The sequence below is a fragment of the Miscanthus floridulus genome, chromosome 1 (assembly GCF_019320115.1).
Source record: "Miscanthus floridulus cultivar M001 chromosome 1, ASM1932011v1, whole genome shotgun sequence".
NCBI lineage: Eukaryota > Viridiplantae > Streptophyta > Magnoliopsida > Poales > Poaceae > Miscanthus > Miscanthus floridulus.
Window position 1 is genome coordinate 57,493,574 of NC_089580.1, and position 72,089 is coordinate 57,565,662.

Here is a 72,089-nt window from a genome sequence, read left to right on the forward strand (position 1 = left end):
AGCGCTCAGAGCTGGTGAGGCTAGGTCACCGTCCTTGTCGGCAGCATGCTTCTCTCTTTCCCTCCTTTCTACGCTACTTGCCCCAGGTCTCTGTGTCACTACGTTGTCTTCACTCCTCCTAATCGCAATCACAGGTTGGAACCTGCACGTCTCCAGCCCGGCCACAAAACCAGCTGTGCCGTGATTTCGTAAGGCACTAATTTAGAGAGAGAAAAAGCTAAGCACGAGAGGAGATGAGAAATCCATAATACAAGTACAAGTGCTAATCGAGTGTTGTCCTCTGGATGCGATAGAACACCTACGGCCAGCGTACCTTTTCATCACCAGCAGCCAACGCATTTTTAAAGCACTAGCAGCCGAACGTCCACTGCTGCTCTACCCATTCGGTCTTGTCTTGCCTGCCTCTCTCTGCCATCTCTGTTTTCCTTTTTCTCTCCACCACACAGGCCACAGTGCTGCTCTTCCACGCAGTCAGTCGCCTCTCCTTTTTCCTCCCCGCAGCGCTACCGTTGCCTGTTCCCCTCACACGTGTGTGCGAGCTCCAGGGCTGCACTGGACCTGCAGTGCCATGGCACTGCCCCCTTGCGTGCCCTGGCCCTGTGCTGGACCAGGCCGCCCATTCGCACCGGAGCTGGTACTTTCCCCCGTGCTAGCATGTGCGCCTGCCATGGTTGCGCCTTGCATCACCACGGCGCTGCCCTTCCGCGCGTCCGAGTCAGGCTGCCACGCCCGTGAGCCGGCACCCCCTTCTCTTCTTCCTCGCGCGCGCTCCTCGGCCGTGCATCGCCAGCTGCTTCACCGCGCCTCCTCCACGCCATCGTGGCTGCTTCCAGCGCACCCCACCACAGCGCTCGTGCCAGTGCATGGCTCCGCGCCCCCTCCATTTTCCCCTTGCACACCCCGGCATCACAGCCACCGTGACCCGTACGCTGCCCGCGCACCGCCGTGGCCAACCATCGATGCCAGGGCTGCTACACCCGCGCGTCCCCTCTGCTCTCCCATGCGTCGTGATCCGCCTGCTGCCCGAAGCCGTCCTGCCGGCGCCGCCGGTCTGCGCACCTCCTTGCGCCGAGGTCCGCAGCACCTTGCCTCGGGCCTCACTCTGCCAGTGCTGGCCGTCCCCGCAAGCAAGCATGCACCGCCCCTGCCTTCCCGCGCTGGACCGCGGCCATGCTCCTCCACCAGCGTAGCCCCGGGTGGGCGTCATCGGCGCCTCCGTGGCCAAAGCCACAACGCCTCGCCCAGCACGTGGAGAGCCACGCCGCCGGTGCCTACATACCCGGCCGAGCCACCGTTGCCCCACGACCGATTTTTCCGCCGCCGACTGGTTCCCCTGCTTCGGTGATGAGCTCTATTTTTGGTGGATGACGTGAAGGTGAGAAATCCAAGAAATAGAAATACACGGGGTGTTTACTGCGAAACACTCGACTCATTTGAATAGTGCAAATCGGGTTTGGGCGACTAGACAAACGTAGAAGGGGGTTGTCTGCAAAAATGCGACACGACTGGGCCGCTGCTGAGCGCTGGGCCACACGCCCGCCTTGGGCCGTTCGTGCCCCGCCCCGTGTTGGGCCTGCTCGCGTCTGCTGGGCCGCCACCGCGCCGCGTTGGGCCTACTTGCGCTGCTGGGCCGCTTGTGCCTACGCGCCCACCTGGGCCGGACAGCGCTGCGTAGGCCATGCTCGCCCCTAGGCCACGTTTCTGCTGGGCTAGTTTCATTGCCGTCGGCCTTTTTCATTTTTAAGGTATTTTCTAATTTACTGCTGAAGTAAACTTGTAAACTAAATATAAAATAGCATAGGAGTCCAAAAATAGTGAAACCAGTTTTGTTGAGTCTCTAAAATTAGGACCTACCTATTAGTATATGTTGTTCACATAGTTCGGTGATAATTTTGGAAGCCATATAATTAATCTAAGATATTTAATATTGCAAAATATAAACTTGTAGGAACTTTCGTGACAAATTGGTAATAGTATTAGATCTAAAATCTTTACAGTAGGTTCCTAGCAATATTAGTTGCTCACCATAATTTTGTAGCTCTAGAGTAATTAGTTGCTAGATAAATAATAATGTCCTATTGCGAATAAAGAAACACCGTTGGTTTATATAACTAAAAGAATTGTTCAGAAATAATGCCTTGTTCGACAACATGGATACGTAGCTAAGTACGGTCGTCGTTAGAACTAGCTGTTAACTTGAGAGGCGTAAAGCATATTTATACGAGTCACGATTGCAGTCAATTAATTATATCTTTGCATGGCATTACATTGCATATCATAATAGGGACGTCGGTGGATCACAGAGTCGTCGGGAGTTGCTGGAGAAATGGTGCTTTTGGAGCTCATGTCGCCATGATGGAGAGCTAACTTCTGATTATATTTTCCTAGGCAAGCCCCAGTCCATAACACCTACCTTTCTGTAGTTTAAATTATATTTGTGCATTAAGTTTCAAGGAGTTCAATGAAACCCACTTGCATATATATATATATATATATCTTTATCCTATGAATCTTACTAGTATGATAGGATCGTGTAGATTGCTATGCTACAGGACTCCGGTAGAAGTCGAGTGATTGCCTGTCACTCGCGAGATATAGGAAATATGTTACTATATGATTATCACTTGGAATATATAAAATGGTGGAAAGACAAATGGTGACCGGGCAGGAATGTGGTTTGGGTATTGGTGGGTGTAAGAAGTTGTGTCGCCGCGGAGGCGGGTCATAGATTGGTTACACTATTTTTCCCTGTCTGGTCGATTAAGGACCGATCGTGCATATGACTCTAGGTAGGTCACAGACTTATTATCCCAAGCACATACTTGTGTATGGGCGCTTGGAAGACTTGTTGTTCTCTTGTCGTAGATCCGGCTCTTTCTAGACCGACTGTTAGGGTTTGTTTTTGGTGGAGGAGGTCCTTGCACCGCACTAAATTCGGGACTCATGGGCAGGGGATTGGAGTCCTAGTTTGGATGGGGACTTGGACACCCGGGACAGGAGAGTGATGGGTCGGTCCTGCTTGTGCCTGGGGTACAAGCGGGGCATGTGTTTTCGGGGTACAAAGCTAGGGGCGTTGATTCACGAATCGCCGAGTTATCCGGTACGGCTTGTCTATGGTTTAGCATCGTAGTAAGAACTGAAAGATGAAAGATGGAAGATGGAAAAGGAAATCTGATTGCTTACCACCTGCTTAAAAGCAGCACATGTGCTTACATAGAATGGTTAGTTAATGAACCAATGCGGCTATTAATAAATTTCGAACATAAGGACATACACTTAGTAATGCTTCCTGCAAATGCAATAAACCCACAAGCCAGATAACCTTGCATATCCTTGGAGTCTTTTTTTTCTCCTATCGGGTAAGTCTTGCTGAGTATAATTGAGTACTTAGGGTTTTATTCCCCCTATTGCAGGTAACAGGTGGAGGCTTGGGCTGACCTTTGTGTGTGGATTCCTCCTAGTGGGCTCAGAGGGGATTTCCTTTACGCTGCGATCGTAGTTGTTATTTATAACTCTCACCAAATGATTTTATAAATGAAAGTTTAATAATCTGTTGTCATAGTTTATATATCAATACTTCATCATGTCGTTAATAGATGTTTATTTCCGCTGTAACTCTAATCACATGCTTATATTCCGTTGTTTAATTAAATTGTTTACAACTCTAATAATGTGATTACATTCCGCTATTATAATAATAAATGTTATACTCTGAGGTACATGTAAAGTGATATAAGAACTGGTTAAGAGTGATGTAAGCTTTATTCTCTCATTTGTGATCCTAAGGGAAAAATGTGTCGGGTTCTCCCCTGGGGTGTGCCCGACGGAACCGAGTAATTTAGTGTTCTCCCTTGGGTGCTTAGTGTCTAATGGAAGACGAGCACTTCTGTGAGGCATTAGATTAGGCGGTTCTGCCATAGGTGGTATCGGAGCATAAATGAGGAAATGAAGCTTCCAAATCCTTTTCTAAGCTAAAATTTGACAACCCATTGTTACAAAAAGTTAGGACGTTCATATGCGAAGTTATATAAGTAGCCCTATTAATATGGTTATGTATCTAGGATAGATGGCACTCTGCTGACTTAGTTAAGCTTAATCAAGTTTTCTGTAGGTACACTGACTCGATCATAGTTTGATAGTATCGACTAGCTATAGGGAGAGAATGATGTGCCAAAAATCTGAGAACGGTTGCCCTATATGTTGGCAACAGTGAAAGGACGTATAGAACGTGCATTCATGCATATCAGGTTTGTGCTTTGTAGCATCCGTATTGCTTCTAGATACGCCATCCTTAGGTGTCACGCGTGTCGTATTGTGCATGTCTGACTCATTCCTATTCTAGAGTTAGGTCTGCACTATGGCTTCGTGTTTCGCGTTTGCCCGTGGTTCGCGCCGGTCATGACCCACATCTCTCTATACCCTTTCTACGCTCTTGTCAGACCCTTGCCCTGCAGTCGTACTAGTTAGTAATGGCATCGCACATCGCTCGCCTCGAACTCGTGGAATTTGGTCGATCCACTGTAGTGATCTCACGCGGGAACCCTAGTGAACCGCGCCAGGACCACTGAACGCTTTGCCTTATAAGCAGAGCCTGGCTTAGCCATTGGTACCACCACTCGGCACACTTTAGCTCACTTAGCTTTTCCTTTGAGCTAGCTTTTCACTTAGATTTCCTTGCAACCACCACCAAAGATGGCAGGAGCTTGGGTTAGTACCTACTGCCTGAACGTTGAGGGTTTTCCTAGAATCCTGCATGCCACCCTGCAAAAGCTCGGAGTCAATGATCGCCCTGAGTATGAGGGCCATGAGTATGAGGAGCATGGCACCAAGCGGTGTGAGGTTACTATCTACATTGGGAAGAGTGAAGAGTTCCCCAACCTCACCGAAGCCTAGAGTGTGACCGCAACCGGGTTTCGCTTCATCGACACCTACCAGGTTGTGGCCCACAAAGCCTTGCGGTACCTCTGCCAGATCTATGAGGAGCCCAGTGCTCGTACTCCCATGCGGTTCTTTCCTCCTTTGGACAAGAATCGGCTGGCATGGAGGGCCCGCATGGAGGCTTTGCAAGGACAAGATGTGTAAGAGGACAGTCCCACTATGGTGCACTTGACCACGTACCTGCTAGCTCTGGATGAGCAGTACAACCGTCAAGCCTTGGAGCTGAGGGCGTGCCTTCGGCACACCGAGGAAGCCGAGATCTTCAACCGGATGCTCCAGGTGCAGCTCACTGAAGCGCATGCCAGTGCTGCAGCTACGGAGAGCCGGGAGACTGCCATGTCAGAAGCCCTAAAGGAAGCTGAAGATCGGCATGTTCATCAGCTGCGGGTGGCCTATCTTGTCACCAGGGCCAAGCGGAGGATGCTGGCTGCTGAAAGGCAAGATGCCCCGATTTTGGAAGGGATCCCTATCCACCCGCCCGAGAGAAGAAGAACTAGTGTTGCAGCACCGCCAGCACCTCCACCCTCAGAAGTGTCAGAAGAAGAACCCTTGATTCCTCGCACTCAGCCGTTGCCCCGCGAGGATGTAGACTAGTTGCCTTGGGACGTTGTGCCCGTAGTAGTAGTGTTTTTCGTTGCTGTCCTCGGTCTTGTACTCTTGCCATTGTTGTCGTCCATAGTTGGATCGTTTGACCGTAGGTGAATGCTATGTCGTGAATGGAGCCTGAATGTCTATACGCTATACCCGTATAAGATCATTGGAATATGCATTTTAATTATTTCGTTGTGTTTATTGTGTTCCTTTACTTTAAGTCTCGTTAGACGTGCTCCAAGTTTTCAAGGGCGATGTTAAGTGAGTTACAAGAGAAGTTGCCATTCAGATACCAGCAGATCAGCCATGATTGGATAATATTGGACACTATATCGACTAATTCTAGATGTCCCAATAGAACACTTGAATTTCTTTAAAACAAATCCGTTGTTGGATTTGAATTCCTTGTCCCTTGTTGTGAAGGGAACTTTTGTTGTTTGAATTTTCCCTTGCAATACTCCCCTTACTCTGTGGTCTATGACCCCACCGCCTTCATGGCGTGTAAGTTGGTAGTAGTTGCCTGGTTAAAAGCTTGGTGCCACGACGAAACCGAGGGCTCCCTGTGGAACAGCTGCCACATGGTGACGCTGCTCAGCATGCGCTGGTATCGAGGTTGTTGACCAAGTACCTTTACCAAGTTACACCACCGTACCATTTTATTTTAAAGTTTTCTCCTTGAAAATGTTTAGGTGTTCAAACGGGAAATCCACCACGGGTTGATGCAGAAGTGTTCTCTCAAGGTAAAGGAAAGAAAAAGAAGAGTAGTAAAGGAAGGTTAGCAGTGGATAGTCGGGAGTAGTTGCAAAAGTCAGAGTGGATGTCTTATCCCAAGCCCTGTGCTTAGTTGACCGTGCTACGCATGCCGGGTTATTTCACTGCGTGCTCTGTGAACGTCATCTGTGTTGGGATCGGTAGCATCCCATTTTTGCGTGGCCGCGGCATCGTGCAGTGCTCGCCGTCTTTGTGCATTGTGCGTTGCTCCTTTTCCCTAGCATCCGGCCGGCTCTCGACTCCCACGCCTCGTCTCTCGTACCAGACCCCCCCCTTCCCTCTCTTTTCCTTTTTCTTTTGGTAACACGACCGCCTGCACGCCTGCCTCGTCGAGCGGACCTCCCCTACTCTCCTTTAATTTTCCCCTCCATCGCTTGCGCAGGAAGCACGTCATGTCTCTGACTTTATCTCTAGAGCATGCACCGTCTGTGTATCCCATCCCCGTTGCATTCGCCTCCGGTGTGTTGCTTTCCACCTCCATTTGCCTATATAAGATACCCTTGGTCCTTGCTCTTCTTCTTCACCCCCATTCCCCCGTATTCGGAGCATAGCTAGGAGATCCAGTCGACGTTGTAAAGCTAGGTTCATCAGTTTGAGGTGATGATGTGATCTGAGAAGAAGAAGAAATGATCCGGTTCATCGAAGAAGTTCAAGTTCCCTTGGTTAGTTGGCTTTAGGATTCACGATGTTTTACTTCTCAATCGACTGTTTCAGGATCTGTTGGTGCTACGCCATGTTTTGGATAATCATTATCTTGTTGTTTCTCCATTGTCCTCATCTATCTCGACTTCTAGATTAAGTCTCGGTTGTACCAAGTTGCTCTTAACCATGTATCCCTAGATCCCCATGTGGTTTAGTATTCGAAGTCGTGTAATCTTTCGTGTAGTCCCTGATCTATGGAATGTAATCACGTTTCCCCTTTTCTGCTTCCAGTTTCGAATCTCGGGACGAGATTCTTTTCAAGGGGGGTTGGTTGTAACACCCAGGTGTTACGATCCTTTTTAGCGCCGCGATTTAGGCCTTGGTAAAGTTTTTGAAACGAGTTTCTTGGATTTTTTATTTAAAACGTATTTGACGCGATACGCGAATCCAGTGTGACTTAGTTCGCGGACTCAAGTAAACGCTCAAGTTGAATCATGCCGGGCATAGAAATAATTAAGAATGTCGAACGGCAATTCGAGCAAATCAATAGCAAACGGTTTGCTCTATTAGATTAAGCATGAAAAGCAACATTTATAAATAAAATAAAACCCATTCATAAATAGAACGATATACACACACACACACACACAGATATATATATATATATATATATATATATATATATATATATATATATATATATATATATATATATATATATATAGCTTTGGAATCAATTTAAATGCGAGTTTGCGGAAATTTTGCTGTGCCTAGACGTTACAATTTGTGTAAAGTAGTAAACCGTTATATACATGTTACGGCAGTAACTCTTAATAAAAGAACATGTAACTGTGTTAGTTGACCTGCTCCTCTGCAACCTTGTCTACACCTGTCTAATCTTGGTCTTGTCTGAATTTTTTATTGGGGGCAACAGCAACTGTGCAGTGCATATGCTCAGAGATTGGCCTTAGGGCTAGCGTCTCATCCGTGCATGTCAAATTTCAAGTCCCAAGCGCTCAGAGCTGGTGAGGCCGGGTCACCGTCCTTGTCGGCAGCATGCTTCTCTCTTTCCCTCCTTTCTACGCTGCTTGCCCCAGGTCTCTGTGTCACTACGTTGTCTTCACTCCTCCTAATCGCAATCATAGGTTGGAACCTGCACGTCTCCAGCCCGGCCACAAAACCAGCTGTGCCGTGATTTCGTAAGGCACTAATTTGGAGAGAGAAAAAGCTAAGCACGGGAGGAGATGAGAAATCCATAATACAAGTACAAGTGCTAATCGAGTGCTGTCCTCTGGATGCGATAGAACACCTGTGGCTAGCGTACCTTTTCATCACCAGCAGCCAACGCATTTTTAAAGCACTAGCAGCCGAACGTCCACTGCTGCTCTACCCGTTCGGTCTTGTCTTGCCTGCCTCTCTCTGCCATCTCTGTTTTCCTTTTTCTCTCTGCCGCGCAGGCCACAGCGCTGCTCTTCCACGCAGTTAGTCGCCTCTCCTTTTTCCTCCCCGTAGCGCTACCGTTGCCTGTTCCCCTCACGCGCATGTGCGAGCTCCAGGGCTGCGCTGGACCTACAGTGCCATGGCGCTGCCCCCTTGCGTGCCCCGGCCCTGCATTGGACCAGGCCGCCCATTCACACCGGAGCCGATACTTTCCCCCGCGCTAGCGCGTGCGCCTGCCATGGTTGCGCCTTCCATCACCTCGGCGCTGCCCTTCCGCGCGTCCGAGTCAGGCTGCCACGCCCACGAGCCGGCGCCCCCTTCTCTTCCTCCTCGCGCGCACTCCTCGGCCGCGCATCGCCAGCTGCTTCACCGCGCCTCCTCCACGCCGCCGTGGCTACTTCCAGCGCACCCCACCGCAGCGCTCGTGCCAGTGCGTGGCTCCGTGCCCCCTCCGTTTTCCCCTTGCGCGCCCTAGCATCACAGCCACCGTGACCCATACGCTGCCCGCGCACCACCGTGGCCAATCACCGACGCTAGGGCTGCTGCACCCGTGCGTCCCCTCTGCTCTCCCATGCACCGTGATCCGCCTGCTGTCCGAAGCCGTCCTACCGGCACCACTGGTCTGCGCACCTCCTTGCGCCAAGGTCTACAACACCTTGCCTCGGGCCTCACTCTACCGGTGATGGCCGTCCCCGCAAGCAAGCATGCACCGCCCCTGCCTTCCCGCGCTGGACCGTGGCCATGCTCCTCCACCAGCGCAGCCCTGGGTGGGCGTCATCGGCACCTTCGTGGTCGAAGCCACAATGCCTCGCCCAGCACGTGGAGAGCCACGCCGCCGGTGCCTGCGTACCCGGCCAGGCCACCGTTGCCCCACGGCTGATTTTTCCGCTGCCGACCGGTTCCCCTGCTTTGGTGATGAGCTCTATTTTTGGTGGATGACATGAAGGTGAGAAATCCAAGAAATAGAAATACGTGGGGTGTTTACTACGAAACACTCGACTCAATTGAATAGTGCAAATCGGGTTTGGGCGACTAGACAAACGTAGAAGGGGGTTGTCTGCAAAAATGCGACGCGACTGGGCCGCTGCTGAGCGCTGGACCACGCGCCTGCCTTGGGCCGTTCGCGCCCCGCCCTGCATTGGGCCTGCTCACGTCTGCTGGGCCACCACCGCGCCGTGTTGGGCCTACTTGCGCTGCTGGGCCGCTTGTGCCTACGCGCCCACCTGGGCCGGACAGCGCTGCGTGGGCCATGCTCGCCCATGGGCCGCGTTTCTGCTGGGCTGGTTTCATTGCCATCGGCCTTTTTCATTTTTAAGGTATTTTCTAATTTACTGCTAAAGTAAACTTGTAAAATAAATATAAAATAGCATAGGAGTCCAAAAATAGCGAAACCAGTTTTGTTGAGTCTCTAAAATTAGGACCTACCTATTAGTATATGTTGTTCACATAGTTCGGTGATAATTTTGGAAGCCATATAATTAATCTAAGATATTTAATATTGCAAAATATAAACTTGTAGGAACTTTCATGACAAATTGGTAATAGTATTAGATCTAAAATCTTTATAGTAGGTTCCTAGCAATATTAGTTGCTCACCATAATTTTGTAGCTCTAGAGTAATTAGTTGCTAGATAAATAATAATGTCCTATTGCGAATAAAGAAACACCGTTGGTTTATATAACTAAAAGAATTGTTGAGAAATAATGCCTTGTTCGACAACATGGATACATAGCTAAGTACGGTCGTCGTTAGAACTAGCCGTTAACTTGAGAGGCGTAAAGCGTATTTATACGAGTCACGATTGCAGTCAATTAATTATATCTTTGCATGGCATTACATTGCATATCATAATAGGGACGTCGGTGGATCACAGAGTCGTCGGGAGTTGCTGGAGAAATGGTGCTTTTGGAGCTCATGTCGCCATGATGGAGAGCTAACTTCTGATTATATTTTTCCCAGGCAAGCCCCGGTGCATAACCCCTACCTTTTTGCAGTTTAAATTATATTTGTTCATTAAGTTTCAAGGAGTTGAATGAAACCCACTTGCATATATATATATATATATATATATATATATATATATATATATATATATATATCTTTATCCTATGAGTCTTACTAGTATGATAGGATCGTGTAGATTGCTATGCTATAGGACTCCGGTAGAAGTCAAGTGATTGCCTGTCACTCGCGAGATATAGGAAATATGTTACTATATGATTATCACTTGGAATATATAAAATGGTGGAAAGAAAAATGGTGATCGGGCAGGGATGTGGTTTGGGTATTGGTGGGTGTAAGAAGTTGTGTCGCCGCGGAGGTGGGTCATAGCTTGGTTATACCATTTTTCCCTGTCTGGTCGATTAAGGACCGATCGTGCATATGACTCTAGGCAGGTCACAGACTTATTATCCCAAGCACATACTTGTGTATGGGTGCTTGGAAGACTTGTTGCTCTCTTATCATGGATCCGGCTCTTTCTGGACCGACTGTTAGGGTTTGTTTTGTGGAGGAGGTCCTTGCACCGCACTGAGTCCGGGACTCAGGAGCGGGGGCTTGGAGTCCTAGTTTGGATGGGGACCTGGACACTCGGGATAGGAGAGTGATGGGTCGGTCCTGCTTGTGCCTGGGGTACAAGCGGGGCGTGTGTTTTCGGGGTACCCAGCTAGGGGCATTGATTCGCGAATCGTCGGGTTATCCGGTACGGCTTGTCTACGGTTTAGCATCGTAGTAAGAACTGAAAGATGAAAGATGGAAGATGAAAAAGGAAATCTGATTGCTTACCACCTGCTCGAAAATAGCATAGGTGCTTACATAGAATGGTTAGTTAATAGACCAATGCGGCTATTAATAAAATTCGAACATAAGGACGTACGCTTAGTAATGCTTCCTACAAATGCAATAAACCCACAAGCCAGATAACCTTGCATATTCTTGGAGTCTTTTCTTTTCTCCTATCGGGTAAGTCTTGCTGAGTATAATTGAGTACTCAGGGTTTTATTCCCCCTGTTGCAGGTAACAGGTGGAGGCTTGGGCTAACCTTTGTGTGTGGATTCCTCCTGGTGGGCTCAGAGGGGATTTCCTTTACGCTGCGATCGTAGTTGTTATTTATAACTCTCACCAAATGATTTTATAAATGAAAGTTTAATAATCTATTGTCGTAGTTTATATATCAATACTTCATCATGTCGTTAATAGATGTTTATTTCCGCTGTAACTCTGATCACATGCTTATATTCCGCTGTTTAATTAAATTGTTTACAACTCTGATAATGTGATTACATTCCGCTATTATAATAATAAATGTTATACTCTGAGGTACATGTAAAGTGATGTAAGAACTGGTTAAGAATAATGTAAGCTTTATTCTCTCATTTGTAATCCTAAGGGAAAAATGTGGATTTCCAGGTTCTCCCCTGGGGTGTGCCTGACGGAACCGAGTAATTTAGTGTTCTCCCTTGGGTGCTTAGTGTCTAATGGAAGACGAGCACTTCTGTGAGGCATTAGATTAGGCGGTTCTGCCACAGGTTTGGGCCGTCTGCGTGACGTAATACCCTACTCCTGTGGTCTGTTGGATTGTATTGGCTTCATATGATGTTGCGTGTGTTTTGAGGGAGTTCCTGTCCACCTTATATAGTTTTGGAGCAGGGTTATAAGTCGGTTAGATCTAGAAGATAACCGGAAAGCAATAACAGATTACATGAATCATAGGATCGAACGTATCCTAACAGATCTCGTGGTATCTTCAGTGTATCCCTTGCTGTCTTGCGGTGCACGCCGAGCTGTGCCGTGCACCGTAGGTCTTTGTCTTGTGGGCTGGACCGCCCCTAGGAGCGCAGCCCATGTAGATTGCCGTGGATATCCGGGTCGAACCCCCATATATATTATAAGTTATATGTTATAAGTTAATACACATAATTTGCTACTATAAATTGTGTTTCATAACTTTTATACATAAGTTGTGTTTCATAACTTTTGTATATAAGTTGTGCTTCATAAATTTTGTACATAAGTTATGTTTCAAAAGTTATATGTTATAAGTTAATATACATAAATTGCTACTAGAAAAAAATTCTTTGAAACATATGTAAGTGGGGTCTAGTTTTATTCACCTAGTCGCGTAGAACATACTGGTGTAGACAGAATTAAAAATAGATATAGCGTTCGGAAGTTATAACATTTGAATTAAATGTTTTGCTCTTTTTTTCTAGCTACATCAGCGGTGACGTCACAGGGAAAGGGAGTGGGTGAGGGGAGTGGACGCATGGGTGCCTGCATATGTTTCTCAGGCGGAGGGTGCAGTGCTGTGCAAAAATGGAAAACGGTAGGAATTGCTATTTTCTGAAAAAGGAAATTTTAGGGTGTCTGCAAATCGTTTGCTCCCTTTGAATCTCATGATCATTCGCCCATTAGTTTGCTTGCTTTGACGGTGCCGCAAAGCCGCCTAACGATTGGCGGTGCAGCATGACGAGGACGTCGAGCATGGTCTCGGGCGGTCCGCCGGGTTCTCCTGCATGCAGAGCAGCCCCCAGATGGATGCATTTCATCACCTCGCTCTCCGTCTCCGGGGCCTGGCAATCCAAGAACATGTCCACGGCCTCCAGCGCGGTGCCTCTGACCCAGTGATCCCACACCTAGTAACACATAATCATTTACTTGGTTCGTGTATACGAGTGTGCGTGGTCGTGGTCGGCATCTATGTTGCATTCTAAAAAAAGTACAAGTATACGGTGTTTCTGACCCAGTGACCCAGCGGTGTGTGAAAATTAAAAGAGCAATAGGTAGGACTAGGACTACAACTCACGTAGCTCAGTAGAATGATGTATTCTCCTGCTGCTGATTCGAACATGTCGATGTTCTTCCGTCTAGTGATGATCTCCAGGATCAGGATGAGGACGCCGAGGCTGTAAACGTCAAGCTTCACCGATAGTTGCCCAAGAACTGCATACTCTAGCGCCATGTATCCTCTGCCAAGCATGAAAACAGCTGAGTTTTCAGATTGCGGAACTACTGCTCGACGAAGAAGCTAGGAAGAACACAGCACATAGCAATGTGAGCATGTGGACCGATCATTCAATTACATACAGCGTTCCGACAATTTGGCTTGTGATGGTGGTAGTCTTGTCGGCGCTGAAGAGCCTTGCCATCCTGAAATCGAAGATCTTCGGGTTCATGTCGGCGTCCAGCAGGATGTTGCTCGCCTTCAGGTCGCGATGGATGATTCTGATCTATGAATCCTCATGGAGGTATAGCAGGCCTCGTAATGTTCCATAGAGTTTGCGGTACCTTGTCTCCAAGTCTAACAATGGACGCTTCTCAGGGACTGCAAGAAGGCCAGACATTAGTGATATACTCGCATCTTGAGGATGTTAGAATCGAATGAGTACCTCTGTGTGTAACCGTAGATCCGGGTAGACCTCTCCTTTAGGGTTTCTCTACTCGCCCTTGGATAGTAGCACTGCAGCAGCGTAGGACGTCGGTACCGTGGCGTTGTAGGTGTCATGGTGGCGATGCCGCAAAGTCCAGTGGCCCGGTGGTGAACCTACAGAGGCAGCGGCGGTGTGGTGGAGCTTCCCATCACTGGCAGCACTGCTTTAGATCGGTTTAGGTTTTCTCTGTGGGTGGGATGGCGGCGGCTCCATTGAACCTCGTAACCCGAGCCTTGATCCCCACCTTACCTTTTATATGTGCTGTGCGATAGGGGCCCACCAACCGTATTAGGGTTGGGCTCCCCCGATCAGGGAGCAAAGACAAGGGCCCAATAAGCCGTTGGGCCTATTGGTGGAGATCAACTAACATTCTCCCCCTTGATCTCACTATCAACTTTTAATTTCATATCATTTACTTTTGTTCATTCCATTACAGATTAGCGCATAGAGTATGTCTCATCGTCATGGTCCATTGCCGATAGATTTAACAGCTACAACACACTACTCTGTTCTGAAATAGATACTTATCTTTGGGTCTTCTTTTGTTCAGGAATTTTACGCTTTCCCTTAAACTCATGCTAGCTACATGTTCTCTGAACACCATGTTCTCTAAACACGTTGGGTGGTAAGCCTTTTGTAAGCGGATCCACAAGCATCTTTTTTGTACTTATATGCTCAAGACTTATGACTTGATCCCGAACTTTATCTTTCACAACATAATACTCTATGTCAATGTGTTTGGCAGCACCACTTGACTTATGTTGTGAGCATACTGTACTGCTGGATTATTATCGCAGTATAACTTAAGTGGTCTATACATGTCATCAACCACCTTCAAACCGAGTATGAACTTCTTTAGCCAGTTCACCTGCCTGTTGCCTCGTAACACGTTACAAACTATAATACATTGTGGACGATGTAATGACGGTTTGCTTTGAGCTTTTTCATGAAATAGCTCCCCTTGCGAGAGTGAATACATATCCAGACATGGATTTTCTATCATCTCCCATATAATCAGAATCTAAATATCCCACTATATAGAGTGAATTAGATCTTCTATACGTCATCATGAGGCCTTTCGTTCCTTACAAATAATGCAAGACTTTCTTTATCAATTTTCATTGTTCTATTCCAGAATTGCTCTGGAATCTGCCAAGTAACCCGATAACAAATGCCAAGTCAGGGCGCGTACATACTTAAGCATGTTGTAAGCTTCCGACAGCTGAAGCATATGGAACCACTTTCATTTGATTGAGCTCATATTGGTTCCTGGGGTATTGAAAATCCCCATATCCATCGCCCTTGACTATAGGAGCAGGTGAGGGACTACATTTGTGCATACTGAATTTCTTTAAGATTCTTTCTATGTATGCCTTTTGTGATAGTCTTAATACCTCTTTTCTTCTATCTCGGTGAATCTCGATCCCTAGAACGAACGAGGCTTCACCAAGATCTTTCATATCAAATTTTGAGGACAAAAACTTCTTTGTCTCCAGTTGTAGACTGACATCACTACTAGCAAGTAAGATATCATCCACATACATGACAAGGAAGATAAACTTCTCATTCTTAAACTTTGTATAGACACAATTGTCCTCTACATTCTTTTTAAAACCCAAAATTCTTTATTTGGCGATCAAACTTCAAGTACCACTGTCTTGAAGCTTGTTTAATCCATAAATGGATTTCTTTAGGCGGCATCCCATTTGTTCTTTTCCTTCCATGATAAAACCTTTCGGTTGTGCCATGTAAACATTTTTCTCCAAGTTTCTGTTGAGAAATGCCATCTTTACATCCATCTAATGTAATTCTAAATCATAACGTGCCATTAATGCCATTATGATTCTGAAGGAAACTTTACATGAGACTGGAGAAAAGGTCTCATTATGATCAATCCCTTCTCTTTGCATAAAGCCTTTTGCCATAAGTCACGCTTTATATGTGAAAGGATCAAGATGCCCAAGAGGGGGGGTGAATTGGGCTAATTCTAAAATTTCTTGCAATAATTAAATCCTACGGTTAGCCTAATTAACCCCTTGTGCCTAGAAAAGTGTTTCTATCAATTTAACGCACAACGGACTTGCAACCTATGTACCAAACTTACTCTAGCATGGCAATTCTATGAATGTAAAGACAAGTATTGAATTGCTCAAAGTAAGTGCTCAAAGTAAATGCTCAAAGTAAATAGAGAGAGAGGAACGCGGCGATGTTTTACCGAGGTATCGGAGAGTCGCCACTCCCCACTAGTCCTCGTTGGAGCACCCGCGCAAGGGTGTAGCTCCCCCTTGATCCACGCAAAGATCAAGTGCTCTCTACGGGTTGATTCTTCGACACTCCGTCGCGGCGAATCACCCAAAACCGCTCACAACTTGAGTTGGGTCACCCACAAGCTCCACCGGGTGATCACCAAGCTCCCAATCACCACCAAGCCATCTAGGTGATGGCGATCACCAAGAGTAACAAGCACGAACTCTCACTTGACCACTCAAAGCCTAATGAGAACGGTGGATACACACTTTACTACTCTTGATTCACTAATGAGGCTACTCTCTTGGATTCACGAATCTCAATCACCTCACTAGGACCTTGCTCTTCTTGGCACTTACAAATGTGTTTCTCAGCTGTTGGAATGAGCAAAAGTGACTCTACACACGAGTGGAGCTTCTATTTATAAGGCAGCCTGAAAAACGAACCGTTATGTGCCTCTGCGGGGTGACCGGACGCTCCGGTCATGTTGACCAGACGCTCCTGTCAGTTCAACCCGCACACCAGTGTTTAAGTGTTGACCGGACGCTGGAAGGGTCCGATCACCACTGACCAGACGCGTCCGGTCGTATTAAACCCTCAATGGATGCTTACTGTACTTGACCGGACACTGGATCCTCAGGGTCCGGTCAGTATTGACCGGACGCGTCCGGTCGCAGATTTCCTTCTCTAGAACCTTACTAGAGTCGACCGGACACTGCCTCTCAGTGTCCGGTCACTTGACCACTCCAGCGTCCGGTCGCACCGAACGCAATCACCTTGATCAAATGTACTGACCGGACCCTGTGGCCAGCGTCCGGTCACACCGGAGCCAGCGTCCGGTCAGCATTTGACCCTTCATTCACTTCCAACTCTCAAACATATGTGAATGAAGTTTGCTCCATAGGATCATAAGGCTGTTGTGGAGCTACCTAGTGCTAGTTTTAACAAGTGTGCACCACACCTAACTCACTAGACTCATCTAGGTCAAGCTACCCATCCATACCCCCCTTAATAGTACGACCAAAGGAAAAACAAAGTCCTAAACTACTCTAAGTGTCACTCCAACTCCAATCGACACTTAGAACTAGTCATCCTTAACCTTGTCGTCCATCCTTTGAAAACCAAAATGATTTCCATCGTAGGGGCATGACCACCTTGATTGCCCAATTGATCTCCATTACCATGACCTAACTTAATTGCCTCTACAAAACACACATTAGTCATAGTAATCTTGTATTGTCATTAATCACCGAAACCCAACAAGGGGCCTAGATGCCTTCAATCTCCCCCTTTTTGGTGATTGATGACAATACCACCTCGAGTATGTGAAAGAGTGAGGTTTTTGTTATGCTTGGTTCATATAAGCTTTTGTCAATAAGAACAAAAGAGTTAGGCAAGCTTATATGACCCAAGCCAACATGATGTACTCAAAGGATATGAGATAAGCATGAGTACAAGTAATAAAGCTCATTTACATCAGAGTATAAACGCGGAAGCAAAGACAAATGAGCATAGCACAAGTGATATGACATAGCACACGGCCAGACAAACAGAACAACAACATTCAACCTTGTTTAGAGATAACTAGAGCATACGACTAGAACTTAGATAGTAAACTAAGATATATAGATAAAAAAAGTTCAGATAGCCATCAGCCTTGCACACGGCCTCTCACTGGTTCTTCTCTACACCCCATACGTTCAGTACTACAGGATCAGATTGCCTTTAGCCTTGGTTTTAGATTTGCCTTCAGCCTTAGTTTTAGCCTGCAGACAGAAAAAAATGTTCAGCATGAGCTCTCTGGCTTCACAAAAAAATAGTGCAGGATCAGATGACAGATGAAGTAGTTAAATTCTTAAGCTTTATAACTAACTACAATAGATTACAATTCTTAATGCATAAGATAGTCACAAGTACCAGATATATGTGCACGTCCACCAAACTTATTCCAAATATGTTCAACCAAATCATTCTTAAGTCGGCGATGAGTCGATTTATCTCGAATAGAACTGTCTTTTTCTAAAGCTCTCTCTAACGGAACATTCTGATCTGGAGAGAATTCCGGTTCTTGAACCGTTGATGAACTAGGAGGCACATTTAGATCTAGATTTTCTTCAATAATGTCTTATTCCTTCTCATCTTCAACTATCATATTGTGAAGTATGATGCAAGCTAGCACGACATCACGGAGTACAGCTCGGTCATATAGATGAGCTGGTCATTTTAAGATGCAAAATCACCGCTGCAATACACCAAAGGCTCTCTCGATATCCTTTCTTGCCCCTTCTTGTTCCTGTGCATACAACTTCTCCTTGTCAGTGATAGGGAGTCATATTGACTTAACAAACACTGCCCATTCAGGGTATATTCCATCAGCAAGAAAATACCCAATGTTGTGTTGATTCCCATTTACCATGTACTGGACTCTAGGAGCTTGTCCTTTTAGCTCATTGATAAAGACAGTGGAGTGGTTCAAAACATTAATATCATTGTTAGAACCCGCTACTCCAAAGAACGCATGCCAAATCCAAAGATCATGTGATGCCATAGCCTCAAGTATCAGCGTCGGCACTTTCTGATCACCTTGAGTGAACTTACCCTTCCATGCATTTGGGCATCTTTCCCATTGCCAATGCATGCAGTCAATGCTGCCAAATATACCAGGAAAACCTCGTTTCTCACCAAGTTTGAGTAGACGTTTAGTATCTTCCATAGTGGGGCACCTCAGGTGTCTCTCACCAAATACTTCTCTAACACCTTTCACAAAATTCTTCAATGCATCCATTGTTGTATTCTCTCCTATCTTCAAGTACTCATCTAGTTCATCTGCACCACTACCAGTAGCCAATTGTCGAATAGCTGCAGTACATTTTTGTAGTGGACTGAGCCCTTGCCGATTAACAGCATCCACTCTTTGAGTAAAATAATCAGACCATTGGCCTAATGCCTCAACAATGCGAAGGAAAAGTGGCCTAGACATACGAAATCTTCGGCGAAAAATATTGGAAGGATAAAGAGGATTTTCTAAGAAATAATCATTCACTAGTTTTTGATGTGCTTCCTCTCGTGGCCTCTTGATGTTCTTCCTCGGATTGAATCGATGATCAGTAGCATCTTTTTGAAGACTTTCCATGGTGGACTGCATGAGCACCATAGCTTGATTGAGAACATCATCTATGATCTGACCCTTAGCAAGGAATTCATCCAACGAGGATAGAGGATGTTGGCTTCCATCAGGGTTGTCATTTTCCTCAGACATCTTTGGATAACATAAAAAATAGTGAATACAAGAGGTAAGGAAAAGAGACGGCGCAGAGATGTGAAAGATGCATAAGTTACCTCAAAGTTTTGCACTACAATCTGTACAACTAGATGATAAGAGAATGAGAAAGAGAGGAGGCCTTCATGTGAGCAAAAGAGAGAAGGCTCAGGAGTCTATATATAAGTTCACATGCAGCAGTTTTCACACCTCATATACATGTGAAAACTGCCATGCGTGCACTAGATGTGAAACTGCCAAAGATATATAATGCCAGGCTACGGGACTACACCTCATATACATAGTGCAGCAGTTTTCACACATATATAGTGCTGCATTGATACTATACATAGTGCAGCATTAAGTCTTAAAATAAAGTGCTACATTAAGATACATGAACTAAGCAGTCACACAATATATAGTGCAGCAATAAGACAGAGAAAATACCTTAGTCAGCAAACAACTTTTCCTCAAGCTTACGTAATGCCTTGTCTCGGTTAGCCTTTTGATCTTCAGACATGTGACTTGTATCTTGATTGAGCAGGGAATTGTAAACTTGAAACATCCTTGCTTCCTTTTCCTCCGTTGCTGCCTTCAAATTTGCGTTTGATATCTTAAGTTGTGCTTTCGTAACCTTTTCGCACTCCACCTTTCGATCTTGCTGCACCTTGATAATTTTTTCAATATTGTCACCAAGGATGACAATTACGTCCATAATGTTATCCTTCTTGCGCTTTCCACTGTGCTCAGCCTTTGCTGCTTCTCTACCAATAGGCCGTGACTGTTCTTCTGGAACATCAAGTATCTCATTCTTGTCTTTCTCTTTTTCCTCAAATAGTGCACACCATTTGGGCTCCTCTTTTAATATCTTCCACCAATGCACCAACTGAAAACGCTTTCCAAACCTAGTTTCATATACCTTTTGTGCCTCTTCCTCTAACATGTCGTCCGAGTATCCGCTTGTATGCATTTGAGCTATCTGAGTCCAAGCGTCATTGAAATCAGTGATCGAGGACTTGAGGTGTGACCAATGAATCTTCAATTGGTTTATTTCTCTTCTAGGCTTCCCATTCCCTTTCCTGTTAAACTCCTCAGTGATTTCTTTCCAAAATGTATCAAATTTCTTGTCGTTACCCCTAATTGGGTCTTTTGAAACATTCAACCAAGCACTAGCCTACAAAATACGAAATAAAAAAAGATGAACAAATCAAGTATTGTACCAAACACTGGCCTACAAAAAGGGAAAAAAAGTGATCAGTGATTACCAGTCTTGTTTCCTCGTCATGAGTCCAAAATCTTTTCTTTCCTCCCTGTGGCAGAACCACCCAAAATAGCACACTTACAGAGGCGCTCATCTTCCACCAGACACTAAACACCCCGAAAGCAAGCTATAGCGGACGGTATCCATTGGGCACACCCCAAGGGAGAACTCGAAAGATCCACATTTTTCCCTAGGATCCAATAATGAGAACGAGTTACAATACTTATCCATTTCATACATCAGAGTTTCTTAAAAGTACATTATTACAATACCAAATATCAGAGTGCGGAATGATAAACAGCGGAATTTAAAAAATAAACATCTAGCGATAGGGACGAGGATCCATCTGAGCCCACCAGAAGAATCCTCCACACAAGGTACTTCTCATGCATCACCTGCAACAGGGGTAAATAAACCCTGAGTACACAATGTACTCACAAGACTTATCCGACTAGTGGGAATAATTTCCCGACTCCAAGAAATATGATAAGCTATATGGCTTGCTGGTTTCTTTTGGCAGAAAGCAATACTAATAGTGAGTCCTTAGTTATATATTATTGTTATCAGCCGTATTAAGTTATCATCTAGCTAGTCTATATAAGCACCTGTTCTACTTTCAAGCAAGAGTTGAGCAATCAGTTCCATTTCTTCTCTTTTCACTTTCAGTTCTTACTATGGTGCTAAACACGAGACAAGCCGTACCAGATCGCCCAGCGATTCGCGAATTAATGTGCCCAGCTGGGTGCCCCAAAGACACACGCCCCGCTTGTACCCCAGGCACAAGCAGGACTAACCCATCACTCTCTTGTCCCGGGTGTCCAGGTCCTCGTCCAAACTTGGACTCCAAGCCCCCACATCCTGAGTCTCGGACTCAGTGTGGTGTAAGGACCTCCACCACCTCCTCTTCCCATCAGTCGGTCTGAAAAGAGCCGGATCCGCGATAAGAGAGCAACAAGTATTCCCTGTGCCCATACCCATGTATGTGCTCGGGACAATAAATCTGTGACTTGCCCATGATGCCTTATGCCGCAGGACACAACCCTTTACACCCACCAGAACCCAACCATATCCTTGCCCGGTCACCATTTTTCCTTTCCACCATTTTATCATGAGTGATCATATTTATCACCTATTTGCGAGTAACGGCAGGTTACTCACGCTACCGATATCCTAAGCATAGCAGCTACTCGACCTGTACTAGTAGGACTCATGGGTAGATATATTTATGCATGTAGTTTTCATAAAATGCCTGTAACATAAATGCACATCATATATATATTCAGTGATCATTAAAAATAGGGGTTATGCACCGGGGCTTGCCTTGGGCAGGCGCGGTGTCAGCAAAGTCAGTGACGGGCGGCTCCGGAACGTCCTCCTACACGAGGATCTCCTCCTTGTACTCTTCGATGACTTCATCGTACTCCTGCTCGCTGAAGGTCACGATCTCCAGTGGCTCGTTCTCTATATGCATGCAGTGATGATGACGCAATGCTTAGTAATATAGTAACAACAACTCTTAAAATAAGAATACATCTACCAAGCTACTAAGCTAACTCTAATGACTAATACGCAAAGTTACCTATTATTCCCACTAAACAGGTATGAAACATTTTATGTATTATCTTAGCAACTAAAGGCATCCTTATTATTAATATCAATTTACTATATATATGATAAAACAAGGTGCACTAGCTACCATATTTATCAACCTATTCTAAGGCCACAAAAATTACAATGAGCACATAATAATACAATGAACCTACTGTAAAAGAATTCTAGGGCTAGCACTTCTACCAATGCATCATAAAAATTCATTCTCTAAATAACCATAATAATAATACGCATCTTGAAATAATAAAGTAACCCTAAAGGTATCACTAAACTATATGAACTAATTACAGTAACAGATAGATCATAAATTTAGGAATCTAACAAAATTTATTTCACAATAAATAAATTCAAATGAGCTCTAGAGATGAAGAAAATGATATTATTGGAGGAGGCTAATCATGCTATTGGACTTGTTGACTAGCACGTGACTATGAGTCTAGAAATACTGGATGAGACCACGGGTCAAGGAAATAATAGAGAAGGAGGATGAAGGAATTCTTGTAGGCTAGCTACCTCGGAATTGAACGAAGTGCCGCCTACGGTGATCGATGTGCGGAGGTAATACAAGAGAAGAGACACCAGAGAGCTTAGCAATTGCTTGCCTTGCGCGGAGCGGAGCAGAACCATATATATAGCACTGGTGAGTGGTCACGACGAGCTAGTTAGTCTGGAAGCACGGAACGAGTTGGCAGGGTTGTCGTCTGGCTCCATGCCATGTGCGGTGGTGTGGTCTTTGGTCATGAGTGAATTAATTCAAATGATGGACTTTGAGTGGTCTTGGACTTACAAGCACGTCAGGACTGGAGTGTGCTTTGGACTAAACGTGCTTGGCGGTGGGGTGTTGGTTCATTCATGTAGGTCAAGGAATTAATAGGGGAGGAGACCACAGGTCAAGGAAACATTAGAGAATGAGAAGATCAATTGCAGACTAGCTACCTCAGCTGATTATTGCAGCTTGGGAGAAATCGATAGACGCAACTTTCACGGGCAAGAACAGAGAAACTTGATTTGAGAGAAGCAAGTGAGCAGCGGAGCGAAATGGCTCGACGGCTCGGCGTATCCTTTTAAAGGTAGGAGACGCGAAGACGCGACAGCAACGCGTCATAAGGTTAGTGGCTAACTAGCCTGCTTAAAGGTAACAAAGAGCCGCTTGGGCACGACGTGCTGCTCTGGTGAACAGTATATTCAGTAGCCAGCTACAAAACAAGTTATTCTGTAGCCAGCTACAGGGTAGTAGTTATATATATATATATATATATATATATATATATATATATATATATATATATATATATATATATATATATATATACAAGAATCATACATGCAGGTCGTACGAAGCAAGACTACTGTAGAGAGCAGATCTGCACGAAATGTATTAGTATCTCCCTAGATATAGATAGCCGTCACTGTCACACTTTAATAATTAAGAGACTAGCTCCAGGAATAATGGAAGCATGCATGATACGCGAGAAAAGTTTGAACACTAATGAAGTTTGGCTAGTTGGTGCCTTGCTCCACATACTCCATTCCTGGTAAAAATCTTGTTGCCGTGGAGAACGGATGGAGAACAGTGTTCCACGATGGACAGGGATTTCCATGTGAACAGTGTTTTCTGTGCTGCTACAGTTCTTACGTGTTGAAAATCTGCTTTGCTGCAGTGCTGCCGTGAGAAAAGGGTGCGTGCACCGATAATTTTGCAAGGTGATTAGCAAGCGAAGTAAAGGCGAGGTAATTAGAACAACGAGAGATGACAGTGGCGCGTCGTGAGATTGATGGAGATATAAATCTTGCCAAGTGGTATGCTAATAATTAGTGAATGATAATAATTTGTCATTGTGCGTGTGCTGCGTGGATTATGAAGAAGGTGAATAACGAGAGATGGAGCTGGATTAGGATGACAATAGTGAGTCGAGCTGTGCTGGAGAGTATTTGGACAAGGAATAAATTAGAGCTCAATTCGAGAATTAGTGCAATAAAATTTAATCTCTCATTTACCACATGCAATAATACATAAACATGATGCTCATGATATGATTTAGTGTTTTAATTAAGGCGTAATACCGAGGGTGGTACACTCCCTTTTTTGCCTCATTGGTTTCCTCTTTGTCAATGTCAATATGCACCATATTGTTTATTGAAGAGCTTTGTTTCACAGGTTGGGATGTTCTTGTTCCATACGCATTTGGTGGTGGTGGTGGAGACATTGGATTGAAGGTCATAGTGTGACCAACCAAATGAAAATTTTCTCCTTGGACTTGTTGTTGATTAATCATATTTAGAAAACCACCTGGCGGATAGATCCTGAACATGTGTTGGACTGTTGGTTAGGATAAAGTTTTGACTACAAAATGCATGGAGATTTCCATATATTTCTCTTGTCCTTGGATGGCTCTTGTCGCCAACAATGAAAGTACTACTACTTGGTTATGTATTAGGTACAGAATTCAGAAAAAATGTTTGCTTGGCCTAGTCACAATAAAGAAAGATTGGGCATTGTTGGTTTGCAGATGGAAAGAATGAACTAGTTGCACAGATAAATAAAGAAAGATTAGTATAGAATTCAGAAAGAATGAACTAGTTGCACAGATTGAAATCAAATGGTTACCATGAATTTGGGCATTGTTGGTTTGTAGATGCCAAATTTGGGGGGAATGGCGCCCCATCCTGCTCCTTGCGGTGTCCATGGCGGCACAATGGATGTCGGCGCAGTAGAGGAGGAGCTAGGCACAGCAGGGCCGACAGTCGACGCAGCAGGGGTGGGGGTCGTCGCGGCTGGCGTTGCAGTCGGCGCAGCTAGGGACGAAATCGGAAGCGCTGGCGGCGGAACTAGTGGTGGCGTAGGCACAGCGGCCTTCTTCATGCCGAGCCGATGTTGGCGAGCATTCCCTCCTCTACCGGGAAGGTGTCGCCTGGATTCCTTTGCCGGCGGCGGATCCGTGGCGGCTCGCTTTGCCGGCGGCGGATCCATGGCGGCTCGCTGGCGCTAAACCCTAGGGATGGCGGACGACGGACGGCGGATGCGGACGACGGACGGCGGATGCGGACGACGGATAGGGTGGGTTTGCGCGCGCGGACGGGGTGGGAGCTGGATGGTACAGGGAGGGAAGAATCCTCGGCAGCGCGGGAAGATGGGGACGATGGTGGCCGGCTCCGCGCGCGCACGGGATCAGGGATGATGAAACGATCTTCCTCAACGCTGGTTTCACGCGAATACCAAGACTTTGGAAACAGTGCGACCTCGTTTCACCGAGATGAAACTTTCTCCTTCTCTCTCCTCCCCATTTCATGCAAAAATTCCTTTACTGCTGATGTGTCACCACATTAAATGTGCATGACATCCCTGTGAAACTTCCATTGAGACTGGCCTAATTCTATTCAGTGTCGTTTCTAATTGTAGCATGTGATCCTAAAACCCAGCATGGTCTCTCTACCGTTGCCGTGCACTCTCGCTCGAGCGCTTGATAATGCCAAGCACTGGTAGAGTTTGATAAATGCGCAAATTGAGACAGGATTTGTACAACTAGGTTCCACCATTACCCTACTTTTTATCACCGCACAACGAGAAAAGAGAAGTGCCAAGTACTCCCTCCGTCTCAAAAATAAAGTCGCTATGGAAATCGTGCTGGTCAAACTTTCTCAACTTTGACTAGGTTCATAGAAAATGCGTGCAATATTTGTATCTCCAAATAAGTTTATTATGAAAGTATATTCAACGATCTACCTAATGATATTAATTATGTATCATAAATATTAATATTTTATTAAATATATTTAGTCAAAGTTAAAAGTTGTTGACTTTTTGAGAAACGAGAATGACTCTTTTTAGATAGAGGGAGTACAGTCCTATCTCGGTGCATATGCACACAAACAAACTTCACGTTACACAAGCTACCGCAGCTCTCTGTTAAAACATGAATATACACGAAAGAGCAAGAATGGAATTGAAAGTAATCATTGTTCATTGCATTAATCGTTGGTGTTTGTGTACATGGTGAAAAGGCATACTCCCTCCGATTTTTGAAAGAACGTCATTTTGACATGATTTCACGTACCAAGAGGGGGTTAATTAGATATACATTTCCTACTTTGCCCATAGTAAATAGAGTCAAGGGACACTCCTCATCAATAACTCTTTGCTTGATTGGTCACTATCTTTACACTTAGTGTTATGCGGCCAGGGTTCGACTTCTAGTGGGTCTGAGGCCAGTCTCGGTGGAGGTTTTATATTTCAGCTTTAAGACTAAGATTTTTAGCAAATTTAGGACAGATTAGTATGACAAAGAAAAGCCATACTACCCTTCGTTAAGTGGAGTAGTTGCACGCTGATCAATGATTGTTCCAGTTACACTTTAAACTACCCTTATTAATAGGAGTAGTTGCACACCTCGTTCCAGTTACATGTTAATTATAGCATTTACTACACCCATCTAGTGGTGTTGGAAAAGTAAGAGATGGGAGAGGTGTAGTAAATGATAGGAGACTCAAAGAAAAATAAATAGACTGGTGGACCATTTAGCCTCTCTTTTTTACGAGTCACATAAGTACAGAAGCGGACATTCAACATGCACGCACACTCACTCCTATGAGCACCTCCGAAAAACTGTGCTGACACATCTCAAGATTGACGAAGTCACCACAGTTGCCTCGTTGTCGACGGGGACGTCGCCTACCACTCACAATACCATTAAATCCTAGAATAAATCCAGAAAAATACGAGCAACCGTGCCTAGTCGAGGACTGGGACCAGGTGGACAGGTTCCACCACAAGGAATCTAACAAACTGAGCTAGGCACAATTCGCCACCATTTAGCCTCCCAAAGAGTGATTTATTTGTAGACAAGTTTTTTGGCTAGGAATCTATTTATTCAAAGTATTGCATATAGTGTAGAAAAGTTTTATTCCTGTAAAACTGATTTCACCCTATAAAACTTTTATCACTTCTCTTCTTTTTATATTATGCCATGTCAAATTATTAAATGCTCATAAAATTTTCATGAAACTTCGACTCAGACTGGGCTAAATATGTTTTGCATTTGCCAGATTTGATCGTGGCTTGGATGTTTTTTTTTTAATTTCGTGCTTTGGGCTGCACTTCCACACTAGTATTTCGCTGCGCGATGTGTCGGTCTTTTGTCGCTGCCACGACGGTCGCTAGGAAGTCAAGCTCAACGCCACCCCGTAGGGACACAGATCCAGTAAGAGAGGCAAGCAAGGAGATGAACGATGTGGCAAGGAGGCTAGCTAGGAGGGAAGAACACCGTGAGAAAATTTTCTCTATACAAGTTCCCGTTTGAGGGGTTTTCTTTTTTTGAGAGTTGCTCTCCGCGCTTGCCACGCGGTTCCCGTTTGAGGTTTTTGAACATAACTTCGACGGGCAAGAGGTGTGAAGCTATCTCATACTAAACGAATGAAACACATTTCACCACATTTCAAGTAGTTGTAGTCAAACCCGACTAATTTCCCAAGCGGTCTCATGAAACCTCTTTACCATTAGTTATATTTGAAAGCGATTTGGACACTTTGTTGTGATCATCCCTCATATCGGTTGCCCATATGACCCACTATAAAGAAGTGTATCCATATATGATCTGGATGTGTCTCTAAGAAACTAACTTGGTCTAAAAAAGAATGCAATTTTGATTTCATCCATAGTCAAACTATCTAAAGTTTAACTAAATATATAAAAAAGAGTATAATACTTGTGACATCAAATAGATATATTCCATAACGAATTCAATGATACTTATTTGATGTTATAGGCATTGGTACTTTTTTGTATATTTTATTTATCATCAAGCTTGAGATGGTTTGACTACGTGCTAGGCCGAAGAGATTATATGCGAAATCTTGTGTCTTGCTTTAAAATTTAAATTTCAGACTTAGGGCTAGCTTGGTTTGCGATTAAAATGTGCCATGCCAAAGATTTGGCAAGCCAAAGTTAGATAAATCAGTAAATGAATTTGTTAAAAATTTGGCAAGTTAAATGTGAGAGATTAGCAAGTTTTAATAACATATCAAGTAATAGCTAAAATCATGGCTTGCCGAACTTTGATTTGACATATTTTGAAAGTTAACCGATCAAACCCTTAAATTGCCCTACGAAAAATGAAGCGTTGCTGAGTGTTGATCTTATCCCGCCGCCCGCGTGGCCGCATGCCCGCATCGGTCATCCCGCCCGTCGTTACTGTTACCGAGGAGGCACAGCCGCGCGCCCGCCCACAGGCAGTGAGAAGCCGGAGAGTTGGCGGATGCTGCTTTAAAATCCGCACCGGCTCTGCTCTTGCTCAGCTCTCATCCGCAGCACGAAACCCGGACCCCCGTGGAGAGCAGCGCGGCGGCATTGTGGCGAGCGGTGGGCGAAGTGGCTCGCCATGGACATGGACTCCCGCCAGCACCAGTCAGAACACTACAAGGTTCGGCCCTCTCTCCCTCTCTCTTCGCGCCATTTCTTGCGGATTTCGAGAGAGGTGTGGTGATCGCTCGCGGGGAGTGGGGTTCATGAGTACTTGCCCGATCGTTCGGTCCCGAGATGATGGGGCTGGGGTTTGGGGTTTATGGGTTCTGTCAATGTCTTGTTTGTCCAGTGCTTCTTCATCGCGGTTCTGGAGTAAAAATTGAAAATACAGTAGGCTATTATATCGTTTTCTTACAAAGTGGGCATATCGTATTCAGAACTCAGAGTACATGAGAGGAAGAAAACATATATATGTTCGCTTTGATTTGATTTGATGGGGGCTCATTAGTTATACAAAATCTAGTCATGTTTCATCTTCTCTCTGGACTTCGTTTCCTTGTGGTTCATTTGAACTGGATCATCAGAGGCTGTATGTGGTGGGCTACTTTATTTCGTTGCAGTGTGTGTGGTAATAAATAACTTGCGAGTTGTGAGAAACGTGATCAATGCCTAATTTTGCTTCCTGGAAGTTGGAACTCTAGTCAGTACTTTATAGTGTGTGCCTTTTCTTATGCATGTGTCAGCTTTGATCGGTTCTTGGAACGCCTTTAGCCCGGATGTTTGCATCCTGGGTCACAAATTGCTCAGATAAAATTAAAAAATCACTGTCTTGCTCAATCTGCAAGATCGACGTCATTAAAAAAGTCAGAGTAGATAGTATCACAACGTTTGATTCAGGTTTGGATGTGGTACTATGAACTCCTTTTTTTGCTGCTCTGTATATATACGAGATCCAATCTTATTCCGATGTTCCTTTATTACAAACTTTGATGCATTTGTCCTTTCGATGTATTGATGGTTTCTTAGCAATTTGGTGGTTCCACTCTGCAGATCTATGTTAGGATGACGAAAATAGTGGCACTTGATGTGAAGTCCACTGATACCATAGATCAGATCAAGTCTAAGATCGGTGCTATAGAGGGGATTGACAATAGCCAGCAAGCTCTCTTTTTTGCTGGAAATCATTTGGAGAAGGACAACAGACTTGCCGATTACAACATCATGACAAACTCTTGTGTTGCCCTTTACGTAACTGATGGGATGCAGATCTCTGTCAGTATCCCCTCTGTTGGGAAGACCATCAAGCTCAATTTGACAAAATCCCAGAGTGTTGCTGATGTCAAGGCGGTGATCGAACAGAAGGGGGGAATTTCTCTGGATGAACAAATCCTAATGTATGGAGGCCAAAAGCTTGAGGACGTCAAGTTGTTGAGTCAGTGTGGCTTGAGCAATGGCCACACCCTGCATGTTTTGGTCTACCCCACTGACAGGCTGCGTATCTCTGTGGATGTTGATGGTGAAAGAACTGTGAACCTCGATGTCAAAATCTGGTATACTGTTGCTGATGTCAAGTTGATGATCGACACCTTGGAGGGTTTACCTGCAAGCACACAGATACTCATGCACACTCAACCTGGTGGTCATTTTATAGTGCTTAAAGACACTAAAACACTCCAGAGTCAGCATGTCAAAAACAACGACATTCTCACATTACATATGGATCGAACTGTCCAGTTCTTCGTCAGGACATTGGAAGGGAAGACATTAACTATGATGCTGAACTTGTCTGACACGACAAAGGATGTCATGAAGAAAATTGAAGAAAGGCTGCCGATTAAGCCTGGTATCTACTCTTTACGTTACAGGGGGAGTGCTCTGTCTCTTGAGGATCCTCTTCTGAAGTATAAGGTCGAGAGCGATACCACTATCCATCTCTGTCTCATTGGAGAAGTGAAAGGATCCCCTCCTGAAGTATAAGGTCTCTGCCTTTGGATTGGTTATTGTGTCTTTTGATGCTCATCTAGTACAAGTTTTTGAAGTAGTGTCATCAGGCGCAGTTCATAGAGACAGTGCTGCTGCTATATCTCTCTCGCTCTACTGCTGTAGTAGCTAGTGAATTCAAAGGTTCCAGACTAATGCGTAGAAAATGACAATCATGGGTAGTTGTGAAATCAAAGGTCTGAAACTCTGCAAGGATCATGAGTCATGTCTTGTCTTACTGTTTCTCGTGTACTCACCTGCATTGCTCTTGTTTCTAGTACTTGCTTATGTGGCCATTCAGTTGGTTTGCTAGCGCTTCCAAATTACTATATGGAACTTTAGGTTTGTCTTAAGCAAGTTTTCTCTAACTTTCAGATTTGTCACTTTAGAAAAAATATATATATTAACATTGAAAAATTCAAACTAATTTGATGGTGTGTTTTTAATAAACCTTGTCAACGTTAGACAACTGATTTAGGACAAAACTAAAAGCGACCTCTAATTTGAAATAGATTATTCAAGTGATTTAATATAACACTTTTCCTCTTTTGAAGATTTTTTTTTTAAATTAGCAAAATGACTACAAGGAACCGCTAACCTTGAGAATGATTCAGGCCATGTTTTTGTTTCTATGCCTATCGGCATTTCAGCATTAATTACACTTGCAGCATTCAGCATTAATTACACTTGCAGCAAGCCCAGGTGTCTGTTCCATTTCTGAATGAGCCCGTGTTTACTTGCCAGGCCAAATTTTAAAAAAGTGTTACAGTACTCATCATATCGAATCTTGTGATACGTGCATGGAGCATTAAATGTAGACGAAAAAAAATCTAATTGCACAGTTTGGTTGGAAATCGCGAGACGAACGTTTTGAGCCTAATTAAATCATGATTGAACACTAATTGCCAAATAAAAATGAAAGTGCTATAGTAGTCCAAAATCCAAAATTCACTCAACTAAACACCCTCTGATTTGTTCGGGTGAAGTCTTACTGATCGTTCGCAGAAAATAGCTGTCCATTCTCTGAACAGTATCGTGAAAACTGAAAAGAGATCCACTCTCTGAATAAACTTGCGAAGCCTTCAGTATTTCACGCGACAGACAGACCAAACTTGCCGACGCGTCGTCTGTTGTCACTTGTCAGTAACGCAAAAGATTAAAAAATGGTTTGGACACCATGTATAATTACCCTGTTCGTTTAGCTGATAAATCATGACAAAAAATATCATTGACCGGTTTATTATAAAAGAAATATATTATTTATTAACTTAAAAAATACTGCTTATAATCCCAGCGAATGAGCGAATAAGGCCCTAGTGGCATTTGGTCAAAAGTTGCAGGCAAATAATCCTGCGCGCGACGAGTCTACCAAAGTAAGCCCCCAAACATGTGCGGCGCTGACGTCCGAAATTCCGCCTATGTGTACCAACTTGGAAGTACGCTGCATGGTGCGTGGCGTGGTGGCCTCTGACAACTGACAAGATCGGTCAAGGACGCGAGATGAAAATTTGGCATTTGGAAATGCTTGGATTCGATGCTGTATTTATTCATGTGTGCTCTCTATGTTTTTCAGTTTTACATGTCCTCTTCCTCGGAGTTGAACCGGCTTTGTGGTCCAAATGACATGTGAGGTCTCGTTTGATGCATATATATCTATTTTAATCTAAATATGTTGGAGTGGATTAGAATGGAAATTAGTTTAATTTTATTTCAGTACATTTTTAATACATGTGGATTGAGATGAATACATACGCATCCAAACAAAGCTTTATAACATGATATTATCCACTGTTGGGATAAACAGCCTGTTCGGTTGGCTGGTTCGTGAAGAAGTACTGCTGGCTGGTTTGTGTGAGAGAAAAATATTATCCCGACTATAAATTTATGATCGTTTACAATAAGCCACAGCCAAACGAACAGACTGAAAGTACATGATCTTGATCAAATATACGACAACAATGAAATCTTCAATAACATTTTGTTTCACGATACAATAACACTAGTCTTATTATTTTTTACACATACTAGCAAAACTATATTATTCATTACTATTATTTTATCCAACAACACAAGATTAAGGAAAGTAGGTGCCCCTTCAGTATGATCTACTACCGAGAAATCAACAAAGCTTTCCAAAACCAAGGTCAGGGTGCAAGTGAAATCTCAACCACGTAAGGTGGTGGCTTGAAGGTACATGAGCGTGTGCCCATTATATTATGAGCTTGGTGGGCAAATAAAGGGATGTTGCAATAATTTGTTGACAAACTTGACGATCTTTTTAAATATCTTGTATAACTTCATGTTAAATGTTTGTTTTCCTATTGAATTTGAGATAAATACGTACATGGCATATACATATCAATAAAATAAATATAAATATATGCAGCTCCAACCCAGCAAACTTATTGTTATTGGTTGATGAAAGCTTACTGAAACTATCATATTTGAAGGAAATCTCTACATATCACTTTTAGACTTGTGAATAAATCATTTCTCTATGCATTGCAGGGGATTGAGAGGCTAAACCAATCTCTCTCTCAAACCCCTCGAAGAAATAGATGTATCTAAGCTAAGCTAGTTGTAGTTGCTATATCTCTCCCTTATGTTGGCGACCCTCCAACCCAATTGCAATTGGTTGGTGTGCACTGATGCCTCAGGCTTCTGGTACGATCTTTGTCATAAAAAAGAAAAAAAAACTCTGCTCTGAAATGCACAAATGCCATGTTCGTAAATAAAAAACCACATGCAAAAGAAAATGAAAAGGAAAAAAATAGAAATACCTGTAGCAAAAATCAACCCAAGAGGAAGGACCAAATCGTAAAACGTGACACTCTGATTTGTGCATTCCTCCTTGAGACTTTTCCCTGTGTGCCCTTATAAAAGATCGTAATCCCCTGTGTGCCCCTGAAAAAATTCAGCGGTCTTCAGCGCCACTACTCCAACTTTTTCGTGTCATCCATGCCACTTCCGTCAGTTTGTGATCTAACGCCGTTAAACTGCAGGTGTGAAAAGACGAAAATGCCCTTAAGTTCAAATATGTTATTAATTTTTTTTGAGCATCTTAACGACTTCAAATGAAAAAACTCAAAACTAGAAAGTTGTAGATCTCGTCGAGATCTATAATTTTCATATAAATTTTTTTTCATTTAATTTCGCAAAAAAAAATATGATTTGATATGATTAATATATCTTAGAAAAATCATATTATTTTTTTTGCGAAATTAAATGAAAAAAAAAATTTATATGAAATTATAGATCTCGACGAGATCTACAACTTTCTAGTTTTGAGTTTTTTCATTTGAAGTCGTTAAGATGCTAAAAAAAAATTAATAACATATTTGAACTTAAGGGCATTTTCGTCTTTTCACACCTGCAGGTTAACGGCGTTAGACCCCAAACTGACGGAAGTGGCATGGATGACACGAAAAAGTTGGAGTAGTGGCGCTGAAGACCGCTGAATTTTTTCAGGGGCACACAGGGGATTACGATCTTTTATAAGGGCACACAGGGAAAAGTCTCTTCCTCCTTCCCCACTTTCCACCCTTCGATCCCACGTCTTCTCCTCAACCTTTCTTCTCCTGTCCTCGAGAACCCCAATCCAAACCCCCAACCGCCAAAAATCCTACGAAATACTAGCACAGAAATATCGTCTTGGCTCAGATCGTGCCCGAGGTGATCCAGATCTCTACTGGTTCATTTCCCTCTTGTCGTGACCTGATCCCGTTACCATTACCTGTTCTTGGATTGCATCAGTGAGGAAGCCGTGAGTTGAGGGGACAACGCGGGATCATGGCGTCGTCGCTGGCCGAGGATGAGGAGGCCTTCGAGCACACGCTGCTGGTGGTGCGCGAGGTGTCAGTGTACAAGATCCCGCCGCGCACCACCAGCGGCGGCTACAAGTGCGGCGAGTGGCTGCAGTCGGACAAGATCTGGTCGGGCCGCCTCCGCGTGGTGTCCTGCGGTGACCGCTGCGAGATCCGGCTCGAGGACCCGGCCACGGGGGAGCTCTTCGCCGCCTGCTTCGTGCTGCCCGGGCAGCGGGAGAGCGCCGTCGAGACCGTGCTCGACTCCTCCCGCTACTTCGTGCTCCGCATCGAGGACGGCAGGGGGAAGCACGCCTTCGTCGGGCTCGGCTTCAACGAGCGCAACGAAGCATTCGACTTCAACGTCGCCCTCTCCGACCACGAGAAGTACGTCAAGAGGGAGCAGGAGAAGGAAACCGCCGGCGCTGGCGGCGAGGAGACTGGCGGTGGCGAGATTGATATACATCCGGCCGTCAATCGCCGACTCAAGGTGAGCTGAAAGCACTTGTTCTCTCTCTCTTTTTTTTCGTTATTATTTGACTAATTCTGTTATTCCTTCCTCTGAATGGCAGAATGTTCTGTACTTTAAGCGAATGAACTACAACATTTGTTGTTTATCTTTCGTATAAAACTGGCAATCTATGCAATTAGGCTAGTTGAAAATGATAATGTGTAGCTAGCCGTGATCAGGTAACTTCGTAAACTGACTCAAAAGGAATTATAGATAAATTGCCTGATAATCTAATATGCCATTTGCTGAAATAGTTTTAGTGATTCACATAGCAAATAAACCGAGACTGGCTTTCAAATCATGTAAAAAGTGATACAATCATACGTCTTGTATAACCATGTATCAAGAATTCTAAAGCTGATCACAGATTCAGAACGCAAGCTAGTGGCTTACTGACTTGTTCTTAGCAGACCAGGCATCAAGATGACTAGATGATACAGACATCCAAGCAAATCAGCAACTTTTAGTCAGTTCATTTCTGATTGGGCTTATAGTTGACCTTGTTCTGTATTTATGCTATTGGTTTGTCTGAACTCTGAAGTAACACAATCAATTCATAGAAATATATCAAGCTTTCTCACAAATAATACTCTCTTAGACTTTTGTCCAGGCAGTCAATTTGTTCTCTTAACAATTTTCAGATAGGTGGATTTTTTTTAATCACTGGAACCAAATAATGAGCCTATTATTTCTACAACTTCTGCTGGGCCTGTTTGGTGTGACATTATTCATACAAATTGGTCCAGAAGGATCCTCAATTTGTTGAAAAGCAGGACAGAATTATGACTTCTCAGCCTTCTGCATATGTGAACAAAGGTCACGTTATGTACTTTACGAGTTACTAGTTAATCAATCTGCCAATGTTGTGTGGTAATGCTCAACAAGAAACTGAGTATTGCACCTTTTGTAAATTTGTAGTTTGTGCTGTAAATTTCCCACGTAGCATCATACTGTTTTACACAGGAGCACTGTCGTGTCTATCTCTTGTATCTGTCAATGTGTTCATGTGCATTATCTCTGGTACTTGCGTGAACTTCAATGGTGTTCCTTTTGTTTTAGGAAGGTGAAACCATTAGGATAACTGTAAAAAACAAGCCATCAACTGGAAGTGGTATGCTTTCAGCTGCTGGTTTATCTGGAGGGACCACTGCAAAACCGAAGACAAGCATGCTTCTTGCGCCACCTCCAGGTGCAGCTGGGAAGCTTCGATCTCCTCTTCCGCCTCCACCTAACGACCCTGCAGCTGCAAGGATGAATTCTGGACATACTGCAGGAATCAGGGCTCCAAAAGAACCCACCAAGAGAAATAATGATCCTTTTTCAGATCTTTCTGCTATAAAGGTGAGGTTTTCTATTCGGTGCCTTACAATTTAGGGTATTGCTGTCCAGAATGGAACACTACTAAGATCACATGCAGCTGTCCCATGCACATACTAGCCAATTTCATAAACTGATTATAAGACAGGATTTAAGCTACACATGTTAGAGCAATCCTCTGTGCTTAAACAAGTAAAAAGAAGCTGTTCATTTTGATCTGGTCAATCTTGTCACCTCTATTCTAGGTGCCCCTAGTCAAATGAAACTAATAAGTCTATAACAAATAAAAAAAGAATGTCTGATATTCTTCATTCAGTTGGATAAGCGTACATAAAAACTTAGAATGGCCATGTAAATTAAATTTTTGGAGGCCTTTGTTTTATGGTTATTTTATTTACTTACCCCTTCATGCCCTTACACTTCAACCATATATATGTGATACGCAGCAAAATCTACCTTCATCGGCTGAACCCGGACAAACAAAGAGCACAGGAGCTGGATGGGCAGCATTCTGATGATGGATGCATGATCTACTGTTGGCATTTGTTTATCTGAAGAAGGGGAATGGGTAGCTGAAGTACTGAACAAGACTTGGATCTGGCCTGCTGGAAGTCTCTACCCCTTTCGAAATTAAATGGTTAAAAATTACTGATCAGCGTTCCAGTTCCAGTTGTCAACCGAGAAATAAAACAATTTCCAGAGTTGTGTTACCCATCTCACCACATGAATGGATGCTCAGAATATCTGGATACAGATACAGCCTCCCTTCTTGTTTATCTTATTCGTGCTATGTTTCACAAACCAATACCAGAATCATACTGACCTCGATGTGTATTTTGGGGCGAAAGATTGAAAATACTGTTACAAGTGCGGCAAAAGACTGTTTGCTATGGTATTCAGTCTTCTCAAGTTTCAAGTTATCGTTAGGCGTATGTCATTGCATTGAAAGCGAAAGCATCTAGGGTCCTAGTTGGGTTTCGGTGATTGATGATAATACATGATTACTATAATTAACGTGTGTTTTGCAGAGGCAATTAAGTTAGGTCATGGTAATGGAGATCGATTGGGCTATCATGGTGGTCATGCCCCTACGATGGAAATCGTTTCGGTTTTCAAAGGATGGACTAATTCTAAGTGTCGATTGTAGTTGAAGAGACATTTATAGTAGTTTATGACTTTGTTTTTCCTTTGGCCGTACTATTAAGGGGTATGGACGAGTAGCTTGATCTAGATAAGTCTAGTGGGTTAGGTGTGATGCACAAATGCTAAATCTAGCACTAAGTAGCTCCTAAAAAGTCCTTAGATCCATTGGAGTAAACTTCATTCATATATGATCGAGAGTTGAAAATGAATGGAGGATCAAATACTGACCGGACGCTGGCTCTGGTGTGACCGGACGCTGGCTCAGGGTCCGGTCAGTTCATTTGACCAAGGTGTTTTCGTCTGGTGCGATCAGACGCTGAGAGGTTAAGTGACCGGACGCTGAGGGCCAGCGTCCGGTCGACTCCAGTAAGGTTCCAGATAGGGAAAATCACGACTGGACGCGTCCGGTCAGTGCTGATCGGACGCTGGCCAGCGTCCGGTCACACTGTAAACACTAGAGTTTGGGGTGAACTGACCGGTGTGTCCGGTCAACATGATCGGAGCATCCGGTCACCCCGTAGAGGCACATAACGGTTCGTTTTTCAACCCATGTTATAAATACTTCCTCCATTCATGTGTGGGGTACTTTTGCTCATTCCAACAACTGAGAAACAACTTTGAGAGTGTCAAGAAGAGCAAGGTCTAAGTGAGGTGATTGAGATTTGAGAATCCCAAAGAGAGCTCTCATTAGTGAGATCAAAAGTAGCAAAGTGTGCATCCACCCTTCTCATTAGGCTTGTCGTGGTCAAGTGAGAGTTTGTGCTTGTTACTCTTGGTGATCGTCATCACCTAGACGGTTTGGTGGTGATTGAAGAGCTTAGTGATCATGCGACGGAGCTTGTGGATGACCCAACTCAAGTTGTGAGCGGTTGTGGGTGATTCACCACGACGGAGTGTCGAAGAATCAACCCATAGAGAGTACTTGATCCTTGCGCAGATCAAGGGAGAGCTATACCCTTGCGCGGGTGCTCCAACGAGGGCTAGTGGGGAGTGGCGACTCTCTGATACCTCGGTAAAACATCGCCGTGTTCTTCCTTCTCTCTTTACTTTGAGCATTTACTTTAAGCAATTTAATTCTTGTCATTTACATTCCTAAAATTGTCATGCTGGAGTAGGATTAGAACTTAGGGTGCTAAACTTTTATGCGTTTGATCAATAGAAACACTTTCTAGGCACAAGAGGTTAATTGGGCTAACCGTAGAGTTTAATTATTGAAAGAAATTTAGAATTAGCCCAATTTACCCCCCTCTTGGGCATCTTGATCCTTTCAATTGGTATCGGAGCCTCGTGCTCACGTATTTAGGCTTAACCGCCTAGAGAAAGATGTCTCACGGGGATGGACCTCCTCCTATCTTTGAGGGGGATGATTTTCTATATTAGAAAATTCATATAGAGACGTACTTAGAAGCTCTAGATGTTAGAATACTTAGAGCCGCCTCACAAGGCTTTCCAAAACCTCGGGATGCTACTAACCTACAAGGCGATGAGGTGAATTACGAGAAATGGAATGCAAAGGCTCAAAACACTATATTTAGAGGTCTTTGCAAAGATGTGTTCAATCGGGTGAGGAACCATAAAGACGCCCATGCACTATGGTCGGACGTTTGTGCACTCCATGAGGGAACAAAGAGTAAGCGTGAGGAACGCTATCATCTTGTCATGAAAAGCTTAACTCTTTTGAGATGCTTTCTAAAGAATGTGCTAATGAAATGTATTCACGTTTGAATGTTCTTGTAGAGGAAGTCAATGGGCTTGGACTCACTCAAATGCAACCATCCGATGTTGTAAGAAAGATCTTGAGTGTCCTCCCCATTGATAAATATGGGCATATTGTGACCATGCTTCATCAAGGTGATCTTTTCACCACTATACCGACATAAATCTTGGGAAAGATCAATACTCATGAGATGTATATGCACATCACACCTCAAGATGGCTCATCCTCTAACAAGAAGAAAGAAAAGGACTTAGCATTCAAAGCTAGTCAAGAGAAGAGCAAAGCAAGGCTTGAGTATGAGAGCTCAAGTGATGATGAAGTTGATGATGCAAGCCTTGCTCTCATGGTGAAAAAAACCGCCAAGATGCTAAAGAAGCTCAACAAGAGTGGCATCAAGTTTGATGGCAAGAAAAAGAAGTTCTTCACTAGCTCTAGAAGGAAGCCAATCTCCGAGATGGATTGCTACAATTGTGGAGAACTTGGTCATCTAGCTCACCAATGCACAAAGCCCAAGAAAGACAAGTTCAAGAACAAGAACATGGGCAAGAAAGATGACTCAAGTGATGGAGATGAGAAGAAGAAAGACAAACCATACAAGAAGATAGATGGCAAGAAGAAGGACTTCCATAAGAAGAAGAAGAAGAATAGAAAGGCATACATCGTCGGTGATTAGCTCACGGACATTGATTCATCTAGTGGCTCATCCGATGATGATAGTGACAACGAGAAGGTGGCTGCCATTGTTATTGACTCTTCATCATCTTCACCGCCACCATCATCATCATCCTCTACACACCTATGCCTTATGGCCAAGGGTGAACGTAAGGTATCAAATGATGATAAGAGTAGTGGTGATGAACATGCTAGTAATGATGATAGCAATAGTGATGATGATGAATATGAATCACCTTCTTATGATGATCTTGTTAAATTGCTAAATAAATACTCTAAGATCATCATAAAGACTAGAGCTAAGAATGACAAGTTAGAAGCTAAAAATGATTCTCTTTTAGCTAAATGTAATATAGCCGAAAAGGCTAGTGTTGAGCTTAGAGAAGCAAATGAAGCTATGTCATCCAAACTCAAGGAGCTCAAATCTTCTAAGAAAGAGCTTAAAGATAAACATGATAAACTTAAGAGGATGCATAAAGAGCTCATCACTAGTCATAAATGCTAAAAGATGAATATACTACTCTTAAGATTAATCATGATAATCTTGTTATTGCTCAAGAATATTTATTCAATGAGACACATGATGCTACTAACAATGTTATTAAGATTGATATAGCTACATCATGTGATGATTTGATCATTGAGAGCATTGAGCAAAGTTCTAGTAGTAAGGGCAAGCAAGTGGTTGAGGCCGATGATTATGTTGAGTTTGTCAAGCTCAAGAATGATAATGAAAAGCTCAAGAAAGATCTTAAAGAACTCAAAACCACCAAGTCCATTGTGCTAGAAACTCTTGATCATGATGGTGGGTTGATGCTTGAGAATGAGAAGCTCAAAGAAGAAAACAGGAAGCTCAAGGAAGAGAAAAACAATTATGCTCTTAAGGAAGAGAACAAGAAGCTCAAGTAGGAGAAAGAGCATCTTAAGATTGGATTGAGCAAGTTCACTAGAGGCAAGTATCTTCAAAGTGAGCTACTAATGAACACCGTCATGAAGATGGATAGAAGTGTCATTGGGTACATGGCAAACAAAGAGAAGAATGCTCAAGCTCAACAACAATAAAAGCCAAAGCCAAAGAAGTGTTTTGAGTGTGGACAGGAAGACCACTTTGCTCATGAGTGCCAAACTCCACCACCACAACCCTTGCCCAAGCATGCTAGACCTTTTGCCTTCAATGCTCACTACATGCTTAGAAAGGATTCTAGTGGAAAGATGAAAGTCATGTTCTTAGGACCTCCCAACAAGAATAGGTCTAAGAAAATTTAGGTTCCTAAGTCACTTGTTGAGAAGGTGAAGGGCCCTCAACAAGTTTGGGTTCTTAAAGCTTAATCTCTTGTGTATAGGTGAACTACAAGACTGGTGGAAGTCATTGGGTTATTGATAGTGGTTGCATACAATATATGACTGGTGATCCTCGTATATTCACCTCACTAGATGAAGAAGTAGATGGACAAGAAAGAATCACATTTGGAGATAACTCAAAGGGAAAGATTAAAGAATTGGGCAAAGTGGCAATATCAAATGATCATTCTATCTCAAATGTGTTATATGTTGCTTTATTGAGCTTCAACTTACTATCCGTTGGACAATTGTGTGATCTTGGCTTCCAATGTTTGTTCACCGAGAAGGAAGTTGTTGTATCTAAGAAGGATGATGATCAAGTGATATTCAAAGGATTTAGATACGACAACCTATATCTAGTGGATTTCACCTCCGAAGATGCAAATTTGAAGACTTGCCTATTCACCAAAACAACACTTGGATGGCTATGGCATAGAAGACTTGCTCATGTTGGGATAAGCTCACTCAAGAAGCTAATAAAGAATGATTTGGTGAGAGGGTTAAAGGACATGAAGTTTGAGAAGGACAAGCTTTATAGTGCATGTCAAGCCGACAAGCAAGTTGCAAATACTCATCTAACCAAAGCTTTCATGTCAACCATAAGAGTGCTAGAACTCCTTCACATGAATTTATTTGGACCAACAACATACAAGAGTTTGGGAGGAAATCTTTATTGTCTTGTAATTGTTGATGACTATTTAAGATACACATGGGTATTCTTCCTTCATGACAAATCCGAAGTTGCATCTTGCTTCAAGAAAATTGCCAAGAGAGCATAAAATGAGTTTGAAGTGAAGCTCAAGAAGATTAGAAGTGACAATAGGAAGGAATTTGACAACATAAACATAAAAGCCTATTGTGATGAAGTTGGGATCAAGCATGAGGTCTCCGCAATATATACTCCTCAATAAAATGGTATAGTTGAGAGAAAGAACCGAACATTGATCACTCTTGCAAGAACAATGCTTGATGAGTACAACACCCTCGAAGCTCTATGGGCGGAAGCTATCAACACCGCATGCTATGCATCCAACTGTTTATTCCTTCAAAAGTTCCTTGGCAAGACACCTTATGAGTTGCTCAATGGAAAGAAGTCGGACGTCTCATTCTTTAGGGTGTTTGGTTGTAAATGCTACATCTATAAGAAGTGACAACACCTAGGGAAGTTTCAAAGACGTTGTGATATTGGTTTTCTTGTTGGTTACTCATCAAAGTCCAAAGCATATAGAGTATTTAATCATGCCATTGGCTTGGTTGAAGAAACATATGATGTAGAATTTGATGAATCTAACGGATCCCAATGAGCACATGAGAATCTTGATGATATAGGTGATGAACCATTGAGAGAGGCTATGAAGAACATTCTAGTTGGAGACATGAAGCCTAAAGATGATGAAGATGATGTACAAGTGATTGACCCACCTTCTTCATCAAGTGTGCCACAAGATGATGATAAAGATAGGAGAGTAAAAAATGAAGACACCCATATCTCCCATGATCAAATAGTGGTACAAGCATAAGATGTTGATGTTCCACAACCTCCTCCTCAAGTGGTGAAAGGTCCTTGTTTGGTTTTGATAATTGAGTGACAACCTAGGTGGACTAATTGTATGTTTATGTGAGATACACAGGTGATTAGTCCACAGATACATGTGTGTGAGCAACATATGCCATGAAAGTGAAAATGGCTTGGAGATGTTGCAAAGCTCACACATGTGATGATGAAGGAGCTCATTGCACATGAGACATGACATTGAGTCATGTGATCAAGGTGGAGAAGATCAAGACAAGACTTGGCTTGATAGACCGGTTGCAAACGTGAAGGGCAAGTCAGAGGCTTTGGAGCGATGGACCGCGTGGCGGTGAAGCTTGAGCAAGACTTAGCGCCGATGGACGAAGGCAATGGTGAAGAGCAAGTAAAGTCAAGATCGATGAACCAATATGATCACATGATGATATGAAGTGGATCATATTATTGTTGATCATGTTGGTGCATGTGTTGCATCAACATTGGAGAAGATGGAATGGAATGTGCAAGGCAAAGGTATAACCTAGGGCATTTTATTTCACCGGTCATAGGTGTGTAGAGAAGTTGATGACCGGGTTTAGGATAGATGGCCGTACTATCAAGAGGGGCAAACTTATTTGCATATCGGTCATCTAGTGCCACTCGAGTGATCTAACTTTGCATCGTCGCTAGGATCGAGTGGCGTGGCAAGTTGAGTGGCTAATCCTTTGAAAAATGATTGTGAAAATGCTAACACACATACACATATTGGTGTACACTTGGTGGTGTTGGCACATTTGCAAAAGAGAAGAAGTTGGTGATGAAAACGAGTGAGTCACGCTGGTTACAGAGTGACCGGACGCGTCCGGTATGGTGACCGGACACGTCCGGTATTTGGCGGCGTACTCAGTGATCAGACGCGTTCGGTCGCCACACCGTACGCGTCCAGTGTGAAGCAGAGAAAGCTAAGTTCGGCTGAGCAGTCGATCGGACGCTGGCAGTGTCCGGTCTGGTGTGATCGGACATGTCTGGTCGATAAAGGAGGCTTACTAGACTTGACCGGATGCTGAGGCTCAGCGTCCGATTGGTTTCTAATAGACGCGTTCGGTCAGCCATGGTGGCTTACTGGACTCGACCGGACTCAGTGGCTGAGCGTCCGGTCGTTTCGTGCTGAGCGTTCGGTCATCGTGTTAGAGAGCCATTGGAGGCAACGGTCGGACACGTGGCGGTCAGGCAGCTACCGGACACGTCTGGTATAGCGACCGGACACATCCGGTATGCATGGTCGGTGTGTCCGATGCTGTGTCCGGTCGGCCCGAAAAATGCCCAGTGAAGGGGTAACGGCTCTATTTGTTCGTGGGGTTATAAATAGAAGCCATGGTTGGCCTTGGTCTGGCAGCTAAGCACACTAGAGCCTTGGTGGCTTGTGTAGTGGTGCTTGGGAGCCCTCCATCTCACACATACTTGATAGTGATCATTCGATTGTGTGAGTAAGTGATTGTAGTGCGATTGCATCGTGAGGTTGCATCGAGTCGCACTAGGTGATCAAGTTGCAAGCTGGTGATGCTTGTTACTCTTGGAGGTTGCCACCTCCTAGATGGCTTGGTGGTGGTCTCCGTCGAAGCCCGCAAGAAGCTTGTGCGGCGCTCCGGAAAAGTACTTTGTGAGGGGCATTGTGCTCGCCCCGTGGGAGCCACGAAGAGCAACTTTAGTAAAGCGTGTCATTGAGCTACCCTCACTCAAGGGGTAGGTTCTTATGGTGCCCGACGTGCAGGCTTAGCAGGTGATGCTAATTAGCCGCCGAACCACCAAGTGAGCGGTCGACACAACGGGGACTAGCGTGTTGGCAAACACGTGAACCTCAGGAGAAAAATCATCGTGTCAACCTTGTTTTTCCCATTGGTTTGCATCCCTGTTACACAAGCTTACAATTACTTTCATATACATTGAGCATGTGTTGTTGCTTTTGTAATTAGTTGGATTGTGTAGCTTACTAGTTACCTTCTTGCTTGTGTAGCATAGAAGTAGCTCCCTTGCGTGGCTAATTTGGTTTCTGTAACCTTGTTAGTCACATTGCTTAGTTTGTGTAGCTAAGTATTTGCGCTCTCTAATTTGGCATTGGTTGCCTTATTATTGAGCATTGCTAGTGAGCTTAGTTGGCTTTGTGCTTTTGCTTACTAGCATGTGTAGGAGCTCCCTTATTGCTTAAAGTACTAGTGGCATAGGTTTGTGTGACCTTGCTTCTAGAATTGATTAGGTGAGCTCTAGCTAGCCCGGCACCTTTGTTGCTTGATTAGTATCTTTGCAAGGTGCTAGTAAACATAGATAGAGGGGTGTAGTCTTGGCTAGACCGATAGTTTTAATTCCACACTTGTTTCGGTTAGCCAACGTGATTAAGTTTTAAAAAAGGACTATTCACCCCCCTTTAGTCGCCATCTTGACCCTTTCAAGTGGTCAATAGAAGAAATACACCTCTACTACAAGATCATCCACAAGATCTCATCATTGGGAGTCCATCAACGGGTGTAATAACTCGCTCACAAAAACTTACTTTATTTATTGCTCATCACTCTTTTGTCTCTTGCTATGAGCCTACCAAGGTAGAAGAAGCTCTTTAAGATCCCGATTGGATAAATGCCATGCATGAAGAGTTAAACAACTTCACTCGCAATGAAGTTTGGACTCTTGAAGAGCGACCAAAAGGTGCAAGAGTCATTGGAACAAAGTGGGTGTTCCACAACAAGCAAGATGATCAAGGCGTAGTTGTGAGGAACAAGGTAAGACTAGTTGCAAAGGGGTTCTCTCAAGTTGAAGGATTAGATTTTAGAGAGACCTTTGCACCAGTTGCAAGACTAGAAGCCATTCTTATCCTCCTTGCATATGCATCACATCATGAAATGAAACTATATCAAATGGATGTGAAAAGTGCATTTTAAAATGGCTTTATTAATGAACTAGTCTATGTTGATCAACCTCCCAGGTTTGAAGACCCTAGATATCCTAATCATGTTTATAGGTTGTCCAAGGCATTATATGGGCTTAAGCAAGCCCCAAGAGCTTGGTATGAGCGCCTTTGGGACTTCCTCATTGAGAAGGGTTTCATCATCAGGAAGGTCGACACCACACTATTCACCAAGAAGCTTGATGGGCACATCTTCATTTGTCAAGTGTATGTTGATGATATCATCTTTGGATCATCAAATGAAGATTTTTGCAAAGAGTTTGGTGAATTGATGTCAAAGGAGTTCAAGATGTCAATGATTGGAGAGCTTACATTCTTTCTTGGTTTTCAAATCAAATAATGAGAGAAGGGATTTTCATCTCTCAAGAGAAATATACAAATGATCATCTCAAGAGATTCAAGATGGATGAATGTAAGCCAATCAAGACATCAATGGTAACTAATGGACATCTCGACCTAGACGAGGGAGGTAACATGGTTGATCAAACTATCTGTCGCTCTATGATTGGTAGCTTATTATATTTAATCGCATCTAGGCCCGACATCATGTTTAGTGTGTGTATGTGTGCAAGATTTCAAGCCAATCCTAAGGAAACTCATTTAATTGCCGTAAAAAGAATCCTTAGGTATCTTAAGCACACACCAAGCATTGGCCTTTGGTATTACAAAGAAGCTATATTTGAATTAATTGGCTATTCTGATTCGGATTATGCCGGGTGCAAAGTTGATAGAAAAAGCACATCTGGAGGGTGTCATTTGCTTGGTAGATCACTTGTATCTTGGTCCTCTAAGAAGCAAAATAGTGTGGCTTTGTCCACCACCGAAGCGGAATACATTGCCGCGGTTGCTTGTTGTGCACAAATACTTTACATGAAACAAACTTTGCTAGACTATGGTATAGTTCTAGATAAAGTACCTCTTTTGTGTGACAATAAAAGTACGGTAAAGCTTGCAAATAATCTAGTTCAACACTCTCGCACCAAGCACATAGATATCCGCCATTACTTTCTTAGAGATCATGTTGCTAAAAATGATATATCATTAGAAGGTGTAAGGACCGAGGATCAATTGGTGGATATCTTCACTAAACCGCTAGATGAGGTGACTTTTTGTCGATTGCGGAATGAGCTCAATGTTCTTGATTTTAGTAACTTCACTAAAAAATGAGCTTGTGTTGTCCCTTGCATTGCATTGTAATTTACAACATGTTTAATTTTTTGTAATACATATAGGGCTTGTCTAACATGGTTAAGATAACCGCCGTAAAACATGTGAAGAAGCTTAACCTTGGATCAAACTTGACAAGCAACTAGATTTATCTTCAAGTATTTCATTGCATATGCATGAATGTTGTTTTATCGTTTATCTTCAATTGCCCTCTTATTGCCTGTTTTCATAAAAAGAATAATAGCCTAAGGCAAAATATTTTTGAAAAACATGAGGGTTTGAGAGAGGTCACTCACATCAGTCACAATTGGTGTTTATTTGGATCTTATTGGAGTTGGAACTTGATTGGGAACAGGCAGCACGAAGGACTTTGTAGATTCGCTGGAAAAGGAGTGACCGAACGCTGCACCGACTCTGATGTCCAGAGTCCGGTCAGTTCATAGGAGGTGAACCTACTATGAAGGAGTGACCGGACGCTGAAACAGTGTTCCCCCAGTGTCCGGTCAGATGGTGGCTTTGCGTCCGGTCGATCGAAGACGAAGGAGACAGCTTGCATCGGACTTTGACTACATCCGGTCGGTGTCCACCGGATGCGTCCGGTCATGATTCTAGGGGATTTGGACCTCTTTGGAATCGACCAGACGTTGAGTGGCAGCGACAGCGTCCGGTCGCTGCCACCGGAGCGTCTGGTCAGTTGAAAACATGCGGGATTCAATCTCTTTACTGTTTCCTTCTCTATCACATCAGGGGGACCCCTTTATAACCGCAAGCCGCATGTGCTGCACCTCACCACCTGCACGCCACCCTGCCTAAGCCACCACTGGCTGCCGCACCCTGCGTCGCCCGTCGCGCCTCCACGCCTCCGCGCCCGCGTGTCGCTGCCGCCACCGTGCGTCGCTACCGCCGCACCAGCCTCCCCCGCGCCTTTGCTTTGGGCCGTCGCTCTAGTACAACAGCCCTAGTCGTCGCCTCCGCAAGCTCGCCACGCTGCAAGCTCCATCGCCAAGCTCTTGCGGCCGAGCCGCCCTGCTTCATGCCAGCACCGCCGTGAGCCTGTGCTGCTCCACCGCGCCTCCCCACGTTCATGCGCTCCCACTCATCAGTTGTTATGCCGCCATGCCCTAGCTCCCATGTCGCCGTTCCCTAGCTTCATCACCGTCGATGCCCTAGCCACTGCTCTCCTCGTTGATTCATCATAGTGCATCATCGGAACCCTAACCCTAGCCGACCCAGTGGTTCCCCGATCCATTCCTCTTCTCGTTGTTTCGCCGGTTCGTCGGGTAGCAAGCCCTCAATTCAATTTCATACCTAATTGCTTGCTTTCTTAGGGTTTTGTATCTCTAGATGAATAATTAAGATTATCTATATATCCTCTATTCTATCATGCAGCGAGTCGGTGCCGTTGAGGTCCTATTTGTAGTTGTCAGTCAATTCGGGGCCAAGCTCGCAAGTACGGATCGAGGCCAAGCCTCAGAAGTGATAGTTGACAGTTGTTTCTTGTCAGCGACAGTTGCTCTTTTTAGATCCAACCGATGGTTTGCGTCAAGAATGTTGGAGGTGGTCCCGGTGATGAGGATCCAAGACACCCGCCTCGCTTGCCTACAGATCCAAAAGGCAAGGCGATGAAGAAACTTACAACAAAGAAGTAGAAGTATCCAGATGCAGACACAGCTAGAGCAGCTATAGTTGTAGAGGCCGTAGAGCATGCTGAGAGAGGAGGTGCTCATAGTGGTGTTGTTATTGCAGATTAGCTCTCTCCATCTACGAGGGCTGCATTAGAGTAGGTTGAGCGCCGTCATGGTGGTCTAGCTAGGACTGTCATGGTTGCGGGACGACGAGTCATCTTGGATGAGAGTCAGCCTCTAGGGGACTCATAGCAGGAGTCATAGCAGGAGCCACAGGCAGCAGAGCATACTTAGGAGGGACAACAGGCTAAGGAGACAGAGTAAGCACCTCAGCCATAGCTTCGCCACTTTGATCGTACCCGTGCTCCAGTCACACCAAGGGTAGATACACAGCGGAGGGGTTCTTGTCCACCGCCCAGACCATATGGTCCGCCTCTAGTGACTCATCTAGATCTGAGGGCCGCCACGGGTAAGCAGGCGCAGCAGCTCAGATTTGTGGATTTTGAGCAGTGGTTTCTGCCGAGGCAAGATGAGCGTGCATCAGAGGGCTTCTACACACCACTGTAGGAGGACTTCTACAATGCATATCTTAACAGTAGAGTTGTTTTCAGATCTCAGAGGGTATGCAACATAGAGTCTATTGTTGTAGCAGCTGAATAGCACATTCACCCCTACCTTTCTTATCTGCCAGGGCTGATAGATTTACTTGGACAGACTAGCTTATATGTTCTATCTTGGGCCCGTCAATTCTATGCTTCTCTCTGGATTGACCCGCAGCACAGATTCATACACTTTGCATTCAGTGGCAGAGATTACAGGCTGATGAGCACTAGGGCCAGAGAGATACTCAGGCTTCTAGAGCAGCCTATCCAGCTACATGAGGTTTGCTATGGACAAACAACGCCTCCAGACATCCTCATGGTGGGATGGTGCCCCCTACTGATCTTACTCCCACTGCTAGAGTGCTTGATGCCATTATGAGGAGGACACTGCTTCCGAGGATGGGGTATCGCGAGGGCTTGACTCACATATAGTTATGGCTACTGAATTGTCTGGTGTTTAATATTTGGGATCTCCTTCTATCAAAGATGGAGGATACCATTGCTGAGGGGTTTAGAGGTCACCGATAGTTGCCCTATGCCCACTAGATCACATTTCTTATTCACAGGGTAGTTACAGTTAGGCCACCTAAGATGCTAGCTGAGTATAATGATGCTACGATAGAGTTTTCTGCATATAACCTGACTTAGATGATTCGCCATAGTACACCGAGTGCACCTAGCCAGCCGCGTTGTTGTCCAGAGGTGCTAGAGATTGCAGCCCAGCAGGATGATACTATCAGAGGAAAAGCAGCTATTGAGGAGGAGCAGTTGGATGCTCAGCAGGAGGGGATGTCGAGAGCGACCCCAGTGACAGCTCAGATGAGGACTACCGCGATATTCCTCAGATGCCTCCACGACGACATGATCATGAGGCTGGTAGCTCCAGTTCAGCTCCATCTGCACCGCAGACAGACCCCGCTCTACTTGCCATACTTGAGCGGATGTGGCAGGGTCAGGCTCGCCAGGCTCAGGAGACCACTGCTACTTTTGCACAGTTCTAGACTCTATAGGATGAGTTTCAGCGGCAGCAGCAGGCCATACAGCAGCAGCAGGCCATGCATCAGCAGTAGCTCCTTGGATTTATGCAACATGTAGTGACAGCTATTGGGGTTCCACCGCCATAGCCTTCACCACAGCTTAGTCAACCTGCCCCCACTTGTATGACTCCAGCATTATAGCCTAGTGGGCTTCAGAGTCAGGGACAGCCTCCAGCACAGTTTGCTTCACCTATAGAGCAGGTGTCCCAGTGGTTTGCTTCGTCTGTGTTAGTCCCACAGTTCACACCTCTCCAGACGGGCTTCACACTGGCTCAGACTTTCTCGCTGCTAGTGCTAGAGACTACAGTGTTCATGAGCCTTGGTGCATCTTTCAGTGAGTTGACAGGGCAGCCTACTCCGCCATATTTGCATGTCCTAGGTCCTTCTATAGTTGCACCTATTATCGAGACTACAGAGACGCTCCCTTCCTCAGTGGCATCATCAGAGCCAGCTGCTCCAGTCATACCTGCACAGTCTATAGCAGCTCCAGTTGTTGATCCGACCTAGACTGCTTCAGCGTTGCTTCCAGCTACAGAGGGTCAGACAGCTCAGAGCTTTGGTTCAGATGATGATGGCACTCAGTTCAAGCTTGCTCCTCGTACCTCAGCGCCTGACTCGTCCGCTGCAGCCCCGCCGACCGACCCTTAGGTTTTAGTGTTTGACGCCAAAGGGGGAGAGGGATCGAGTATGCTAGACTTAGGGGGAGCGACTTAGGGGGAGCTTAGTTTACTTAGACTATTTTTTATATTTGGTTTTTATGTGTGATACACTATTATGCATTCGTCGTGTGTTTACTTTTATGCATTATTTATGTGATAGTGATATCTACGTGATCATAATATATGACATGTGTGCTCTCTACTTTGAATTATTTACATGTCATATCACTTGTGCTAAGCTCATTTGCTTTTGCTTCCGCGTTTTACTCCGATGCAAATGAGCTTTATTACTTGTACTCATGCTTATTTCATATCTTTTAAGTACATCATGTTGGTTTGGGTCATATAAGCTTGCCTAACACTTTTGTTCTTATTGCCAAAAGCTTATATGAACCAAGCATGTTAAAAATCTCAACTCTTTCACATACTCGAGGTAGTATTGTCATCAATCACCAAAAAGGGAGAGATTGAAAGCATCTAGGCCCCTAGTTGGGTTTCGGTGATTAATGACAATACGTGATTACTATGACTAACGTGTGTTTTACAGAGGCAATTAAGTTAGGTCATGGTAATGGAGATCGATTGGGCTATCATGGTGGTCATGCCCCTACGATGGAAATCGTTTCAGTTTTTAAAGGATGAGCGACAAGGTTAAGGATGGACTAGTTCTAAGTATCGATTGAAGTTGAAGAGACACTTAGAGTAGTTTAAGACTTTGTTTTTCCTTTGGCCGTACTATTAAGGGGGGTATGGATGGGTAGCTTAACCTAGATAAGTCTAGTGATTTAGGTGTGGTGCACGCTTGCTAAATCTAGTACTAGGTAGCTCCTAAAAGCCCTTAGATTCATTGGAGCAAATTTTATTCATGTATGATCGAGAGTTGGAAGTGAATGGAGGGTCAAATATTGACCGGACGCTGGCTCGGGGTCCGGTCAGTTCATTTGACTAAGGTGTTTTCGTTTGGTGCGACCGGATGCTGAGAGGTCAAGTGACTGGACGCTGAGGGCCAGCGTCCGGTCGACTCCAGTAAGTTCCAGAGAGGAAAAATCACGATCGGACGCGTCCGATCACACTGTAAACACTGGAGTTCGGGGTGAACTAACCGGAGCGTCAAGTCACACTGTAAACACTAGAGTTTGGGGTGAACTGAACGGCGCGTCCGGTCAACATGACCGGAGCATCCGGTCACCCCGTAGAGGCACATACAGTTCGTTTTTCAGCCCATGTTATAAATACTTTCTTCATTCGTGTGTGGGGGTACTTTTGCTCATTCCAACAGCTGAGAAACATCTTTGAGAGTGCCAAGACGAGCAAGGTCCTAGTGAGGTGATTGAGATTTGAGAATCCCAAAGAAAGTCCTCGTTAGTGAGATCAAAAGTAGCAAAGTGTGCATCCACCCTTCTCATTAGGCTTGTCGTGGTGAAGTGAGAGTTCGTGCTTGTTATTCTTGGTGATCGCCATCACCTAGACGGCTTGGTGGTGATTGGAGAGCTTAGTGATTATCCGGCGAATCTTGTGGATGACCAAACTCAAGTTGTGAGTGGTCGTAGGTGATTCACCGTGACGGAGTGTCGAAGAATTAACCCGTAGAGAGCACTTCATCCTTGCGCGGATCAAGGGAAAGCTACACCCTTGTGCGGGTGCTCCAACAAGGACTAGTGGAGAGTGACGACTCTCTGATACCTCGGTAAAACATCGCCGCGTTTCTCCTTCTCTCTTTACTTTGAGCATTTACTTTAAGCAATTCAATTCTTGTCATTTACATTCCTAGAATTGCCATGCTAGAGTAGGATTGGAACTTAAGGAACTAAACTTTTGTTTATTAGGCTAACCGTAGAGTTTAATTATTGAAATAAATTTAGAATTAGTCCAATTCACCCCCTTTGTTGATTGCAGTTTCAGAGACGTGTTCGTCAGACTGGAAATGTATGAAGTATGATCATGCCGTCCTGGGCTCTGATCCAAATCATTCTAGAATTTCCACGAACTATACCCTAACTCCCAAAACAATTTGGAAATACAAGCCATTCCGATCGCAAAAAAAATGACTTTACCAATAATAGGCTAGCCTTACAAGTTTTGAAATTTGCTGATAGTGAGAGTATTATCTTCAACGCTTGGTCTCTACGTCTCAACCAAAACCACTCGTTCTACGGAGCATTTTTAGCATATCCCTGTTTGTAGCCTTTGTCCTCGCTTCTCTTCCACCACCGTTCTCGACTTGCCTAAAAATTTAATGACTATATTTCGCCGCTCTAGGCGTAAATTCTAGATCGAAATTTCCCCTTACTTTGGAGCACCGCACATAAAAATTCTAACGATCTCTTTTATTTTTTGGGCTGTTCACTTGTAGATAGATCGCACTGAATTTGTACTTCAAGTTAAGATTGCTTTCCGGATGCAGTTTCTGTATGGACAATTGTGTGTAGGCTTACACAATTATTAGTTGGGATCGTAGTGCGGCAGTTGTTTCCTTCTTCTCTTGCTCGTAATGGATTCAGCGAGGAGCTGGTTTACCAAGCTCCAAACGAGGGAGAAATCCATTGGAAAGAAGAAAGAATTGCCTCCCAATGGCAAGGAATCCGGCGATGATGCGCTATCGAGTGCAACCAAGCAGAGGGTTGGGGCGGCCAAGCAGTACATTGAGAAACACTACAAGGAGCAAATGAAGCATCTGCAGGACAGGAAAGAAAGGTAAGGATCTGTGATGAAATTTATATGTTCCAATATGATTATGCACTCAAGTTCTTTCTCAAAAGAATTTATCATTACCGATGACATCTCAACTTTTGCATTGTTGTCATGTAGACGGTGTAGTCTAGAAAAAAAATTAGCAGACGCTGATGTGTCCGAAGAGGAGGTTCATAACATCCTGAAGCAGTTTGAGAAGAAAGAGACGGAGTACATGCGCTTGCAAAGGCATAAAATGAGCGTCGAGGATTTTGACTTGCTAACAATGATAGGCAAGGGAGCATTTGGTGAGGTAAACCTACACTACGTGCGAATAATGGACCATTCTGTATCCAATTCCCTCTGTTTTTTATAAAATCGTTTTTGCTTGACACAATGGTTTTCTTCTAGGTCAGAGTCTGCAGAGAGAAGACCACAGGAAATGTCTATGCGATGAAGAAGCTTAAAAAGTCTGAAATGCTTCGTCGAGGTCAGGTAGAGCTATTTCTATCAAAGGTCTGAATTCATCTTTGTATCCACTGTTCCTTTTTCCTTAGTGCTTTGTTTGGTTTGTTTCATAGGTTGAGCATGTCAGAGCTGAAAGGAATCTTCTTGCCGAAGTGGATCACCACTGCATTGTCAAACTGTATTGCTCATTCCAGGACAGTGAGTACCTGTACCTGATCATGGAGTACCTCCCAGGAGGCGACATGATGACCCTGCTCATGAGGAAAGACACGTTGACTGAAGATGAGGCTAGGTTCTATGTTGGCGAGACAGTTCTTGCGATCGAAGCGATCCACAGGCATAACTACATCCACAGGTACGGAACAAGTGCAGTCGTGTTCAGTAGCGCTGCTGATATGTTGTTTATGATGAGTTCAGTACCTGAATCTGCAGAGATATCAAGCCTGATAACCTGCTACTGGATAAGTATGGTCACTTGAGACTGTCAGATTTTGGATTGTGTAAACCATTAGACTATTCCAACTTCCCAGACCTGAATGAAAAGGACGTTACGCCTACAAAATCATCGTCGATGCATGGGGATGGGAAGCAGCAGTCGATGCCAAAGCGCTCGCAGCAAGAACAATTGGAGCACTGGCAAAATAATAGAAGAACTTTGGTCAGTAACCAACACAATGACATTATCAGCTGTGACTCCTGCATTATATTTTACCAATTGATATGTCACTATCTGTTCTGTAATACCTTCTTTATAACTTGTACTTCCAAGTTTCGACGAGTGATTAGTTAAATGATTGCAGGCTTACTCAACTGTTGGAACACCAGACTACATCGCTCCAGAAGTTCTTCTGAAGAAAGGCTATGGGATGGAATGTGATTGGTAAGCATTAAGCATCTCTTGCAGTACTGCTTGCACCATTGATCTTATTGAGTTTGAGTTTAAAGAAAAACAAATTTCATATTTCCAGGTGGTCCCTTGGTGCTATCATGTATGAAATGCTAGTGGGTTATCCTCCATTTTATTCAGATGAGCCTATGACAACCTGTAGAAAGGTAACGTATTTTAAGCTTTTAGCTATGAAAAATACCTTAGTGGTCTTTCCGGTGATTGGAGCATACTCATCTTCCAAATTAACTGATTTCTAGGTTCAGTCGTCTCTATTTTGTCCCAATATCCTTTATTTAGATCATGCCTATATGTGCAAAAACAGATAGTAAATTGGAGAACACATTTGAAATTTCCTGAAGAAGCGAGGCTAACAGCAGATGCGAAAGATCTCATAAGTAAACTACTTTGCAATGTCGACCAACGCCTTGGGACAAAAGGCGCAGAAGAAATAAAGGTTGTTATGTGGTGGTCAAGTATGATAACATGCCCCAAATAGATGATACTGAACTTTTGCTCATAGTACTTTGTACGTGTAACTTTAGGAGCATCCCTGGTTCAGTGGATTAGAATGGGACAAACTATATGAAATAGAAGCCGCGTATCTGCCTCAAGTCACAGATGAGTTGGACACTCAGAACTTTGAGAAATTTGAAGAGGTAACTGTTGTAGTTTATAAAGAAACGTGCTTCTCACTCACCAGAAATTATTAGATAAATATATTTGTGTGGTGTATTCGCAGTCCTCGGATAACGTTCAGTGTTCAGCAAAGACGGGCCCTTGGAGAAAGGTAATAATACCTTATCATTTAGGGAAACAGATATTACTTCTCAAACTTCTTTACATTGCTGCATTTTTTTGTGAAATACATTGCTGCATTTTAATTGTATGCGCATCTTTAAAAATTTTATTCTTGTTTTTTGTGTTTTCCACCAGATGCTTTCTTCAAAGGATTTGAATTTTGTGGGCTATACCTACAAGAACTTTGAACTTGTGAACGATCACGATGTCCCCGGCATGGGTACAGTACTTTCCAGCTTCTGTGCGTATGAGTAGTATAAGGGTTTGTTTGGATCCCACGAAACCGAAGACAATATTTAGAAAGTGATTCCCATTTTATTATTAAAATTCCTTTTCAATTCCTGGGAACCAAACAGGGTCTAAGTGAATTTAGGTGACAAACCACAAAAAAGGTTGGAGGCGCAGATTCCTCAACATGGTAGAGGAGGAAAAAAAAGGATGTAGCAGGATAACCAAGTTTTCATTCTGACCATGCTGTTCTTGTGTTTTTCAACTGATACACCTTGTGCTGCTGCACAGCTGAGCTGAAGAAGAAGGAGAAGGCAAAGCGACCAAGCGTCAAATCTCTGTTTGGTATATATATGTGAACCCATGCACGCATCCGCTGAAATCCTTTTTCATTCTATGGTTTACATTGAGTTGTACACGCAGATTCACCTGAAGGAGGAGAGGGAGAGGGAGAGGAGGCGCAGCAGCCTGAAGACGAAGCAGCCTCTGCCGAAGGAAGCGTCCGGAAACCAGCAACAGAGCCTGAACTGACCAGAAGCATCAGCTCGCCATCCACATGAAACGCCACTTCTCCAACAACGGCTATCAGACATGTCTGTCACCAGTTCAGTTGATGAGAGCGAGAGCGTCGTCGTTCGTGCACACGAGTGACGACGGGAGCCCATGCATGCAGCATGGCCATGAGTGCTTCCATTCGTCGGTAGAGTTCGCCGGCCGGTGGTTACCTTACCTGCCAGGAAGAAATTAAAGGGGAAGCGTGTTGTACTCTGTGTTGATTCACGAGCGAATAGCTAGCGATCGTGCTGAAAATAAGTGTGTCCGTGGAATGTGTTATATATACACGGATATTGACGAAGCGAACTCGCAAGTCGCATGTGCATTTTACCCTTCAGCCGGCGTACGGTGAAACTCGTCCGTTTCGCTGGCTACTACCACCTCCCTTCTCCTTCCGGGTGTTCGGCGGCACCGGCAAACGCCTGGCGCGCGCCGGAGCCCAGCTCGTGGAACCGGCCGGTACGGTCGTCGGCGCCGACCGCCGAGGGCGTGGGAAACCGATCGAGGATAGACTCTGGTCGCAACGTGCGGGCAGGCAACCGTGCCGTGGATCGGATCTCGGCTGGGCGGAATCGGAATTCACGCGCGCGACATGGTGGAAATCCCCTTTCCCACACCGCCGGCCCGCGCGGGCCTTTGGACGGCCTGGACAGGAACGAGACTGACTGGAGGCCGGCACGCACGCACCTGCGTGCAGCACAAGTGCGCTGTGCGCGTGTCCACCGGTTCTGCGTTTGGAGAATTTCCATGCTCAGCGCGCGCCGGCCGGCCAAGTGGTTGTTGACTTGTTGTGTGGGCCGTGCGTGCGTGCATCTTTTCTTTTCTTTTCTTTTTCCTTTTTTTTCCCGATCATCACGTACCGCCGGACCCAATGCCGCTCGCGTCGTGCCCAGTGTTTTTTTCCTCTCATCTCAAAGTACAGCTGTAGAATCTGTTCGGATCTAGACACACACTACCACACACACGCACACCTCACACACACAGTATACGAATAAATCTACAACTATACCTAGACAACGAACGCAGCTGAGAGGTACTCGAAAATCATCAGACTCCGAGCGTGACGGACACGTCACTTGACCATTATGGCACATCTGCGTGGGAGGCAACTAAAATTAATTAGGGAATTACTGTTCCCGGATGAGACACCGACGTCGAAGCCAGACTTCCAACACAGGCGGGCAGCGTGCTCACCTGCACCGCTTGCCAACCGAGTGTTGAACCACCCAACTACCACCTGAATTTTCAGCTCTCTCACTCAAAAAAAAAACTGAATTTTCAGCCCTTGATCCACATGATCAAATCCATCGTGTCACCATCCGTGCCCTTTGGCCGAGCTTCAGGTCCATAAAATCTCTAGACATCTTGTAACTGATGTCTAGACATCTTCTAGCTGAGTGTTTGTAACTCCAAGAATTCATATATACAAAATTCTTATAAATATACTTAAATCACTTTATTTAATTTAAAGGGTCCTTTGGAACGCAGGATTGTGAGAACATAGGAATAGGAAAAACGTAGGAATATGATAGGATTGCAACCGGAAAACATAGGATTGAAACCATTGGAAACTTTGGAGTAGTTGTTGTTTGGATGGACACATGAAATTTGTAGGAATGGAAAATTTTAGGGGCTTTTTGGATTACAGGAAATCCAAAGGAATTCTAAAGAATCACCGTTCCTATGTTTTTGCTCCGTCTGGAACGGAGGATTCGTCACTTCCTTTCCAAAGGAAAGTTTGCTGTGCGTGTACGTTTCGGAGGAAAACTAACATCCAGTTATAGCCCTCGGTTTCTTTCCTTCACAAAGTCCAAGACAATAAAGCACAAAGCGTGTGTCTGTTGGCCTGCAAGCTGGCTGAAACCTTATACGAAAGTCTAATCCCATATATCTTAATGTCAAGTTTGAGCACATCTTTCGTTCATGCGTTCCAAACACCAATATTTCAAAAATTCCTATATTTTTCATTCATCTATTTTAACACTACGTTCATGTCCCTTTCCTATGTTTTGTTCGATTCCTCTATTTTGCATTCTTACATTCCAAACAGGACAGGACACTTACAATCACCTATCAGATTACTTTAGCCAATAATATATTTGTTTGCTAATGCATTAGAAACAATTGCAAAGATAATTATTAAGAAGCCACTTATAAGTGGGCCGCTAGACAATTATTGTACCTATTGTTTTATGACCCCAAGCCTGATTATTTTTATCTACAGGAACACAGTTTTTTTTTACCTTAAGGGCACATGTCCTCACACTACTACAGAATAGACTTGTTGTCCCGGGCGGTAACGGTCTTTAGTCCCGGTTACCGCGCCGGGACAACGATCCCGGGACTAAAGGTGGAACCTTCAGTCCTGGGTCATCGAGCCGGGACTAAAGAGGGACCTTACCAACCAGGACTAAAGGCCCTCCAGCCGAGCAAACCTGGCGCACCATTTATTCCCGGTTGGTAACCCCAACCGGGACTAAAGGTTCCTTTTGTTTTTCTTTTTTTGTTTAATTTGTTTTCAGTTCAGTTACACATATTTGTTTAATATATAATATGTTTTTATGTACGTATTCTACGCTGCTAATATAAATACACGCACGCATATAATTACATCTAATTCTCATCTCGAGCATTATTATATTCGAATAAAGTATGAAACTATATATATTATAGATATATATGTATATATACAACACTTTCATAATCTTGTTCTCGAAAATAACGATATCAATAAACATTTAATTTACATCATTAGTTCCTTAGATCAAAGTAGAATTCGCCGTTGGGATTTAACACTTTTTCTAGAAGATATCTTGCTATTGACTCTTGAACTGCTTTCAGATGGTCTTTTTGCATGACCCTTCGTTTCAACCATTCAGTCTTGCATTTGAAATAAAAGGAAAAGTATTAATACATATATATATATTCATTTAAAAATAAATAAAAAATTGATATATACGTACTCTGAGGACATCTTCAGGAGTTCTTCTTATGTATGCAGTGATAAATTCACAAACGTAGTATCCATATAAGTTATTACCTGGTTTCTGCCGCAAACATCACTGTACGAGAAGAAGATTATTCTCATCATCTTACACGTAAATTGAAGTATGATATAGTAATTAAACACGTGGGGAAGTATATATAGTACAACTTACTGGTATTTCAACTACATTAAGTGGTGCCTTACAATCCTTGCGGTGTCGCCAAATAAACTCTTTCCAAACCCTGTGCGACTAATAATGTACGATCGTTAATAAATTATGGCAAAGTCTATTCAATAATAGTTGCGCGTGAGAGATCGAAATTACCCCTGGATAATGTCTATCATATCTTGGTATAGTGCTCGCTCTTTTCTCAATGAGTCCAAGATTACTAACTGACTTGAGTTTAACTCAATGACAATGAGTATCCAGTAAAACCTGCATTGGTTTATACACACACGTACATGCATATAAGTTGTATTGATATTACATAAAATGTGTAGACTACATTATTATTAACACTTACTCCAAGTTGTACGGGAAAAGTATTGTTGTCTTGTCGTGCTGCTTCACGAAGAACTTCATGATATTCGTCTGTGCTTCAGATACCCAGTGGTCCTTGACAATAATATCAGTTTTGAATACGATATAAGGATCAATGAAGCCAACACTGGTGTCTTGTATTCTTTGGAGCTCTGACATCTAGAATCTGTATATAAATATAAGTTACATGTGAGGATAATTATATACACGTACGCATGGAAGTGAGTTTATTAAATAAAAGTAAGAATCACTTACAAACAAAAGGAGCTAATGATTGATTTGTCCAGAGCGTCCAAGTGGAATAGTTGATGCAATTCTTCGAAACTAATATGTAAGATGTCATCTCCATGGAAGTAATGATGGTCTCTAAATCTGACAAAGATCCACTGCTCACCCCTGCCACACGCCTGTATGTACCACTTGTTGAGCAAGTACATTTGCGTACCCAATTCATTCAGAGCCGCAGGGTTGTACAGACTTTTGCCAAATTTATAAGTCTTCCAGGTATCAACTTCCAGGTTCTGGATTGGAGCTTTGCCCGTCACTTGATCCAAGGTTAAACCAGTTTGTTCAAAAAAAGCATTAAGGTCTTAAACCGACACTTCTCCAGAGTTGTCTGGTCGATAGACTTCTATGTTGGAACCATATTCATTAGCAACAATAAGATTTTGCATTGGTTGCTTCTGTTGTCCGAGCTGTGGGACATCCTTCCCTGATGCTCTTTTCCTTTTCTTATGTGCATCATGTGACTTCACGAGGGAGCGGTCATAGTCTGATAGTGGCGGTGGCTTACGAACTTCAAGCATCTTTTTCTTGTGAGCTTCGACCTTCTGCCTCAGCTGATCTCGTGGTATGTAAAAGTACGACTTCTCCTTAAGCTTCGCTTGTCTTTGCTTTTGGATATCTATAAAAAAATCTTTCACTTTTTTGCCTTCTTCAGCTGCTATTTGCTCATCAGTCTTTTCAGGAAGTATTTCTTGAGAAATAACTCTTTTTTTTTATCTTCTTTGTCACCGGGACCTTAGACGTCTTTGTAGTGTGTCGCTGTGGAGGTGGTGGGGGTGGTGTTGGAGACCGGCGTGGAGGCGATGAGGCCGGTGTTGGAGTCTGGCGTGGAGGCGTTGGAGATCGTTGTGGAGGCGGTGGGGCCGGTGTAGGAGTTGGAGATCGTTGTGGAGGCGATGGGGCCGGTGTAGGAGTTGGAGATCGCCGTGGGGATGAAGTCGTCTTGCCCCCCGCGACGCTGTGATGAGATGGGGAATGAATGATTGGGCTAGGCTGGGGGGAGACCCTGCTACAAAAACAAGTTGTGGGTCAATTATTTTTGAAGCCAATATAAAATTAATGAAAAAAATAATATTTTATTCACTTTCATTCATACCTAGGGTGAGGTAGGGGAAGCGGTGGTGCCCCAGGAATGATGATGAAGCGTTTGCGCCATTTAATAAATGTCTTCTCTACTTCTCCTAGTGTCTTCTCCCCATCACCGCCTTCAATGTCAAGAGGAACATTACTGTAACCTTTGAGCACTCTATCGACCGAGACGCTAGCTTATCCAGGTTGAATAACTGACCCATGGATTCTTGGTGTCTTCGTTCGGTCTATTGGAGATACAACCCCGACACCACCATGATTGATGCATTATTACCATCTGGAATATGCAGCTCATATGTTGTTAGAGGCTCGATAATGTCATCAATAGGGAAGCGCAACCCAGCATCACCTTGAATAACTGGTAGCTCTGTGGAAGCACAACTGCTTTTCATCTGACCAACGGGGCTAATGGTGACTTCCGGCGTCGATTGCGATTGCATTTGACTCATTGCTAGCTGCACTTGCCTCTTGATCTCCTCCTGCATTCTTGCCTCAAGAGATTTTTCTCGTTCACGTGATTCAAGCAATGCTTGTCGTGACTCATTAACAAATTGCTCCAATACATGGATTCGGTCTGCCTCCTCATCCTTCTTTCTCTAGTAGCTTCTGTAGGTATCCCTGTCTGCTAGGAATGCTTGTAGCCATGGAACCGCCCCATAGCCTCTTGTTCGACCACCGTGTTCGAGATTCTCTAGGGCATATGTCAATTCATCCTTTTCTCTGTTGGGCTTAAAAACACCACTATCAGCTTCTTCCCTAGCACGAGCTAGTCTCTGTGTTGCTCTCTTAATTTTTTGGCCAAAAATTAGCTTGCCAGTGTCTGGGTCTAGGCTTCCCCCATGAGCGTAGAACCAATTCTTCACGCGTTGAGGCCAGTTCTTCTCTATTGTTTCAGGTATGATTCCCTTGGCAGTAATCTCTGCTTCTAGGTTCTGCCACTTGGGAATAGCACTCCTATAACCACCTGATCCCATACGATGATGGTATTGCTTCTGTCGGGTATTCTGCTGATTCTTCATCACACATTCCTCACTCTCTTGAGATGTCTTGTATTGTATGAAGTCATCCCAATAGGACTCCAACTTGACAAATGCCTTAGCATTAAAATTCAGCGTTTCATTCTTCAAGATAAACTTTTTATACAATGTCTTCTTCTAACTCTAGAATAATGTTGCCATCTTCTTCATTATCCAATCCCTCACTAGCTCCTTCAAAGCATCATCTGCTTGTAATGTGAAATGCTGAGTGATATCTCTCCAAGCTAGGTTCTTATCACGATCAGATACAAAACTAACATTAGGAGCGGATATCTTCTGCTTCTATTCATGAGCACTAACTGGGATCCTATCCCTTACAATGAACCCACATTGATTGACATATGTCTGAGCATGTGGTCCCAATGGTTTGCCGGTGTCGGTGTCGAATTCTGATATTATGAAACAGCCCTCTAATGGCTTTTTTGGCCCTCGGACTTTCCTACTCTTACCGGTGGTTGATGTAGATCCAGAGACCGGCTACATGAGTAGAAACACAACGATTAACAACAAATATATGTACGCATGCATCTATAAGAGATGATAGATAATCGAATATACCTCGCTAGTATTTTCTTGCGCGACAATTTGTTGATCTTCAACCACCGGCATATTCAGGATATCCTCATAATCAGCAAAGTACTGACTCGTGTCATCTACATCCACATTGGTGCCGGCGTTGATAATATTCGCCATTATGTCATCATTCAAGTTATCATCCGGAGCAGCCATTTGTATCTTCAAGATAACACATAGATAGAATTACTATGGCACATAACATAAGTACATGTGATAACACATATAGAATGTCTCTCTAGATACAATTTTCTCTCTCTCTCAACACATAGAATAAGTGCATATGTATATATCTCTAGATATGCATGTGATAACACATAGAATGTCTCTCTAGATACAATTTTCTCTCTCTCTCAACACATGGAAATAATTAAGTACATGTATATATACACAGAAATAATTAAGTACATATATATGTATACATATAGAATCTCTAGATAGAATTAATTACTAAATCTAATTAAACCTAACATATATACATAGATAGAATTACTAAATCAAAATTAAATCTAATACATATAGAGAGAGATAGAATAATAATGACTAAATATATCAAAAACTATAATAAAAAACAATCTAAAAAACTATCTAAATAAAGTACTAATTAAATTTTAATACATTTAAATCTAATTAACATATATCAAAAACTATCTAAAAAACTAAGAATAAATTACTAATTAAATTTTAATACATTTTAATCTAACATATATATCAAACACTACCTAAAAAACTATCTAAAAAAACTATCTAAAAAAGTGTCTAAAAAAATTTGGCCGAGGGCGCTGCTAGCAACAGGCCACTGCCATGGCTGCCGGGCGTGCTGGCCGGCCACGGGGCCGAGCAGAGCCGCGCGAGGACGACGTACGGCAGCGCGGGCGGGGCTCGACGACGACGACGGCGCGAGCGCGGTAGAGACGTGGAGATCGAGGCCGGGCGGGGGTAGACGACGACGGCGGCGCGGGCGCGGCAGAGACGACGAGATTGACGTTGTAGATCAAAAAGTAGAAGATGAACCATTCGATATATATAGGCCGGGACCCTTTAGTCCCGGCTGGTAACACCAACCGGGACTAAAGATACTTTAGTCCCGGCTGGTAAGCTGAACCAGGACTAAAGGTCCAACCGGGACTAAAGAATCTTTAGTCCCGGTTGGTGTTACCAGCCGGGACTAAAGGTATTTTTAGGCGGGCAATTCCGCCCACCCTTTAGTCCCGGTTCCTGGCCTGGGCCGGGACTGAAGGCCTAAAATTTTTGCAGCCCGCCAAAGTGTTGTTTTTTATTAAGGATTGTAGATCTTGATGAGCTGCTCAAATGAGACACTAAATGACCTTAGATGAAAAATCTCTGAATACTAAGTTTGATCATCTCAGCAAGATCTACAATTGTTACATAGTTCATTTTTCCATTTGAGAAAGTTTTATCAAACACTAGTCACAAATTCTTGAATCTCATATAGACTTTCTAAAACTATGTCATACACTTGTGAATTTTGAACTACATTTTGTTCAAACTTTCTCAAATGAAAAAATGGCCTATATAAGGATTGTATATCTTGATGAGCTGAACAAACTTGGTATTCAAAACTTTTCAATTGGAGACAATCTAAGGTTCCGCAAACTAGTTTGTAGGCGTCGAAATTTAAAAATCATAAATTTGAACCATCCAAACTATCTCAAATGGAAAGTTGACCAAAACAACAATTGTAGATCTTGATGATTTTAACAAACTTGGTACTCAAAACTTTTCAATTTGAAGTCATTTAGAGTTCAGAATAGTAGAGTCAAAGTGTTGTTTTTTCATTTGACCAAATTTGACTTGGTCAAACTTGCTCAAATGAGACACTAAATGACCTCAGATGAAAAATCTCTGAATACCAAGTTTGATCATCTCAGCAATATCTACAATTGTTACATAGCTCATTTTTCCATTTGATAAAGTTTTATCAAACACTAGTCATAAATTCTTGAATCTCATATAGACTTTCTAAAACTATGTCACACACTTGTGAAATTTGAACTACATTTTGTTCAATATTTCTCAAATGAAAAAATGGCCTATATAAGGATTGTATATCTTGATGAGCTGAACAAACTTGGTATTCAAAACTTTTCAATTGGAGACAATCTAGGGTTCCGAAAACTAGTTTGTAGGCATCGAAATTTAAAAATCACAAATTTGAACCATCCAAACTATCTCAAATGGAAAGTTGACCAAAACAACAATTGTAGATCTTGATGATTTTAACAAACTTGGTACTCAAAACTTTTCAATTTGAAGTCATTTAGAGTTCAGAATACTAGAGTCAAAGTGTTGTTTTTCATTTGACCAAATTTGACTTGGTCAAACTTGCTCAAATGAGACACTAAATGACCTCAGATGAAAAATCTCTGAATACCAAGTTTGATCATCTCAGCAAGATCTACAATTGTTACATAGCTTATTTTTCCATTTGAGAAAGTTTTATCAAACACTAGTCATAAATTCTTGAATCTCATAGACTTTCTAAAACTATGTCACACACTTGTGAAATTTGAACTATATTTTGTTCAATATTTCTCAAATGAAAAAATGGCCTATATAAGGATTGTATATCTTGATGAGCTGAACAAACTTCGTATTCAAAACTTTTCAATTCGAGACAATCTAAGGTTCCGAAAACTAGTTTGTAGGTGTCGAAATTTAAAAATCACAAATTTGAACCGTCCAAACTATCTCAAATGGAAAGTTGACCAAAACAACAATTGTAGATCTTGATGATTTTAACAAACTTCGTACTCAAAACTTTTCAATTTGAAGTCATTTAGAGTTCAGAATACTAGAGTCAAAGTGTTGTTTTTTCATTTGACCAAATTTGACTTGGTCAAAATTGCTCAAATGAGACACTAAATGACCTCAGATGAAAAATCTTTGAATACCAAGTTTGATCATCTCAGCAAGATCTACAATTGTTACATAGCTTATTTTTCCATTTGAGAAAGTTTTATCAAACACTAGTCATAAATTCTTGAATCTCATATAGACTTTCTAAAACTATGTCACACACTTGTGAAATTTGAACCACATTTTGTTCGAACTTTCTCAAATGAAAAATGGCCTATATAAGGATTGTATATCTTGATGAGCTGAACAAACTTGGTATTCAAAACTTTTCAATTGGAGATAATCTAGGGTTCTGAAAACTAGTTTGTAGGCGTCGAAATTTAAAAATCATAAATTTGAACCATCCAAACTATCTCAAATGGAAAGTTGACCAAAACAACAATTGTAGATCTTGATGATTTTAACAAACTTGGTACTCAAAACTTTTCAATTTGAAGTCATTTAGAGTTCAGAATACTAGAGTCAAAGTGTTGTTTTTTCATTTGACCAAATTTGACTTGGTCAAACTTGCTCAAATGAGACACTAAATGACCTCAGATGAAAAATCTATGAATACCAAGTTTGATCATCTCAGCAAGATCTACAATTGTTACATAGCTCATTTTTTCATTTGAGAAAGTTTTATCAAACACTAGTCACAAATTCTTGAATCTCATATAGACTTTATAAAACTATGTCACACTTGTGAAATTTGAACTACATTTTGTTCGAACTTTCTCAAATGAAAAATGGCCTATATAAGGATTGTATATCTTGATGAGCTAAACAAACTTGGTATTCAAAACTTTTCAATTGGAGACAATCTAAGATTTGCATCATTGTATCATGCGGGCACAATAGTAAATTTTTTCTTGACGTATGACCCTTGGTTATGATCTTATCGTAACCATGGAGTGTCTTCATCATTTAACATGATGCTTGGATCTTTCTTCACTATGAAGGGTGAAATTTGGATATTTCTTTCATAATCTTCTGACATGTCTAACTTGTATTCAATTCCCACTATATTTATTTTCCCAGAAAGAACTAAGTGACGCTTTGGCTCATTGATCATTGAGTTGATGTCTTCATTTTTTCCTCTCTTTGCTTTTGTAGACATGTCTTTCACATAGAACATCTAACTCACATCGGCAGCAAGGATGAATGGTTCGTCTTTATACCCAATATTATTGAGGTCCACTGTTGTCATACCATACTCTTTGTCGACTGTTACCCCTCCTCCGGTCAGCTTCATCCATTGGCACCAGAACAAAGGGACTTTAAAATTAGGTGCGTAGTCTATTTCTCATATATCTTCTATGCGGCCATAATATGTTTGTATATTCCCATTTGGATCTGTGCCATCTATGCGAACACCACTATTTAGATTGGTGCTCCTTTTATCTTGGGCAACTATATAAAATGTATTCCCATTTATCTCATACCCTTGGTACGTGAGGATATGCCATGATGGTAGCCTAGCCAACAAATACAGTTGCTCATTAATATTGTTATCGCCTTGACATTCTTTTCGCAACCAACCACTAAAAGTTTCCATGTGCTGACGCCTAATCCAAGCTTCAGTCTTCCCTGGAAACTTGGATCGTAAGAACTCCTTATGTATCTCGATGTACGGATGCACCAATGATGAGTTCTAAAGAACTGTGTAGTGTGCTTTATTGAAATAATCGTCTTCCATGCCAATATATGTTTTCTTCCCTAAAGTTCCTTTACCACTGAGTCTCCCCTCGTGTCACGATTTGGGAACGCCAATCGGGGCAAGGTCAGGAATAAAGTCAACACAGAACTCAATGACCTCCTCTGTTCCATAGCCCTGGGCGATGCTTCCTTTAGGCTTAGAACGGACTTTCACATATTTCTTCAAGACTCCCATAAACCTCTCGAAGGGGAACATGTTATGTAAGAACATAGGTCCAAGAATACTAATCTCCTTCACCAAATGAACTAGGAGGTGTGTCATGATATTAAAGAAGGATGGAGGGAACACCAACTCAAAGCTGACAAGACATTGAACCACATCATTTTGTAGAGTAGCTAGTTACACTGGATTGATTGCCTTATGAGAAATTGCATTGAGGAATGCACATAGCTTCATGGTGGCTAGACGTACATGTGGAGGTAGAATTCTTCTTAAAGCATCTGGAAGCAATTGCGTCATAAGCACGTGGCAGTCGTGGGACTTTAAGTTTAGGAATTTCTTCTCTGGCACATTTATTATACCCTTTATATTGGAGGAGAATCCTGATGGGACCTTGATGCTGCTTAGATATTCGAACATGCTGTCCCTCTCTTCTTTGCTAAGTGTGTAGCTAGCAGGACTTAAGTAATGACGTCCATCATCTATCTTCTCTGGATGAAGGTTGTCTTGTTCTTTCATGCCCTGCAAGTCCTGGTGTGCTTCAAGTGAATTCTTTGGCTTCTCGTACACACCCATGAATCCTAACAGGTTCACACAAAGATTCTTTGTCAGGTGCATCATGTTGATTGCGTTGCGGACCTCTAGGACTTGCCAATAGGGTAGCTCCCAAAAGATGGACTTCTTCTTCCACATGGGTGCGTGTCCCTTAGCATCTTTGGGAATAGATTCGTTGCCTTGTTCCTTTCCAAATACTACTTTCACATTCTTGACCATTGCAAGTATATCTTCTTCGGTTCGGTTATGAGGCTTCTTCCGGTAGTCTGGCTTACCTTTAAAATGCTTACCTTTCTTTCTTATTTGGCGATTCAAAGGAAGGAATCGACGATAGCCAAGGTATATGACCTTTTGACATCTTTTCAAATATATACTATCAAGGTCATCAAAACAATGTGTGCATGCATTATATCCTTTGTTTGTCTGACCTGAAAGATTACTTAAAGCAGACCAATAATTGATTGTTATGAACAACATTGCTCGTAGGTCAAAGTGTTCTTGTTTGTACTCATCCCAGGCATGTACACCTGGTTTATTCCATAAAACTAGAAGTTCTTCAATTAATGGCTTCAGATAGACATCAATGTCGTTGCCAGGTTACCTCAGACCTTGGATGAGGATCAACATTATAATGAACTTCTGCTTCATGCATAACATGGAGGAAGATTGTAGATACATAGAGTAACTGACCAAGTGCTATGACTAGTGCTCTGCTCCCCAAAAGGATTCATATCATCTATACTTAAGGCGAACCTTAAGTTTCTAGCCTCATTTGCAAACTCTGAAAATTCCCTGTCTATCGCTCTCCACTAGGACCCATCAGCTGGGTGTCTCAGCATATTATCTACCTTACGGTCTTCTTTATGCCACCGCAACAACTTTACATGATCTTTATTTCTGAACAAACATTTTAAGCATGGTATTATATGAGTATACCACATAACCTTGGCAGGGATTTCTTTCTAGGACGTTGTTCACCCTCGACGTCACCAGGATCATCGCGCCTGATCTTATACCGCGTTGCTTTACATACCAGGCATTCATCCAAATTCTCGTATTTATTGCCATGATAGAGGATACAGTCATTAGGACATGCATGTATCTTCTAGATTTTTAATCTCAAAGGGCAGACAACCTTTTTTTGCTTCGTACGTAGTAGTGGGCAATTTATTTGGCTTCGGAAGCATCTTCTTTATGAGGTTCAATAAATTCCTAAATGCCTTGGCGGATACACCATTCTTTGCCTTCCACTGTAGCAATTCCAGTGTTGTATCCAGCTTTTTTTGCCCCTCTTCGGCCGTCGGGTATAGCAACTTCCTATGATCCTCAAGCATGCGCTCGAACTTAACTTTCTCTTTTTCACTTTCGCATTCTTGTTGTGCATCACGAATGGCATCGCCAAGAGCATCACCAAGATCATCTTCTGCCGCTACTTCTTCTTCATCTCTCCCCATTGTAGTATCATCAAAGGCACCATACTGAGCAATAATGTCATCAATGTCTAAATCTTCTCCTTCACCTTCTTCCATCATGACCCCGTTTTCTCCATGCTTAGTCCAACATATATAGTTTGACATGAAACCTGACTTAAGCAAATATAAATGAAGACTCATTGAACTTGAATATTCCTTTAAATTCTTACATATGGCACATAGACAGCACATGAAACCATCCTGTTTATTTGCCTCGGTCACACCTAAGAAATAGTGCACGCCCTCAATAAAGTCTTAGGAGCGGCGATCGGCATTGTACATTCAATGGCGTGACATAATCTACATTACACGACAAATTATGAAAACCTTGAACATAATTAAGTATTTTATTACACAACATAGATAACACACACACGGTTGATTAATTACCTAAGCCTGGCTACAACGTAAGCAATCCCAACTATTACTAAACAAACTAAAACTATAATGCACTTCAGTAACATAATTATTTTGTGATCGTACGCAACTAAAACAGATAAATCATTCTTCTGTTGAATATCAATAAGCTTCTCCTGCTGGCTCACTGCCTCATCATCAGCAGCCGCTACCTCAAGTGCACCTAAATTCTACACGTATGTAGTATAATCTTCCTCCCAGTACCAATCATCGCATTCATTATCCTCCCACTGAAATTAAAGCCAAAAAATATTTAGTCAAAAATATTTAAGAAAAGCAGGTCAATTGACCATAATAATAAAATGCGTAAGAAACTTACATCGCGATCCGGGCACTTATAGAAAACACGACCCTTGTTGGGTCCCTGTCTCTTGACTTGGTACTCCATCACAATCTTCTGCTTACACTTGCCACAGATAATGAGAGGGAGTTCTGGCCTCAGTCGTTTCGCAACTGAACGAGAGGCCGATGATCCGGTACCAGTTGTCATATACTTTCTATACTTATTTTTGCAAACTAGTGTAAATTTCATATTTTCTAAAATGATATATTTAAACAAAACTAGTACGGATTTCACATGTTTCAATAAATAACCATCCGTACTAGTTGACCTTGCTTACGTGATCATCTCGGCGAGTATTTCTCCACCGGAGGACACCGTACTTGGCCAAAGAAAAGCTCCGATTCTACGAGGAAGGCAACACGGTCTTCCACGACCGTTGCCGCTCTCCCTCGTAGAATCAAAGCTCTTCCTTGACGTCCATTACCGCTCGGTAGAGAACATGCTCGCCGAGCTGAACACGGTCCACAAGTTCAACTAGTACGGATTTTCTATAATTTTCTAATTATTTTCTAAGTTTTTTATTTCATGAAAAAATTAATTCTAAAAAATAAAAGGCATGATTTCTAAGTATTTCATTTCATGGAAAAAATAATTCTAAGTGACCTGCTCGATATCGGCGAGCTCGCGGGCGTTTAGGTTGTCGAGGATAGTAACATTTGTAGATGACATTTGTAGGTCTGAAGTTATCAAATATCCATCAAATTATAGCTCAAAAACATGTTTCAATAAATAACCATCCGTACTAGTTGACCTTGCTTACGTGATCATCTCGGCCAGTATTTTTTCACCGGACGGCACCGTACTTGGCTAAGTAAGAGCTCCGATTCTACGAGAAAGGGAACACGGTCTTCTACGACCGTTGCCGCTCTTCCTCGTAGAATCAAAGCTCCTCATTGACGTCCGTTACCGCTCGGCAGAGAACATGTTGGTCGAGCTGAACACGGTCCGCAAGTTCAACTAGTACGGATTTTCTATAATTTTCTAACTATTTTCTAAGTTTTTCATTTCATGGAAAAATTAATTCTAAGATCATGTAACCCGTCGGGGACGAGGATGGCGCGTGCTCCAGCGAGAACGAGCGAGGCGTGATTTTGATGAACTAATTTAACTTTTGTTTATCCAAACATATATGCAAATCATCATGTGATTTTGAGCTAAAAATGACATATAAAATCATAATAAAGTCCAACATATAAAGTTACAAATACATCTACATCGCAAAATAAGATAAGCTACTGATAAAACATAAGAGAATTAAGTTTGTTACCTCAAAAATCAAAGAGCAACACCAATATAGGGGGAGAGAGCAAGAACAACAGCAAGCTGAAGAATAGAGGCAGTGAGTTTGAATGAAATGGCTCGGGCTCGGAGAGGAAGAAATGAGCTGGATTATAGGCTGGGATAATTAGTCCCGGTTAGAGGGCCAAACCGGGACTAAAGATTAATCTTTATTCCCGGAGCATAACCCAAACTGGGACTAAAAGCTTTAGTCCCGGCTGTTATTACCAACCGGGACTAAAGATCCCTGACCCGCGGACGACCGTTGGGCAGGGACCTTTAGTCCCGATTGGTATTACCAACCAGGACTAAAGGGTCCTTTAGTTCCAGGGGCAAAAAATGCTGAGGCTAATGCCAAATTGGGACATCGTTCTCAAGTCTGTTCTCTAGTTGTGTCACACCGTGGACTACAAGATTCGCACTGAGATTCGTATCCAGCAGAAAAGAGACAATACATGCCCTCACATTGTGGACCAGAAGATTCGCACTGAGATTCGTATCAACACTGAGATTCATGTCTGTTGGCACGAATCTCAATGCGAATCTTGTAGTCCATAATATGAGGGCATATGCCCTTAAGACAAAATTTACTTTACCCTATCTACAGCTAGCTGTGCGATGCCAGCACATCTCGGTCTTATCCCCTCCTGCGTGGCCCCCATTGTTTTCATCCGCTCGTCCCGCTGAAGCCCCATC

General features: G+C 43.2%; 3 protein-coding genes and 3 pseudogenes across 4 annotated transcripts; 3 read left to right on the plus strand and 3 right to left on the minus strand.

The window, feature by feature from the left end:
• Positions 1–12,792: 12,792 nt before the first annotated feature.
• On the minus strand, positions 12,793–13,725 carry LOC136457268 (cysteine-rich receptor-like protein kinase 44; annotated as a pseudogene).
• Positions 13,726–17,950: 4,225 nt separating this feature from the next.
• On the minus strand, positions 17,951–19,318 carry LOC136457276 (protein ALP1-like; annotated as a pseudogene).
• Positions 19,319–19,766: 448 nt separating this feature from the next.
• On the minus strand, positions 19,767–25,161 carry LOC136484627 (glutathione S-transferase T3-like; annotated as a pseudogene).
• A 3,409-nt stretch (positions 25,162–28,570) lies between these two features.
• Positions 28,571–30,405, plus strand: LOC136457283 (polyubiquitin-like). The gene is made up of 2 exons (XM_066457345.1): positions 28,571–28,606; positions 29,479–30,405. Exons 1-2 carry the CDS (start codon positions 28,571–28,573, stop codon positions 30,403–30,405), a joined length of 963 nt encoding a protein of 320 aa, XP_066313442.1.
• A 3,545-nt stretch (positions 30,406–33,950) lies between these two features.
• Positions 33,951–36,929, plus strand: LOC136525199 (uncharacterized protein At1g03900-like). Of its 2 annotated transcripts, XM_066518281.1 has the most exons (4): positions 33,951–34,080; positions 34,162–34,701; positions 35,782–36,063; positions 36,486–36,929. In XM_066518281.1, the coding sequence occupies exons 2-4, from the start codon at positions 34,198–34,200 to the stop codon at positions 36,552–36,554; spliced, it is 855 nt and encodes a 284-aa protein (XP_066374378.1). In that variant the 5' UTR covers positions 33,951–34,080; positions 34,162–34,197; the 3' UTR covers positions 36,555–36,929. The 2 variants fall into 2 exon arrangements, with proteins under 2 accessions (XP_066374378.1, XP_066374318.1); XM_066518221.1 differs by having other exon boundaries at positions 33,951–34,701.
• Positions 36,930–52,650: 15,721 nt separating this feature from the next.
• Positions 52,651–56,391, plus strand: LOC136525072 (uncharacterized). The gene is made up of 13 exons (XM_066518139.1): positions 52,651–53,165; positions 53,280–53,454; positions 53,553–53,636; positions 53,723–53,964; positions 54,042–54,267; positions 54,410–54,489; positions 54,578–54,662; positions 54,821–54,952; positions 55,041–55,154; positions 55,238–55,285; positions 55,432–55,516; positions 55,816–55,869; positions 55,948–56,391. The coding sequence occupies exons 1-13, from the start codon at positions 52,963–52,965 to the stop codon at positions 56,082–56,084; spliced, it is 1,665 nt and encodes a 554-aa protein (XP_066374236.1). The 5' UTR covers positions 52,651–52,962; the 3' UTR covers positions 56,085–56,391.
• Positions 56,392–72,089: the final 15,698 nt, after the last annotated feature.

Coding starts and splice junctions, on each gene's coding strand:
- LOC136457283 (XM_066457345.1), top strand. CDS start 28,571: ATGGACTCCCGCCAGCACCAGTCAGAACACTACAAG. Junction 28,607..29,478: donor ACCAGTCAGAACACTACAAG/GTTCGGCCCTCT, acceptor TCCACTCTGCAG/ATCTATGTTAGGATGACGAA.
- LOC136525199 (XM_066518221.1), top strand. CDS start 34,198: ATGGCGTCGTCGCTGGCCGAGGATGAGGAGGCCTTCGAGCACACGCTG. Junction 34,702..35,781: donor CCGTCAATCGCCGACTCAAG/GTGAGCTGAAAG, acceptor CTTTTGTTTTAG/GAAGGTGAAACCATTAGGAT. Junction 36,064..36,485: donor CAGATCTTTCTGCTATAAAG/GTGAGGTTTTCT, acceptor TGTGATACGCAG/CAAAATCTACCTTCATCGGC.
- LOC136525072 (XM_066518139.1), top strand. CDS start 52,963: ATGGATTCAGCGAGGAGCTGGTTTACCAAGCTCCAAACGAGGGAGAAA. Junction 53,455..53,552: donor GCAAGGGAGCATTTGGTGAG/GTAAACCTACAC, acceptor GTTTTCTTCTAG/GTCAGAGTCTGCAGAGAGAA. Junction 54,953..55,040: donor AAGGCGCAGAAGAAATAAAG/GTTGTTATGTGG, acceptor GTGTAACTTTAG/GAGCATCCCTGGTTCAGTGG.